This window comes from Dipteris shenzhenensis, chromosome 9, assembly GCF_047967505.1.
Source record: "Dipteris shenzhenensis isolate YYH24624 ecotype China chromosome 9, Dip_SZ_1.0, whole genome shotgun sequence".
NCBI lineage: Eukaryota > Viridiplantae > Streptophyta > Polypodiopsida > Gleicheniales > Dipteridaceae > Dipteris > Dipteris shenzhenensis.
The window spans coordinates 11,014,593-11,086,448 of NC_141604.1; the positions used below are offsets into that span (position 1 = coordinate 11,014,593).

General features: G+C 42.3%; 1 protein-coding gene across 1 annotated transcript; it reads left to right on the forward strand.

The window, feature by feature from the left end:
• The first annotated feature begins 42,077 nt into the window (after window positions 1–42,077).
• Window positions 42,078–60,541, forward strand: LOC147898186 (heat shock cognate 70 kDa protein-like). Its single transcript, XM_087379100.1, has 3 exons — window positions 42,078–42,105; window positions 57,841–58,155; window positions 58,691–60,541. Exons 2-3 carry the CDS (start codon window positions 57,942–57,944, stop codon window positions 60,466–60,468), a joined length of 1,992 nt encoding a protein of 663 aa, XP_087235226.1. The 5' UTR covers window positions 42,078–42,105; window positions 57,841–57,941; the 3' UTR covers window positions 60,469–60,541.
• The last annotated feature ends 11,315 nt before the right edge of the window (window positions 60,542–71,856 follow it).

Here is a 71,856-nt window from a genome sequence, read left to right on the forward strand (position 1 = left end):
CGGGCAGTAATTCCTACAAAGGTAAATCATGAAGCTCTAATCACTCATTACCATGCACTCTAGTACTCCACTAAGCATGCGAGCCCAGTGACTAGGAATTTTTACTACACTCATAGTGCTCATGTAAGTTTAAGCCTGGTGGCGGGATAGCAGTGGCTAGTAATTTGAACTGCTAGCCCGATGGAATCGTAGCCATGACAGGCGTGGCTGATGAGAGCCACCACCACCGGGTAGCAATTCCCACAAAAGTAAATCATGTAGCCTAATCACCTCAAATCACTCATTACCATGCACTCTAGTTCTCTACTGAGCATGCGAGCCTGGTTACTGGAAATTTTTACTACACTTGTAGTGATCATGCATGCTTAGGACCGGTGGTAGGTGAGCTGTGGCTGGTAATTTTAACTACTACTAGCCCAATGGAATCGTAACCATGATAGACGTGGTTGACACCACCATCGGGCAGTAATTTCCACAAAAGTAAATCATGAAGCCTAATCACCTCTAATTACTCATTACCATGCACTCTAGTACTCTACTAAACATGCGAGCCTAGTGACTGGTAATTTTTACTGAGTAAATTACCAGTCATCACTGGGCTTGCATGCTCAGGAGAGTACTAGACTGCATGGTAATGAGGGATTAGAGGTGATTAAGCTTCATGATATACTTTTGTGGGAATTACTGCCCGCTGGTGGTGGTTCTCACCCACCACCGGGCTTAAGCATGCACGATCACTATTATGAGTGCAATAAAATTACCAGTCATCGGGCGCATGCTTAGTAGAGTACTAGAGTGCATGGTAATGAGTGATTATAGCCACGTCTATCGTGGCTACGATTCCACCGAGCTGGCAGTTAAAATTACCAGCCACCGTAGTGGCCTACTCACCTACCATCGGTGTTGACTCTGTGCCAACATGGACTTAGGTAGAATAGAATGTGTGTGTAGAGTAGCGGCAAAGCTCTGCGTGTACTTGCATCGTAGGCTAGAAATAATCCCTCTTAGAAATCCAATTTGCACATTCTACATGCAAGTTCTACATACGACTTGTACATGCGAGTTCTACATGCAAGTTCTACATATGACTTCTACATGTAGAAAGAGAATGTGTTACAACTTCTATATGCGAGTTCTACATGTAGAAAGAGAATGGTTACAACTTCTATATGCGAGTTCTATATGTAGAAAGAGAATGTGTTACAACTTCTATATGTGAGTTCTACATGTAGAAAGAGAATGTGTTACAACTTCTACATACGAGTTCTACCTTTAGAAAGAGAATGTGTTACAACTTCTACATGTAGAAAGAGAATGTGTTACAACTTCTACATATGACTTCTACATGTAGAGAGAGAATGTGTTACAATTCCTACATGCAAAGAGAGAAGATCACCAACTTGCATAAATACCCTATAATGGAATGAAGCCCGCACTCTTTGGGGCATTGTGTTGAGTTCTACTTTGGTATTCAAAGCAATTGTCTCAAGTGTCCATGCTTCCTTGCACTCCATGTCCAAAAGCACGTCCTAACCTTGCAACTCCTCCTCCCCTCTCCTCCAACCTTGCAACCCATCCTCTCCCTCTCCTCCTCCCTCCTCGTCCTCCCTCCTCCCTCCTCCCTCCTCCCTCCTCCTCCTCCTCCTCTCTTCTCCTCCCTTCTCCTCCTCCTCTCTCCTCCTCCCTCCTCATCCTCTATCCTCCTCCTCCTCCCTCCTCACTTCTTTCACCCATGCTCTTACACCTTCTTCCTCTCCCACTCCTATGCTCCTCTTAAACCCTTTGTTCCTCAACCCTTAAACTCCCTGATCTATGAGTGAGACATGTTCTCCACCATGTACTCTACCCTAAACCTTGGATCCTCCTTCTAACCTTGGAACCTCCTTCTAAACCCTTAAACTCCTTCTAACCCTGGAACCTCCTTCTAAACCTTGGAACTCCTTCTAAACCCTGGAACCTCCTTCTAACCCTGGAACTCCTTCTAACTCTGGAACCTCCTTCTAAACCCTGGAACCTCCTTGTAACCCTAGAACCTCCTTCTAATCCTTAAACTCCTCCTAAACCCTGCAACCCCCAATGAAGGCGAAAGCCTTTATTACCTCAATCATGATGATACACGTTCCTTTTACACATGCATGCACTTTGTTTGCTTACCACACTTAATCCTACGTCTCTCACCCGAACACGACTCGAGGTCCTAAGCTACACATGTATACTACAACCGATAACCCCGATATATCTGTAAGTGACAAAAAGCCTCAAAACCCTACATACTGAGAAAACCTTGCTCCCTTGCTCTTCCTACGAAAGCCGTAGAAAAGAGTAAGCATTTGGCACCGCTGTCGGGGAGAGTAGAGTCTCAAGTAGCGAGTAAACATATGCAGGTATGTGTAAAAAAACAAACTACTTTGAACTTTCACGAACATATCACTCAAGAGCAAGGAGAGTATTTTTTTTTTTTCATTTTTAGCCAAACATATCTACACCAAGCATCAACCTTGGGTTACTACCTTAAGAAATTTTCTTTATTTCTTAAATAGAAGCCACATGATAAACAATCAAGCTAGGTAGTGGACATGCCTGCATAGAGCTTGCAATTTTGATCATTTCACCTGCTTACAGAAGAGCAAACCGAGCTATCCATAAAGAGTTATGGCTCGGGAAGAGTTTAGGGTTTATCCCTAAACCTAAACTCATTTCCTATAAAAACCCACTCCACCCCCTCATTCTTCATCTTTCACATTGTGCCTCCCTCCTCCTCTTCATTTCGAGCCCTATGCAAGACACTCCTCCCCCTCCATAGACCACCACCCTACTCCCATCCTCACATTGTAAGTGACTTTGAGCCCATCTTGCAGCGATAACCTAGACATCCACCCACCATCCCAACAATCCCGTTACATTGAGAAAGACTTGGAGAGCATTCAGGTGACCACCTCTTCCTCTCTTTAGATTTTTGTTCATCAAACTTTTTTCTTCTTTTTTTCCCCCTCCCATTTCCAACCCCCCGCCCTCCCCCCTTCCCCCTCCATCTCCACCACCACCCCTTACATATGTACGTCTTTGCACATATAGATAGCATCAATCGATTTTACCTAGGGCTCAGAAGTGATGACTGAGTTCTAGCTACCCTATGAAAATCCCAGCCAAAAAAAAAAGCATATAGTTAGTCCCTACCTAGCTACTAGGTCACGTGCACTCACAAACTTTCGCTTAGACACATAGATGATTGCATGAATAATTGTACCACACACTTTCATTCCACACTCTCAAAGCATGTATAAAAATAAGATCTCTCTCTTTCACACACACACACACACACAAAGGTCATACCGGCATGCCAATCAATCTAATGGTCAATGGTACACCACATACACATGGATGCAGGTTCAAAAAAAATGCTGTCACTAAAGAGGATGTGGAGAAAAAGCCCACTCCCTCAACCACGAGACCCCCTCCAGAGTTTGCAGCCATCTACATCCTCTCAACCACGGTGACCACAGGCATTCGTGGTCCAAAGCACTCCGAAGAGGATTCAGTGCATGCCCAAGCAGAACAAATGCCACCCTAGTCCCCACTGGCCTACACAGCCATCGACAGGGCCCAATCACTGGAACTTGTCTGGCCACCCGCATCGACTTATGCTCTTTCCCAAGAAGCAACATCTTACTTAGAGCAACGAGGTCTAGGCAGTTTGGATGAGAGCCTCAAATCCTTGGAGGACAGTCCTACCATGACCACATACATCAAGGACTTTCTCCATTCTTACTACTCCAGCAATGCAACGGTTGGCAAGTTGTGAAGATACTGGGAGAGAAGGAAGGAGTCTCACTTGTGGCTTTCTCACATACACAATGGGGGAATACACACAAAGGTGGAGGCTAAAAATAGTTTTCCTCTTCTTAGTTGTGAAAGCCAAAAGAACTCTAGTACAAAGAAATAGAAGAACCCTATATGTGGGTCTCAAACCAAACTCAGCTAACTAAGGTGGCATACTAACTGAGCCACGAACTAGAGTACATAAGGATAGCTATCATCCAGCTATTATTCATGGGCGATGTGCCAACCGCATCTGTGGCTAACAAGTCGGTGACATAAATGCACAACAGTCACCCTAGCATATCATGAGTGGAGCTTGATATCTCAACACTCCCCCTCAAGCTCAATCCCAATTCTTGCACACCAAGCAGGTCTCTGAACTTACGCAGCTTCTCTGCGCCCAACGCCTTCGTGAATATGTCAGCTACCTGATCCTCTGTGTTGACATAAACTAGATCAATAAGACCTAGTAAAACCTTCTCCTACACATAGTGATAATGCATCTCAATGTGCTTTGTTCTAGCATGATAGACTGGGTTATTTGTCAAGTGTATACTACTCATGTTGTTATAATAAATGACAACTGGCCCATCTGTAGACTGATGCATATCATAAAGTAGCTTATGCAACCAAGCTACCTCACATGCAGCCATTGCTGCACCCTTATACTCAGCCTCTGTGCTTGACAAGGCAATTGTAGGCTGTTTCTTGCTGCTCCAAGTGACTGTAGCACTCCCAAAAGAGAACACATATCCACTGGTAGATTGTCTATTAGAAATACTACCAGCCAAATCAGTATCAGTGTATCCATGCAATTGTATCTGAACCCCAGTCTCATAAAATAGTTCATACTACAATGTGGACTTCACATAATTGAGTATGCATCTAGCTACATCCAAATGTGGTTTCCTTGGAGCCTACATAAACCGACTTACCAATCCAATAGCATAGGTCAAATATGGCCTAGTAATAGTCATATAAATCAAACTTCCTACTATGCGTCTGTACATAGTAGGGTCTTCCAGAAGCTCACCTGCATCTGCGCTCAGCTTCACATTCTACTCCAAAGGAACTGAAATAGGCTTAAAGCCTGTCATCCCATATTTGGATAGCATGTCCAATCCATACTGCCTCTGCAAGAGCCGTATCCCACTTGGTGATCTAATCACCTCAATGCCAAAGAATTAATGCAACTCTCCCAAATCCTTCATCTCAAACTTCTACTTCAATAGCATTTTCACATGAAGGATATCTTCATCACTATCACCTGTGATGATCAAATCATCAACATAAATGACAAGTTCCATTCCACACTAGAGTATGGTTCAATCAGTGGCCAATTAATGTTCGATCTTCATCCAAAGTGTGTATGTTGGCTTCCGATTTTTCACGTCGTGGAAGTGCATAGAACTTGGGATGGGTTCTAAGACATGGAGGTGCACGTAGGTACTCCTTCAAGAGGATTACATCAAAGAGCTTCAGATGGCGCCAATCAGGTTGTGGATCCAACTTGATAATCCAACCTTCACTAATTTGACGCTGATGAAGGTTGGTAGGAAAGTTGTCTAGGGTCCACCATCCACCTCAACTTTTCATATCAGGATATTTGCTCCAAAATTCCTTGATGGGATTACTGGAAAGTGTTATCTTATCAAAATCATACCCATCATTGGAACTTGGCATGGGAGTATGAATTGGATTATCTGGATCCTGATATTCAAAATCAAATACTGTGTCATTTTCTGCTAATGGAAGCACAAGTAGTGCCGGAGGTGATGACAGGGCAGGAAGAGAATCTGAGAACATGGGGGAGAAATATGGAAGAGTATTAGTTAAGAAAGGGGGAGTAGAGGGGGGGGGGGGGAAGAACTGGGCAAATGGTTTGAGCAGCTTGGTAATCCTCAAGGGTAGGATTAGCAAGGGAGGGGAAGAAGCTAGGTGTGAGGGGCTCATAAGTTTGTGACTATTGGGTTAGTTGAAAATGGTGAGAGGCATGAGCAAAGAGACGATGGAGGGAATAGTGTTAGGATGGAGCTCGGGGAAGGTTAAGAGGGTGGTAGCAACAAGGGTAAGTGAGGTTATGAGGTTGGTAGAAAGAGTGGTTAGATATGGGAAGTTGGATGTGAGATAGGCCTTGTCATCTTCCGTCACTTCTTTTGTTGGTGCAATGGGATCATCAGCTGCATGGGTGGGATGTCAGTTATGTGGTGCCTTGCAAATAATAATGATGGCCTTTGTAGCAATGGCAACAAACCTGCAAATAATAATATGCAATGAAAGCATCCGTCCTAAGTGCTATAAACCCGGCATGTGTAGACGGGCAGAATATATTTTTCTCATCTTCAAACAAGTCTTGGCAAATTATGCGCAAGGTTTTGGTCCCTATGGAACGTTCCTATTTGATTGTTGGATGAGCATATATGATCCTGATTTGTTGGAGTTGCTTCCATTGGAAAAGCACGTGTGTGTTGAGGTGATCTTCCACTTGTAGAGCAGCCACAAGCTCTTGGTACACCATCGTTGTCCATTGTAGTGGGGCTTCATTGGTGTTGTCTTCTAATGCCTCATTGTTGTGCATTAGCAATTGGAGTTTAAGCTTGGAGATGATTATCTTTTGGGAGTGTATCTCATTCATTTTTTCTTTGTATTACTGGTGTGGGGGTTAAAGGTCACTATGCCTTTTGTAAGAAAATAATACAACGTCTGTGCTCAATAGATAACAGGATCTCATATGCAAGAGAGAAAACAAGATAGTATGGAGAATAAAAAATTTGATTACTATAGAACTGATACAATAGATGGTGCTGCCTCCCAACCATGTGCTCCTGTGAAAGAAGCTTCGATGGCATGTTGGAAATAGTAGAAGATGGAGGCTGGATGCTAAGGAATTAGGGTTGCTGTAGCCAGTGATGAAATGGGCTTCACGGGCTTGCTCTTATATAGCCACCAGTCGTAGTCGATTAGGCTCGATTGGGTGACCAACCTAGTCTGCCCAAAATGGTCGAGTGGGGGTCGGTCCCAAAATAGGCCATCGACCATACAATAGAACCGGTGCACAAAACAGAGCAACTAAGCTATGGTCACCGTTCGGCCTGGATCCATCCGAGATCATCTGAGGCTCCAAACCGGCCCCGCAACCCGAGAGTGGGCTGCCCCAGGAAATACTCCGTCCACCCTCAGTGCGGTCAGTCAAGGGATGCCTTCCTGCACTTGCATGTAGCCTAGTTGGCGGTGTGCCAACTCTATTTAAAGCCGTCCAGCCATCAGGCCACACATGGCCCCCATTTGGTGTCCAAACCAGGACCTATCAGATAACTGAGCTACTCAAATGCCTTCTTCTCATATGGGGGGCTTACAAGTAGAGTTAGTTGGTTCCCGCATAGTTACACGAGAGTGGAGCATTGATATCTAACACCCCCCCTCAATGTCCACCCGCAAGTGAACTTACTTTTTTGGCCCAATGCCAAGTCAATGAAGATGCCTCTCCAACAAGTCTATTCCAAGAGCCTTCGTGAAGATGTCCGTAGCATTCTCTATACTCGAACAGTATACCAAGTCGGCCTCTCCATCCATAATGAGCTCGCGTACAAAGTGATATTGAATCTCAATGTGTTTTGTGCGAGCGTGGAACACCGGGTTCCTTGCAATCGCCATAAAACTCTGATTGTCACATGATAATTGTGTAGGCTTGTTCTGCACTACACCCATGTCCCCCAAAATCCTCCTCAACCATACTGCCTCGCAAGAAGCAAAGCTTGCAGATTTGTACTCGGCCTTGGTAGAAGAAAGAGCAACTGTGGGTTGCTTCTTGCTGACCCATGACACAACTCCAGATCCAAGTGAGAAATAGTACCCTATCACTGATCTCCTACTGTCCATGTCTCCTGCCCAATCTGAGTCACAGAATCCAGTCAAGATGTTGCCCTTGGTATAGGTGATGCCATAATCAAGTGTGCCTTTGATGTATTTCAGCACCTACATCCCTGCCCTCCAATGGTTCTCTCAGGGTTTATTGGAAAACCTGCTTTGTACACTAGTCACAAAACTGATGTCCAGCCGTGTGTTGCACAGGTAAATCAAGCTGCCCACAAGCCTTCTATACTTCGCTTCGTCCACCAGTGGTGATGAATCCTCATTTGAGAGCTTCGCATCAACCTCCATAGGGGTACCAACTGACTTTTACACTCAGCCATGCCAAATGCCTTCAATATCTCTCCAGCATACTTCAGCTGTGAAATGAAGATCGGCTCCTGCCAAACTTCAATCCTCAAACAAAAATGCATTAGGTCTATCATTTCAAACTCTCTACCTAGCAAATGCTTCGTCTGCGAGATCTTCTCTTCATCTTTCCCTGTTATGACAAGGTCGTCCACATAAAGGACCACGATCATACACCTGCCTCCTTCTCTTAAGATATACAAATTTGCATCAGATGGGCTCCTCCTGAACCCGTTTTGCAAAAAGTAGGCATCAATTCACTGGTACCACACTCATGGGGCTTGTTTTAGCCTGTAAATGCCTTCTTTAGTTTGTAGACATTACCTTCTGAACCGGGGATCTCAAAACCTGGTGGTTGTTCCACGTATACCTCCTCCTTGAGATCTCCATTCAGAAAGGCGGATTTCACATCCATCTAAAACACAGGCCAACTTCCCTGGGTAGCTAAAGCCAAAACACTGCGAATTGTGGTTAGTCGAGCTGTGGGAGCAAAAGTATCTTGATAATCAAAACCATGTACCTGTGAAATCCTTTTACCACGAGCTGAGCCTTGTACTTGTCCAACGTGCCATCGGACTTGTACTTGGTCTTGTACACCCACTTGGTTCTGATTACCTTGCGTTTTGGTGGTTGATCCACAAGGTCCCAAGTGTTGTTCTTCATTATGGAGCCATACTCCGACTGCATAGCCTCCATCCACCTATCATCACCCTGTGCCTCTTCAAGACACTTGGGTTCATCAGCACGGATCACTTCTGTCATCAAAGCATAGTTGACCAAGTGTTCCTGCGCCCTTCTTTTCTCCTCTAATCTCTTAGACCGGCGGTGTTCAGATGGTTCCTCCTCAATGGCTGGAGGTTCTCTGCCATCCAAAAGCTTCTTTACCCACTTCGGGAATGGCCGTTGCCATTGTGGTTCTGTAGGCTCTTCTTCATCTTCTTTGTCTTGAATCCTCCCAAGCACCGTTGAGGGAGTTCGGTCTGCTATTGGTGGCGAAACTGGATGGATATCCTGGTCCTAGTTGTCTGGGAAGAAAGCATCCTCCTCCAATTGATGTGGCTATTCTGAGAAGACCACATTGCAACTTACAATTACCTTCTTGGGAACAGGGTTATAGAGATGGTAACCCTTTTCCTCTTCACTATAGCCCAAGAAAATACACTTTCAGCTCTTCGGTTCCCATTTGGTCCTAGTAGCATCAGGGACATGCTTAAAACACTCACACCCAAAAACTCTGAAATGTGCAGCTGAAGGTTTCTTACCAGAAAAGGCTTGCAGTGGAGTCATCCCATTCACAGCCTTCGTGTAGCTATGATTCAGGATGTAAACTGCAGTGTTACATGCTTCAGCCCAGAAAGTCTTTGGCAAATCTTTCCCTTTCATCATACTCCGGCCCATTTTGCAGATGACACGGCTCTTGCGTTCTGCCACTCCATTTTGCTGTGATGTATGTGGCGGGGGTTTTTGCCTCTTGATCCCATGACTTTTGCAATAACTTTCGAATTCAGTCAATGTGAACTCTCCACCCCTGTCTGATCTCAGCTTCTTTACCTTCCTCCCCGATTTTTTCTTGACCATTACATGCCATTCCTTGAACCTACTGAAAGCCTCGTCTTTAGTCTTTAGGAAGTATATCCATATCCTTCTACTATAGTCATCGATCAGCGTCATGAAGTAGTAGGAACCACCCAAAGCTTCCGTCTCCATCTTTCCACAAAGGTCCATGTGTACGAGCTCTAGAGGAGCCTTTGCCCTGCTGTCCTCTTTAGGAAAACCGATGCTGCTTGCCCATCATGCAAGCTTCACATACATCGGGCAGATCTGAAATTTCTGGTAGGTCTGCAATCATTCCACTTTTATGCATCTCCTTCAAAGAACTAAGGTTTAGATGATCAAACCTCTCATGCCATAGCTTAGTGTTCTTCACATCTACTCGAACACTAAAAGCTGAGAGTTCGTAAATGTTGTTGCGCCGTGTACCTTTACCAACGACCTTCCCTTAAAGATCCAGAATCTGTGCACCATGCTTATCGAATTGAACTTTGACATCCCGATCCGTGATCCTAGAAACGGACAATAAGTTCGTCTTGATATCTGGCACATAAAGAACATCGGACAACTGTTTTACAACTCCATTTGACTTGAGACCAATCGTACCTTTTCCTTTTGCTGGACATTTTGCATCATTACCGACTACTACCGGGATGTCATTCCCTACCGGCTGTAGAGAGGTATACCAATCCTTCCGACTGGTCATGTGGCACGATGCACCACTGTCAATGATCCATGGTTCAATCTGCAAGTACATGAACTGCCTCCGTGCAAATCTCCTCAATTGCTACGAATAGCTCTATTGGTACTGCCTGCGCACTGTTGCTGGACTCCTTCTTTACTCCGTTCTTCTCATCTGCAATCTTCTTACGACACTCATTCTGATTGTGCCCTGCCTTGTTGCAATAGAAGCACTTGATCTTCTTCTTTCTCTTTTTATCATCTGAAGAAGATGGGTTACTAGAGTCCTTACCCTTACCTTTCTTTGATGGTCTAGAAAGTCGAATCTTCTCTAGTCCTTGTCTTTTGATGCATCTCCTCCTCTAAAAGCATCGCGCTGAAGTCCTCAAAGTTGAGGGGTGGATTTTTGTTCTGTGTATTCAGCACCGTAACAAGACCATCGTACTTTGGTGGGAGAATTCGTATCTTCATGCTAGATTCTCACTGGTGATGGTGATGCCAATCGCAATCATCTGATGGAGCAGATTCTTCACCCTGGTGATGAAATTCTCTGCCGCTTCAGACTTAGACAACTTCTCGTTCATGAGTTGAGTCTCCAGATTCTGAATTCCTGTCTAGTTCGTGGTCTCGTACTGATTTTTCAAGACCGTCCATGCCTCCTCCACTGTGGTGACATGTTTAAGTAACGCCATGATGGAATCACTAACACTACAGACAATAGAACACAGCGCATCTGCATTTCTTCTTGTCCATGCGAGAATCTCATCTGTAGTTGGTACTATCTATTGTCCTGCATTGGCTGGATCCGATCGTGCAACCGGCCTCACGTCCACCCCAGTAGCAGTGTCCCAAAGCTCGTATGTGCTTAGGATGGTCTTCATCTTGAACCTCCAGAGTGGATAGTTAGAGCCGTCCAACTTTCTACTTTTGTCGAACGATGGGATTTGCAGTCTTGTGGGTTGGGCCATCTCTCACAATCTGCTCGCAAATAGAAACACAAATAGAAACACACTACCAAATCTTCTTGATAGAGTCTAGGCTCTAATACCATGTAAGAAAATAATACAACGTTTGTGCTCAACAGATAACAGGATCTCGTATGCAAGAGAGAAAACAAGATAGTATGGAGAATCAAAAATTTGATTACTGTAGAACTGATACAATAGATGGTGCTGCCTCCCAACCATGCGCTCCTATGAAAGAAGCTTCAATGGCATGTTGGAAACAGTAGAAAACAGAGGCTGGATGCTAAGGAATCAGGGTTGCTGTAGCCAGTGATGAAATGGGCTTCACGGGCTTGCTCCAGTGGTAGTCGGTTAGGCTCAATTAGGTGACCGACCCAGTCTGCCCAAAATGATCAACTGGGGGTCGGTCTCGAAATAGGCCACCGACCATACGATAGAATCGGTGCGCAAAAAATAGAGCAACTGACGTACGGACACCGTTCAGCCCAGAGCCATCTGGGATCATCTGAGGCTCCAAACGAGCCCCACAACCTGAGAGTGGGCTATCCCAGGAAATGCTCCATCTACCCTCAGTGCGGTCAGTCAAGGGATGCCTTATTGCACTTGCATGTAGCCTAGTCGACGGTGTGCCAACTCTATTTGAAGCCGTCCAGCCATCAGGCCACACATGGCCCCCGTCTGGTGTCCAAACCAGGACCTATTGGATAACCGAGCTACTCAAATGCCTTCTCCTCGTATGGGGGCATTACAAGTAGAGTTAGCTGGTTCCGGCGTAGTTACACAAGAGTGGAGCATTGATATCTAACACCTTTACCTGGATTATGTGCAATACTCAAACACATATATAAATGAATGAAAAAAACTTGTGTGGCTCTCTGTTTCTCTCTCTCCCTCTTCCATTCTACTTTTGTTGAGAGCACTCTCAATTGGTATCAGAGCCTGGGTGATCTGAGCATGCATGAATGCCTAGAAGCTCAACAGCTCTGTGGGAGGAAGGAGAAGCTTTGTGGGAAGCTTTTTGGGTGATTTTACTTGCATCCGAGTGCGCAGAGACCTTGAAGGAACCTTTGGAAATGTCACTTTGGCTTTGCGAAGTGGTTTTGAGAGCCTATTAAGTGTTTTCAAAGAAAAAGTCATTTTTTGAGCTTTTCCCTATTTCATTTAATGACAAAGACTTCGTATTGACTTGTAGAGGCAACAATTGCTTGCTTTTGGTGTCTATTTCACTTCAGGAGCTTGGAAACACCTTCATTCTTGATTTTGAGATCATTTCGTTTGATTTTCGGCTCATTGTGTCAGTTTCAACGTTTTTTCTACCCGGGTGTTGGAACTCAAGTTTGGAGCAACCATTTGCGGATCTGTTAGTTTCGGTGGACTCACGAGGTCCTAAAACTTCTAAGTTGCTCATTATTCACACTCCAGTGGAGTTTACAAATAGTTCAGTTTCCAAAAACATTTTTCAGTCTTGTGTTGGGCCCAGTGATTGGAACCACGGTTTCCAAAACCGTTTGTCCCATTGCATTTCAGATGCCTAGAAACCCCTACCTGTCAGTTCTAGCATAATTCGGTGGAGTATTTTTAGAGTTATAGATCTCTGTGTATTTGATTTCGCCTCTTTGTTATGCATTTTTCATTCTAAGGTTTTGAAACCTTAGATTTATGCCACATGGAAGTGGATAAGTGTTGATTCCCATTTCTCACTCATCAATTGGGATTTTGGAGTTCCAACAAAAGAGAGATATTTGTAGATTTTCTTGCTGAGTTCGATTATGCAATGGCACCCATGTTTTGAGGCATCTCAGGTTCTATTTTTAGTAGCAGTCATTGCCTGAGACCATGATTTCTTGAGCATATGTTATGCAGATCACTCTGGTTGTAGTTTGAGCCATGTGCGCTCATTTGTGGTGTGCATTGGGTTGCAGTGGATGATTTATAGGCCATTTGGATGCATTACGATCCTTATTAGATGCCTTGATAGGCCCAGATTGCCTTGTGGGATGCTATTTTTTATGGATGCTTTGCACATGGATGCTATTTTATGCTGAGGGATAGCTTTGACACATTGCAATTGATGCACTGATAGTGTTATGCTCTCTTGGATGAGATATTGTTGATGCATATGCCCATGGACGGTGTTTATGCTTGAGCCATTTGGCACTTATTGGCATTTTGGATAGCCATTGTAGTTGGCATTTTCTTTTGGGCCAGATTTGCTCATATGAATGCATAGTACATGCACATGAGTCAACTGTATCTTTTGATGCTTTGAGCTTTGAGTTTTGGTGATATTTCACTCTATTGTGGCATACACATTTGGGTGCACCTGGTATTTGGTGTGATTCTCTCTTGTAGGCACTAGCATTTGGGATTTTGCTTTATTTGCATCATGGCATCCTCTTCCATGTCTGAAAATGAGTTTTTTAGCATTACATTTTCAGTTAGCTTAAAGCTCAAAAGTTGAATTTCTATGCAGAAATGAGGGAAATATTTCTCTTATGCTCATTACCATCCTCATGGGATACTTTCTGTACTGCTATCAATAACTCTGCACCTGGTGGAGTATTGAACTTTGATGATGTGGTTGGTAGCTTGTTGGCTAAGGAGATTAGATGGAAGTCAATGGAAGACAACAAGCAAGATGCAGCCTTAAATGTGCAAAGGGGCAGATCACAGTCCAGGGGGAAGTTTCAAGAAAGAGGGAAGTCCCGTACCAACAAGTCCAGGGCACAAAACATTGAGTGTCACTATTGTGGCAAGAAGGGCCACATGAAAAAGGATTGCTACAAGCTTAAAAGAGAGAAAAAGAATAAGAAAAATAATGCAAATTAGGGGGCAAATCAGAAGGAAGAGAGTCCAAGGGAGGACAAAGGAAAAGTGAAGATCGAGGAGATCAATGTAGTCACACATGATAGTGACAATGACATTCTCTTCATGTCTAGTTTATTTGTAGGGTTGCTTACCACTTTAGATGATGCATATTCCCAGGATTGGATTTTGGATTCTGGTGCTTCATTCCATGTTACTCTCCATAGGGAATGGTTCTCCACTTATGATAGTGGAAAGATAGATTGTGTGCATCTTGGAAATGACTATGCATGTGACATAGTGGGAGTAGGTGACATAAAGTTTTCTTTTGCAAATGGGTCTGCATTTATTTTGAAAAATGTGACATGTGCCTAAGCTGACCAAAAGTCTCATTTCAATGGGTCAGCTAGATGATGCTGGTTTTCAGACCATCTTTGGTTTTGGGATTTGGAAAATTCAAAAGGGCTCTATGCTTTTGGCCAGGGGTGCCAAGTGTGGGACTTTGTATCCCTTACATGTATCAGGGGTGTTTGATCATGTTGTTGCAATAACCGAGCAGCCAAGCACTTCTTTATGGCATTGCCGGTTGGGCCATATGAGCCAAAATGGGATGAAACTCTTATGGTGTTTGGGTTATGTACCGCATTTATGTTTCTCTAATTTTGAATTTTGTGAGCACTATCTCTATGGGAAGCAGACTAAATCAGCCCATAAAAGAAGGGGAAAGAAACAGTTTGAAAAGCTTGATTTGGTGCATTCAGACGTATGTGGTCCCATGCCTACACGGTCATTAGGCGGGGCTGAATACTATGTGACATTCATTGATGATGCAACTAGGAAAGTGTGGGCTTATGCTATAGCTCAGAAGAGTGATGTGTTCCAGGTATTTCAGAAATGGCTGGCCTTGGTTGAGAATTAGTCAGGTAGAATGCTTAAATGCCTACGGATTGACAATGGTGGATAGTATCTCTCTCATACTTTCAGCATTTCTGTGATACACGTGGGATTAAGAGGGAGCTCACATCCCCTCGTACTCCAGAGCAAAATCCAGTTGTAGAAAAGATGAACCGTACCATTCAAGAAAGGTTGCAATGCATGCTTTCCAATGCAAGTCTTTCTGGTGATTTTTGTGTTGAGGCAATGAAGATTGCAGTGCATGTGATCAAAAGATCACCTAGTAAGAGTTTGGATGGTGGTATTCCTGAAGAGGCATGGAGTGGCAAGAAGCCCTCTTACTCTCATTTGTGTACATTTGGGTATGAGGCATATGCACATGTGCCAAAAGAGCTTCGAAAGAAGCTAGATCCTAAGTCTAGGAAATGCATCTTTCTAGGTTATGGTGAAAGTGAAGAGATGGGCTATCGTCTCTGGGATCCAAAAGCAAAGAAGATCATACGCAGCCATGATGTAGCCTTCAATGAGAAGAAGATGCTTAAGGCACCCATGAGGGACGTGGAAATGAGGAGAATCACTTTCTAGGATGTGAATCCACCTACAAATGTTGATAGATAGCAAACTGTCCATGCACCAAAAATGTGCAAGAAATGGTACCACCAAGTACTCCCACAAGTATACAATCAAGGGTAGATGATGGATCATCTATTGGTTGAAATGATGAGCCAAATGTGGCTGATATGCAGGTGGGATAGCAAGCTGAAATTGTTAAATATCAATGCTCCACTCTCTTGTAACTACGGGGGAACCAGCTAACTCTACTTGTAGGCCCCCCCATATGAGGAGAAGGCATTTGAGTAGCTTAGTTATCCGCCGGTAGGTCCTGGTTTAGACACCAGATGGGGGCCATGTGTGGCCTGATGGATGGATGGCTTCAGATAGAGTTGGCACAATGCCAACTAGGATATATGCAAGTGCGGGAAGGCATCCCTTGACTGACCGCACTGAGGGTAGACGGAGAATTTCCCAGGGCAGCCCACTCTCGGGTTGCAGGGCCCGTTTGGAGCCTTAGATGATCCCGGATGGCTCTGGGTCGAGCAGAGACCGTAGGATAGTTGCTCTGTTTTGTGCACCGGTTCTATTGTATGGTCGGTGGCCTGTTTTGCCGACCCCCAGTCGACCGTTTTGGGCGGACTGGGTCAGTCACCCAATTGAGCCTAACTGACTACGACTGGTGGCTATATAAGAGCAAGCCCATGAAGCCCATTTCATCACTAGCTATAGCAACCCTGATTCCTTAGCATCTAGCCTCCGTCTTCTACTATTTTCGGCACGCCATCGAAGCTTCTTTCACAAGAGCGCACGGTTGGGATGTAGCGCCATCTATTGTATCAGTTCTACAGTAATCAAAATTTTGATTCTCCATACTATCTTGTTTTCTCTCTTGCATACGAGATCCTGTTATCTGTTGAGCACAGACGTTGTATTATTTTCTTACATGGTATCAGAGCCTGGACTCTAGCAAGAAGATTTGGTAGTGTGTTTTTGTTTGCGAGCAGATTGTGAGAGATGGCCCAACCCGCAAGACTGCGAATCCCACCGTTCGGTGAAACCAGAAAGTTGGATGGCTCTAACTATCCACTCTAGAAGTTCAAGATGAATACCATCCTAAGCACATACAAGCTTTGGGACACTGCTACTGGGGTGGACGTGAGGCCGGTTGCAAGACCAGATCCAGCCAATGCAGGACAATAGATAGTACTAACTGCGGATGAGATTCTCGTGTGGACAAGAAGAAATGCAGATGCACTGTGTTCTATTATTTGCAGTGCTAGTGATTCTGTCATGGCATTAATTCAACATGTCACCACAGTAGAGAGGCATGGACGGTCTTGAAAAATCAGTACGAGACCACAAATCAGACACGGATTCAAAATCTGGAGACTCAACTCGTGAATGAAAAGTTGTCTGAGTCTGAAGTGGCAGAGAGGTTCATCACCAAGGTGAAGAATCTGCGCAATCAGATGACTGTGATTGGCATCACCATCATCAATGAGAATCTAGCACGAAGGTGCATACGGATTCTCCCACCAAAGTACGACGGTCTTGTTATGGCGCTGAATATGTAGAACAAAAATCCGCCCCTCAACTTTGAGGATTTCAGCGCGATGCTTATGGAGGAGGAGATGCATCAAAAGACGAGGACTAGAGAAGATTTGGCTTTCTAGGCCGGATCAAAGAAAGGTAAGGGTAAGGACTCTGGTAACCCATCTTCTTCTGATGATAAAAAGAGAAAGAAGAAGATCAAGTGCTTCTTTTGCAACAAGGTAGGGCACAAGCAGAATGAGTGTCGAAAGAAGATTGTAGATGAGAAGAACGGAAAGAAGATTGTAGATGAGAAGAACGGAGTAAAGAAAGAGTCTAGCAACAGCGTGCAGGTAGCACCTATAGAGCTTTTCGTAGCAATTGAGGAGATTTGCACAGAGGCAGTTCATGTACCTGTGGATTGAACCTTGGATCATTGACAGTGGTGCATCATGCCACATGACCAGTCGGAAGGATTGGTATACCTCTCTATAGCCGATAGGGAATGACATCATGGTAGCAGTCGACAATGATGCAAAATGTCCAGCAAAAGGAAAAGGTACGATTGCTCTCAAGTCAGATGGAGTTGTAAAACAGTTGTCCAATGTTCTTTATGTGCCAGATATCAAGAGGAACTTGTTGTCCGTTTCTGCGATCACGGCGGATCGAGACCTCAAAGCTCAATTCGATAAGAATGGTGCACAGATCCTGGATCTTCAAGGGAAGGTCATTGGTAAAGGTACACAGTGCAACAACATTTATGAACTCTTAGCTTTCGGTGCTCAAGCGGATGTGAAGAACACTAAGCTGTGGCATGAGAGGTTTGGTCATCTAAACCTTAGTTCTTTGAAGGAGATGCATAAAAGTGGAATGATTGCAGACCTACCAGAAATTCCAGATCTGCCCGATGTATGTGAAGCTTGCATGATGGGCAAGCAGCATCGGCAGCCCTTTCCTAAAGAGGCCAGCAGGGCAAAGGCTCCTCTAGAGCTCATTCACACGGACCTCTGCAGAAAGATGGAGATGGAAGCTTTGGGTGGTTCCTTCTACTTCATGACGCTGATCGACGACTACAATAGAAGGATATGGATATACTTCCTGAAGACGAAAGACAAGGCTTTCAGTAGGTTCAAGGAATGGCATGTAATGGTCGAGAAAGAATCAGGGAGGAAGGTGAAGAAGTTGAGATCAGACAGAGGTGGAGAGTTCATATCGACTGAATTCGAAAGTTACTCCAAAAGTCATGGAATCAAGAGGCAGAAACCCCCGCCACATACATCACAGCAAAATGGAGTAGCAAAATGCAAGATGCGCATCATCTGCGAAATGGGCCGAAGTATGATGAAAGGGAAAAATTTGCCAAAGACTTTCTGGGCTGAAGCATGTAACACTGCAGTTTACATCCTCAATCGTAGCTACACGAAGGCTGTGAATGGGATGACTCCACTGCAAGCCTTTTCTAGTAAGAAACCTTCAGCTTCACATTTCTGAGTTTTTGGATGTGACTGCTTTGTGCATGTCCCTGATGCTACCAGGACCAAATGGGAACCGAAGAGCTAGAAGTGTATTTTCTTGGGCTACAGTGAAGAGGCGAAGGGTTACCATCTCTATAACCCTGTTACCAAGAAGGTAATTGTAAGTTGTGATGTGGTCTTCTCAGAACAGCCGCATCAATTGGGGGAGGATGCTTCCTTCCCAGACAACCAAGACCAGGATATCCATCGAGTACCGCCACCAACAGTAGACGGAACCCCAACGGTGCATGGGAGGATTCAAGACAAAGAAGATAAAGAAGAGCCTGCAGAACCACAATGGCAATGGCCATTCCCAAAGTGGGTAAAGCAGCTTTTGGATGGCAAAGAACCTCCATCCATTGAGGAGGAACCATTCGAACACCACCGGTCCAAGAGATTAGAGGAGCAAAGAAGGGTGCAGGAACACTTGGTCAACTATGCTTTGATGATAGAAGTGATCCGTGCTGATGAACCCAAGTGTCTTGAAGAGGCATAGGGTGATGATAGGTGGATGGAGGCTATGCAGTCAGAGTATGGCTCCATAATGAAGAACAACACTTGGGACCTTGTGGATCGACCACCAAAATGCAAGGTAATAGGAACCAAGTGGGTGTACAAGACCAAGTACAAGTTTGACGGCATGTTGGATAAGTACAAGGCTCGGCTCGTGGCAAAAGGATTTGCACAGGTACATGGTTTTGATTATCAAGATACTTTTGCTCCCACAGCTCGACTAACCACAATTCATAGTGTTTTGGCTTTAGCTGCCCAGGGAAGTTGGCCCGTGTTTCAAATGGATGTGACATCTGCCTTTCTGAATGGAGATCTCAAGGAGGAGGTATACGTGGAATAACCACCAGGTTTTCAAATCCCCGGTCCAGAAGGTAAAGTCTGCAAATTGAAGAAGGCACTTTACAGGCTAAAATAGGCCCCACGAGCATGGTACTAGCGAATTGATGCCTACTTTCTACAAAACGGGTTCAGGAGGAGCCCATCTGATGCAAATTTGTATATCTTAAGAGAAGGAGGCAGGTGTATGATCGTGGTCCTTTATGTGGACGACCTTGTCATAAGAGGGAACCATGAAGAGAAGATCTCACAGACGAAGCATTTTCTAGGAAGAGAGTTTGAAATGACAAACCTCGGATTGATGCATTTTTGTTTGGGGTTGAAGTTTGGCAGGAGCCAAAATAGATCTTCATTTCATAGCTGAAGTATGCTGGAGAGATACTGAAGGCATTTGGCATGGCTCAGTGCAAGACAGTTGGTACTCCTATGGAGGTTGACGGAAGCTCTCAAACGAGGATTCATCACCACTAGTGGATGAAGCAAAGTACAGAAGGCTTGGGGGCAGCTTGATCTACCTGTGCAACACACGGCCGGACATCAATTTTGTGACTGGTGTACTAAGTAGGTTTTCCAATAAGCCCCGAGAGAACCATTGGAGGTTAGGGATGCGAGTGCTGAAATACATCAAAGGCACACTTGATTATGGCATCACCTATACCAAGGGCAACATCTTGACCGGATTCAGTGACTCGGATTGGGCAGGAGATGTGGACAGCATGAGATCAGTGACAAGGTACTGTTTCTCACTTGGATCTGGAGTAGTGTCATGGGTCAGCAAGAAGCAACCCACAATTGCTCTTTCTTCTACCTAGGCCGAGTACAAATCTGCATGCTTTGCTTCTTGCGAGGCAGTGTGGTTGAGGAGGATTTTGGGGGACATGGGTGCACTGCAGAACAAGCCTACGTAGTTATCATGTGACAGTCAGAGTTGCATGGCGATTGCAAAGAACCCGGTGTTCCACGCTCGCACAAAACACATTGAGATTCAATATCACTTTGTACGTGAGCTCATCATGGATGGAGAGGTCAACTTGGTGTACTGCCTGACTACAAAGAATGCTGTGGACATCTTCACGAAGGCTCTTGGAAGAGACTTGCTAGAGAGGCATCTTCATCGACTTGGCATTGGGCCGAAAAAGTAAGTTCAATTGCAGGTGGACATTGAGGGGGGGTGTTAGATATCAATGCTCCACTCTCTTGTAACTATGCGGGAACCAGCTCAGTTATCTGGTAGGTCCTGGTTTGGACACCAAATGGGGGCCATGTGTGGCTTGATGGCTGGATGGCTTTAGATAGAGTTGGCACACCGCCAACTAGGCTACATGCAAGTGCGGGAAGGCATCCCTTGACTGACTGCACTGAGGGTAGATGGAGCATTTCCTGGGGCAGCCCACTCTCGCGTTGTGAGGCCCATTTGGAGCCTCAGATGATCTCGGATGGCTCTGGGTCGAACGGAGACCGTAGGTTAGTTGCTCTGTCCTACGCACTGGTTCTATCGTATGGTCGGTGGCCTGTTTCGGGACCGACCCCCAGTCGACTGTTTTGGGCGGACTGGGTCGGTCACCCAATTGAGCCTAACCGAGTACAACTAATGACTATATAAGAGCAAGCGCATGAAGCCGATTTCATCACTGGCTACAGCAAGCCTGATTCCTTAGCATCTAGCCTTCGTCTTCTACTATTTCTGGTATGCCATCAAATCTTCTTTCACAGGAGCGCACGGTTGGGAGGCAGTACCATCTATTGTATCAGTTCGTATCAGTTCTATAGGAATCCAAATTTTGATTCTCCAAACTATCTTGTTTTCTCTCTTGCGTACAAGATCCTGTTACTGTTGAGCATAGACGTTGTGTTATTTTCTTACAGAAATGCCCTTGAGAAGATCATCTAGAATGTCTAGACCGCCTGATAGGTTTGTTCCAGGGGTAGACTATGTGATGCTTATTGATTGCAGGGAGGCTTCTTGCTACAGAGAGGCTATGATGCGCGAGGATCAATGCAAGTGGGAGTATGCTATGCAATCAAAGATGAGTTCACTTATGAAGAATAAGACTTGGGACTTGGTTTCCTTGCCACATGGAAAGAAAGCATTGCCATGTAAATGGGTCTACAAGATGAAGGTCACAGGTGATGATGTGCCTAGGTACAAGGCCCATTTGGTCGCTAAAGGGTTTAAGCAAGAGAAGGGTGTGGACTTTGATGAAATATTCTCTTCGGTTGTGAAGATGACCACACTTAGATGCATGCTTGGACTAGTGGCAGCAGAGGATATGGAGCTTATGCAGATGGATGTCAAGACAACTTCCTTGCATGGGGATTTGCATGAGGAAATTTACATGGTGCAGCCGGAAGGCTTTGAAGAAAAGGGCAAAGAGCATTTAGTTTGCAAGCTGAAGAAGAGTCTCTATGGTCTTAAGCAAGTGCCTAGAGAATGGTATCAGAAGTTTGATGCTTTCATTTGGTCCCACGGTTTTAGAAGGAGTGAAATTGATCACTGCCTCTACACTAAAAGGGCTAAGAATAATAGCCTAATACTCCTGGCACTATATGTGGATGATATACTATTGGCTAGCAAGAATACTTATGAGCTAGATGCATTAAAGGCCAAGTTGCATGAGGCCTTTGATATGAAGGATTTGGGACTTGTAGGTCACATTCTTGGTATGCGCATCATGTGTGATCGGAGTAGGAAACTCCTTTGGCTTTCACAAAAGGAGTATGTTACAAAAGTATTGCAACGTTTCAATATGGAGGGAGGGAAGGCAGCGAGTACTCCATTGCCTCCATATGTGAAGCTGAGTCATACAGATAGTCCCAAATCAGATGAGGAGAGGGCCATGATGGCCAAGGTTCCTTATGCATCAGCGATTGGGAGTATTATGTATGCTATGATAGCTACTAGACCAGACATTGCATTTCTGAGTGGGAGTTGTTAGCCAATATATGGCTAATCCAAGAAAGAGGCATTGGGAGGTAGTTAAGTGCATCATGAGGTACATGAAGGGTACCAAGGAGATGTGCATCTACTTTGGTAGAGGAGACATGTGTGTACTTGGGTACACAGATTCAGACTATGCAGGGCATGTGGATAGTAGGAGATCCACTTCTGGTTATGTGTTCACCTTTGTAGGTGGTGTAGTGTCGTGGATGTCTCGCGCACAGAAGTGCATTGCTTTGTCTACCACAGAGGCTGAGTATGTTGCAACCACAAAGGGTTTCAAGGAGGCTATATGGCTTGATTGGCTAGTGGGAGATTTGGGGATTCATACAGGTGTACCGACATTGCATAGTGATTCCATGAGTGCTATTCAACTAGCACAGAATCCGGTCTTTCATGCAAAGACCAAACACATTGAGGTCAAGTAGCATTTCATTAGGGAGGTACTTGAGGATAAGCGCATAGGGCTTGTCAAGGTAGATGATAACCCTGTAGATATGCTGACGAAGAGTCTACTTAGTCAACAGTTTGAGTATTGTCATGTATTGATGGGCATTGGATAGTATGCTCATTGGTTGTTCTCCCTTAAAGGCACATTGTCCTTTAAGTGGGAGGTTGTGGGGATTAAAGGTCACTATGCCTTTACCCCGTTATGTACAACACTCAAACACATATATAAATGAATGAAAAAGAAGATTAGGGTGTTCTATACCCACCAAAAAGTTGTGTGGCTCTCTATTTCTCTCTCTCCCTCTTCCATTCTACTTTCGTTGAGAGCACTCTCAATTGGTAGATGGTTGTATATGCCTCCTTAAGCTTTCTCATTTGCAAGGTGACCTTTGCCTGTTGAGGAATGTCTTCAGTGGTATTGGACCATTGGTCCAAGACTTATGCTTGTGAAGTGCTAGCCTCTTGAGAGGTAGCAAGTTGGTCCTTTAAGATTCTGCATTCCCTTGTAAGCTCGTCAATGCTGAAGGCACGTACTGCCAAAGATTGTTTCATGTCTTCAAGCTTGTCTTTGAGATCCTGGAGCTCTTCTTCTTTGTGAATTAGAGTGAGTCGAGCTTGTGCCACTACCTCCATCTATTGAGCATGTGTGGATGTCAAGGAGTTATAGTAGGTCTATAGGATTGCCGTGGCTTGTACTGCTGCTGTCAGCTGTGTTTGACTTTGGTGGAGGTTGGAGGTCACATCCCTCACTCCCTTCTCTTGAGCTTGGAGAGTTTGGTTCATGCACACTTCTTCTACCTCCTTCTCATCTATCTATGCCCGAAGTGCCTTGACCTCTATAACCTTAAGCCCAAATCCCTAAACCCTTTTTTATTCAAATTAATTTAACTTAAAACTAATAATAATTTAAAATTCACATTCATAAGAAGGTTACATTTTGATAAAGTAAATTTGAATCACAAAATTTGAAATATCAATAAATTTAATTTAACTTAAAGTTTATTTAAAAAAAAATTTTAATGTAAAATTAAGAAAATAAGACTTAAAATAAAAAATTCAATATTTACATAGAAGAATATATTAATTCTCCCTACAAAGAAATAAATTAAACTAATAATATACTAATCTAAGCGAAACTATTTTTAAAATTTTCAAAAATGTGATAAATTTGAAATTATACTTTCTATATTCCAACATAAAATGCATTTTTTTCTACTATATTCTAAAAATTTTAATTGAGAAATTAAACTAGTAAATTGAAAATGAAAGTGAAACTCATTTTAAATTTTTTAAAAAAAAAGAAAATTTTAAAATTCAAGTTTCCACAAGTTTGCCTTTTTGCACACGTTTGTCTTTTCACACTTTTCAAGTTTCCACACGTTTGTCTTTTCAAACACAAGGTTGTCTTTTCACACAATTTTCAAGTTTCCACACGTTTGTCTTTTCAAACACAAGGGTTCACAGTTTAAAAAAAGGTGAGAAATTTGAAATTCAAGTTTCCACATGTTTCTCTTTTCAAACACCAAGGTCTATTGTTTTGTTTGTTTAAGTTTTGACTAAATCACACACCAAGGTAGATAGTTTTGTTTGCAAGTTTCCACACATTTACATTCTCCTTCACTATCTCTCCTCTAATATCCCTCAGTGATTGTAGCTCCCACATCCCTTCATCAAAACATCTCTCCTTTATCCCTCCTTGATTGTCGCCCACTCCTTTCTCCTCCTCATTGGTAAGTTTTTCTATCGCTTTCATTCTTACTCTCTCTATCTCTCTCTCTCTACTTTCTCTTGCTCCCTCCCTCTCTAAATTTTCATCTCTCATCTCTCTCTCTCCCTCTCTCTCTCTCTCTCTCTCTCTCTCATGCGTGTGCGTGCACTGCCGCGGGAACGTGCCTCTCTCTCTCTCACTCTCACTCTCTCTCTCTCTCATGCACGCACGGATGTGTTGCTGTAGCAACGTGCCCCTTTTTCTCTCCTCTCTCTCTCTCCCACTCTCTCTCTCTCTCTCTCTCTCTCTCTCTCTCTCTCGTTGTGGCAGCACGCCTCTCTTTCTCTTTTCTCTCCTCTCTCTCTCTCTCTCTCTCTCTCTCTCTCTCTCTCTCTCTCTCTCCACTCTCTCTCTCTCTCTTGCTCCCAAAAGAGAACACATATCCACCGGTAGATCGTCTATCAGAAGTACTACCAGCCCAATCAGCATCAGTGTATCCATGCAACTGTATCTGAACCCCAGCCTCATAAAATAGTCCATACTGCATTGTGGACTACACATACCTGAGTATGCATCTAGCCGCATCCAAATGCGGTTTCCTTAGAGCCTACATAAACTGACTTACCAATCCAACAGCATAGCTTAAATCTGGCCTGGTAATAGTCATATAAATCAAACTTCCTACTATGCGTCTGTACATAGTAGGGTCTTCCAGAAGCTCACTTGCATCTGTGCTCAGCTTCACATTCTACTCCAAAGGAACTGAAATAGGCTTACAGCCTGTCATCCCATATTTGGACAGCATGTCCAATCCATACTGCCTCTGCAAGAGCTGTATCCCACTTGGTTATCTAATCACCTCAATGCCCAAGAAATAACGCAGCTCTCCCAAATCCTTCATCTCAAACTTCTGCTTTAATAGCATTTTCACATGAAGGATATCTTCATCACTATCACCTGTGATGATCAAATCATCAACATAAATGACAAGCAGCATCATCCCTTTCTCTGTTTTTCTCACATAGAGTGAGAAATCTGCCTTGGAAATCTGAAAGCCAATAGTGACAAGATACTGTCCTATCTTGTCAGACCATGCTCTAGGTGCTTGCTTCAAGCCATACAAGGCTTTCTTCAACCTGCAAACAAACTCAGGATGAATAGCATGAACATAACATGCTGGCTGCTCCATAAAGACCTCTTCTTGCAAATCACCATGCAAGAAGGCATTCTTTACATCCATCTGATGTAAAGACCATTCCTTTGATGCAGCCATAGCAATGACTGCTCTTATAGTTGCCATCCTTGCAACCGGACTGAATGTTTCTTCATAATCAATGCCGTATGTCTGTGCATACCCCTTGACAACTAAACTTGCCTTGTATCTGTTCACAGAACACAATGCCGTATGTCTGTGCATACCCCTTGACAACTAAACTTGCCTTGTATCTGTTCACAGAACCATCTGCATTGTGCTTGATCTTATAAACCCACTTACAGCCAATTGCATTCTTGTTTTTAGGCAAAGGCACCAATTCCCATGTAGCATTTGCTTCCAAGGCATCCATTTCTTCATCCATGGCTTTCTCCCATTTTTCATTTCCCATGGCTTGCTCAAAAGAAGTGGGTTCTGGTTCCTGTATCACTTTGACCATATAGGCATAGTGAATGGCTGTGAATCCATCATATTTCAACCTATCCACAGAATACCTAGCTCTAGTAGACCTATGCAAAATAGGCTCACTTTCGGGTGCTCTCAAAACATCCCTGGTCTTCCTTACTCCAGGTGTAACAACAGAAGGAATACCCAACTCATCATCAATGCTCTGTTCTGAGCCACTGGATTCACCATCCACATAAGAGTGACTTGCATTCACATCAAACATGGGCTGATCTACCTTCTCTTTTCCTTTTCGTGATACCTGTGTACCACTATTTGCATTGCTTTGAGGAGATTCTCCTGATCTCAATCTGCCTGTCCATGGCGAAGTATGTGAGCCACTGCTAGAGGACACTACAGGTCCACTGATATTTTGTGACTGCTGCATTGAATTCTGTGCAGCATTACCATTTTGTGCATCTACATCAATCATCACATTTACTGGTTTATACCAACTGCTCATCTCATCAAAAACATCTCTGCTCACTGTAAACTTACGAGTAGAAGGGTTATAGCATCTATACCCTTTCTACTGCAGAGAATAACCAAAAAAGACGTACTTCTCAGCTTTTGGATCCAACTTGGACGTCAACTCATCTGGCACATGAACATAGGCAATGCAACCAAAAATTTTCAAATGAAAAATGTCTGGTTTCCTACCAGTATACATCTCCTCTAGCATCATGCCATGTATTGCTGCAATGGGAGTCCTGTTCATTATATAAACTGTTGTAGCAACTGCTTCATCCCAATAATAATCTGGTAGATCTTTCTCATTTAGCATGGCCCGAGATACCTCTCCAATATGCCTGTTTTTCCTTTCTGCAAGTCCATTTTGTTGTGGGGTATGACTGCATGAATATTGCTGCTTTATGCCATGCTCCTGCAGGAACCTTGCAAACTCATTTGAGAGGTACTCTCCCCCTCCATCTGACCTTAGGCATTTTATTTGTTGGCTTGTTTCTTTTTCAACCATAGCTTTAAAAGCTTTGAAGTGCCCAAACACTTCCCTTTTCTTTTTCATAAAATACACCCAAACTTTTCTGCTGAAGTCATCAATAAAAGTGACAAAATAGTGATGGCCTCCAATAGATGCAGCTTTAGTAGTCCACACATTAGAGTGGATTAATTCTAATGGCTTTTTACTCTCTTGAACATGCCTAGGAAATGGTTTCCTTTCCTGTTTTCCAAATTGATAGGCTTCACAAACCTTATGCATTTCTGCAACCTTGAATTTAGGCAATCCTGCAACAATATTTTGGGCTTGCATTGATTTAAGTCGCTGTATATTAACATGACCAATGCGTTTATGCCATATATCAATATCTGCAACTACACCGGTCCCATGTGCAAACATTGCTGCACTCAATTCAGGCATGTCCGCATCCAATGTAAACATCCTACCCTTCTTCTTTCCTTTTGCTATCAAGCGACCGTTATTTTTCATATCCTCAACAAAGCATCCATGAGGATTAAATCTAACCTGCAAGCCCTGCTCAACCATTTGACCAACAGAAACCAGGTTCTTGGTGATGTTTGGGACATGAAATACATTAGACAGGTATTTCTTTTTCCCATCCTGCATAGACAAAGGAATTTTACCAATCTGCACAATAGGATGTGCAGTATCATCACCAGTCTCCACAAATCCTATTTTTTCCATTTTCCTTGCATCTTGCATCCATTCTGCATGACCTATCATGTGGTTTAATGCACCTGAGTCAACATACCACACATCATTTCGTTCTTCTGCACTTGTCATAGAATTGGTCATATGCTGCACCATAAATAGATGCTCATTTCTATCATCACCCTATCTACTAAAAGATGCATAATTGCCTTGTTGCAATTTTCCATTCATGATGTCATTCTACTTTTTGTAGCAGTCCTTAGCCATATGACCCATTTTACCACAGTAGCAGCATTCAACATTGTTGCTTGCATTTTGGCCTCTCTACCATCCACCATGGCCTCTTTGGCTCCCCCTGCCTCTAGAGTTACCACGTCCTCCTGCATAGGACTAGTTTTCTTGAGTTTGCTGCATATTCTAATTTCTACCACGGCCTGCAAATCGGCCTCCTCTACCTCTGCCTCTACCTCTTCCAGCATTTGAGTAGAAGACAGTTTCTTTTGAAGTTCCTCCTGAAGAAGATGCACCCCCATTTCTCTGCTCTTCAGAAATTAGAAGAGCAAACAACTCTTCAAAATCAGGAAATTTTTCACGGATGGCAATGGATGTTCGGAACTGTGCATAATCCTTTCCTAGACCATTCAAGGTCACAAAAACTAGATCATCATCTTCCACTGGCGACCCAATGGAAGCAAGTGCATCTGCAATTTTCTTCACCTTCATGTGGTAGTCATTTATGCTCAAATTTTCTCTCTGCACATTGTGCAACTCCTGTTTGAGCTGCATTTTCCTGGCTTGCGTATTTGTGCTGTACATTTTTGCCAAAGTATCCCATGCCTCCTTTGGCGTACTTGCATCCTGAATATGCACAATCATAGAATCCGAAATACTGATAGACAGCCAGTACATAACTTTTCTGGCTCTCTCATGCCATCCTTTAAATGCCTGCATTTCCTGTTGATTGGGAACATTAGGAAGAACTGATTCTTCTTCATTTCCTGTAATGAACTCCCAATAGCCTTTTCCCATAAGGAAATTTGTCATTCTAAACTTCCATGCCTAGAAGTTGTTCTTGTCAAGCTTTTCTATGACAATCTGTGAAAGAGAATCAGATGCCATTACAGAACACTGCAAAATATTCTGTCCCTGCGAAAAACATAGCTTTTGCCTCACACGGGCAGATCTGCAAAACTGGCAAAAGTGGTATATGACCACATAGTCACTTCCTATTGACGATTTTGCATCAACAGGCAACAAGCATGATTCTGCAACTCCCAATATCTCTGCACATAGGCATATGATGCAATTTCTGTGGCAACTTATCACCGACCAGCCGAGCAGTGGTCGCACAGCAAAAACAGGGCCTTTTTTGAGTGTCTACGAAGAACTTCCGCCTTCAAAACGGGCCCTGAACTGGCCCTCTTGCCACACCGTGAAGGGCGTCTCAATCTGAGACAGTGCACTCTTGCACTTCTGGTTGTGCTACCTATAGAGATTTGCTCCCAAACTCGAAATAGGAAAGCAACACTGGTCCTCTTACCAGGACACCGCGAACTTGGTTTGCTTTCTTGAGCTCCTTACCACGAACAAGGCTCTGATACCATGTGAAGATAGTGGGAGAGAGGGAAGGAGTATCACTTGCGGCTTTCTCACATACACAAAGGGGGAATACACACACAGGTGGAGGCTGAAAACAGTTTTCCTCTTCTTAGTTGTGAAAGCCAAAAGAACTCTAGTACAAAGAAAATAGAAGAACCCTATATGTGGGTCTCAAACCAAACTCAACTAACTAAGGTGGCATACTAACTGAGCCACGAACTAGAGTAGATAAGGATAGCTGTCATCCAGCTATTATTCATGGGCGGTGTACCAACCGCATCTGCAGCTAACAAGTCGGTGACATAAATGCACAACGGTCACCCTGGCATATCACGAGTGGAGCTCGATATCTCAACACCCCTCCCACTCCCTCTCCCACTCCCATTCTCCCACCCCCACCCCACCCCAACCTCCCCCATTCCCACTCCCTCTCCCACTCCCACGCCCATCCTCCCACCCCCACCCCACCCCCATCTCCCCCATTCCCACTCCCACTCCCATTCTCCCACCCCCACTCCCATCTCCCCCATTCCCACTCCCTCTCCCACTCCCACTCGCACCCCCACCCCTAGCCCCACCTCCCCCAATCCCACTCCTTCTCCAACTCCCATGCCCACCTCCCCTCTCCTACTCCCACTCCCACTTCCACACTCCCACTCTCCCTTTCTCCCACTCCCACCCTCCCACCTCCCACTCCCATTCCCACATTCCTACTATCAATTCCACTCCTACTTATGAATCCTAATTAAAACTATTACTTAAATAAATGATATTATTGAAAACACTCATAGGATTTAAGGTTCAGGGTTTGGTGGTTTGGGTTTAGGGTTTGGCGGTTAGGCTTTAGGATTTAGGGTTTGTGAGTTAGGGTTTAGGGTTTGGTGGTTTGGGAGTTAGGGTTAGGCTTTAGGGATTAGGGTTTAGGGTTTAGGGTTTAGGGTTTAAAGGTTTAAGATTTAGGGATTAGGATCTAGGGATTAGGGGTTAGGGTTTGGGAATTAGGGTTTAGGGTTTAGGATTAGGGTTTTGGGAATTAGGGTTTTGGGAATTAGGGTTTAGGGTTTAGGATTAGGAATTAGGGTTTAGGGTTTAGGGTGTAGGATTTAGGGTTTAGGGTTTAAGGTTTAGGGGTTAGAGGTCTAGGATTAGGATTGAGGGTTTAGGAATTAGGGGTTAGGGTTTAGGTTTAGGGTTTTGAGGTTAGGGTTTAGGGTTTAGGATTTAGGGTTTAGCGTTTAGGGTTTAGGGGTTAGAGGTCTAGGATTAGGCTTGAGGGTTTAGGAATTAGGGGTTAGGATTTAGGTTTAGGGTTTTTAGATTAGGGACTAGGGGTTAGGGTTTACGGATTAGGATTCAGGGGTCTGAGATTTAGGTTTAGGGATTAGGGTCTAGGGTTTAAGGGTTGGGGTTTAGGAATTAGGGTGTTGGGATTAGGGTTTTGGGATTAGGGATTAGGGGTTAGGGTTTACGGATTAAGATTTAGGGGTTTAAGATTTAGGTTTAGGGATTAGGGTTTAAGATTTAGGGCTTAGGGTTTAAGGGTTAGGGTTTAGGAATTAGGGGTTAAGGTTTATGAATTAGGGATTAGGGTATAGAATTTAGGGTTTTGAGGGCTAGGATTAGGATTTAGGGTTTAGAAATTAGGGGTTAGGGTTTAAGATTTGGAGTTTAGGGTTTTAAGGGCCTGAATTAGGGTTTAGGGTTTGGGGTTTAGGGTTTAATTAATTTTTAAAACAAGATCTAGATTTCTAAATAATTAGTAAAGTAGATTATTGAGAAGAGACTAATGTTCTTTGTAATGGTTGTTACAGCTTATTTGCAAACCAAACTCACAAAGAAGATGGCTACAAAATTTATTTTGGGGATGGACGTGATTCTATGTTGCAAAAGAGAAGTAGTTGCATTTGCTACAATCCATGAAAGTGATCCAAATTCTATTTGTCACTTTAGAAGACTTGGCGAAGATAAGGTGGCAATTATCGTATCAAGGATTCTTAGTGCACATGTTGAGCTAAAGCATAAGTGTGGGGATATGGAAATCCTTGGAGATTTTATGCCCTATAATACTTCCAACAAAGCATTTATTGCATGGGACAGAGGTGAGACTTATCCAACACATGTCATCAAGAATACAAAGTGCATATCTTTGGATTCTAGAGTGGGAGATATTTTACAAATGTTATCATTTGCAAATAAGAATGTAGCAGAAGGTCAAGTCTTAGGATTTAAACAAGTGGAATACTGGACATTTGCACAGATGAGAATTCAAAAAGTTACTGATGATGGTATGGATGATAACTCAATCTCATTGGATGGTCCCTACTATGAGGTAGGTAAGGATTTGAGATGGAGCATGCAATTTTTAAAGATTGGAAAGACTCGGCATGTGGTTTTTAATGATAAACATAATGTATACTACAACATCAAAGAATTGAAAGAATATACCAATGTACCAAGCGCTATTCCTTCAGAGATGGATGATTCCAATGCACTCAACTATAGCACTGACATCTTGTCAGGAGTCGCGATGAGTTCATTGGTATCAAGAAAGAAAAAGATTTCACAAGTGATGCCTCATCCGAGGATGAGTTCATGCACATTGAGAACTTGGGCAAAGATGTCAAAAGTGAAATCTTTTCAAGCATGGATGGCTTCATGGATACTGATAAAGTTCTTGGAGTCAAACCAAGTAACTATGGAATTATGGAAATCATGCATGATGATATAATGAGTGATGTTCTCTCTAGAGTAGAGGAGTTCAAGACTATGGAGTTATGAAATCCATAGAAAGTGCATCAATGAGTGATGTTCTCTCAGGAATAGATGAGTTTGAAGATCATTCTAGACACTCTATCGCCACTGACTATGGAGTTATGAAATCCATAGAAAGTGCATCAATGAGTGATGTTCTCTCAGGAATATATGAGTTTGAAGATCATTCTGGACACTATAATGCCACTGTGACAAGTGGTTCTATGATTGTATCAAAAGTAGGGATGGGATTAACAAAGGACTATTTGGTATTTGACTTTGATTGTGAAATAGTTAATGTTACAAATGGTTTGACGAATGTATCAAAAGCAAGGATGACATCAACAAAGGACTATTTAGTGTTTGACTATCAGATTCATAAGATCAAGGATGCAACATCCCATGAATACAACATGGCAAATAAATCTTACAAGGAGAACTTCACAAATCCAAATAAGAATGTACAGAAGGTCTGAAAATAGGTCTTCTGAGCCATATAGCCTCACATGCACCTATAGTGAGTGCTCTATATTCTATTTTAGTCAAAGACAAAGAAACAGTTGGCTATTTGTTTGACAACCATGATATAGCACCTTGACCAAGGAAAAATGCATATCCTTGTGTCGATCTCCTGGTCTCATGATCTCTGGCATAGTCACTGTCATAGTATCCCATGCAATTGTGGTTGACTTCATCTCTATTCTATTCCAAACTATCTTGTACCTCTAATGTATCTCAAGACTCTTTTGGCTGCATTCCAATGAGAGTTTTGGATTTGCCATAAACTGTGCTTGTGAGCTTACTGCATAACAAATATCTGGTTGAGTGATAGTCAGATATATAAGAGATCCGATGAGCTACCTGTAGTATCTGTCATTGACTGTAGGCTTTTCTGAATATTTAGTAAGTTTCAAACTCTGTTCCATAGGAGTAGCTGCAATCTTGCAATCTGCCATATGAAACTTCTTTAGGAGACTGTCAACATACTTGAGTTGACTCATGAATGTGCAATCGGAATCTCTCCAGAACTCAATTCCAAGACAATAGTGCATAAGTCCAAGATCTTTCATGTCGAACTCTGCAAATAATTCTTATTTTAGTTTTTTGATGAAGCTATCCTTGCTTCCTGTCACAATCATATCATCTACGTACAAAAGTGCAATAGTAATTCCTTCCCCTTGAACTTTGTAGTAGAGAGTATGACCTGCATCGGACTTCATGTATCCCATATCAGTAAAATACTTGCCAATTCTATTGTACCAATTTTTGAGTGCTTGCTTTAAGCCATACAGACTCTTTTTGAGATGGCGAATCTTATTCTCCTTTCCTGGTTCAACATAACCTGTTGGTTGTTGCATGTAGACTTCCTCGTCTAGGTAACCATTGAGAAATGCATTCTTGACATTGAGTTGGTACACATTCCATCTGCTGACTGTCGCTAGTGATATCAAGAACCGTATGCAATCCATCTTTGCTATTGGAGAATAAGTCTCATCATAATCCTGACCATATTGCAGTGCAAATCCTTTTGCAACTAGTTTGGCTTTGTATCTTTGAATACTCCCATCTAGATTGTACTTCACTTTGTATACCCATTTGTTTGCTATGGCCTTCTTTCTTGGTGGAAGGTCGCATAATTCCCAAGTATTATTCTTATACAAAGCATCCATTTCTTCATTCATAGCAATTTGCCATTCTAGCTTATCTACTACATCTTTGAAGTACACTGGCTCTTCTGTAGCCATGATGGTAGTCATAAGAGCATAGTTGGTGGTTTCAACCTAAATTGCTTTGCCTTTTTGAGCATGTGTCAATCTGGCTAGTGGTCTGCTTTCCCTAGTACACCGTTGGAGCTGTTGTGGCTCTGCTTGGGATGTTTCTGGCAATTCTTGCTCTTCTTCATCAACCTTTTCTGTACATGACTATGAAGTCGATGCTTCCATCTCCTATGTATTTGAGGTTTTCCATTTTGATTCCTCATCAAAGATTACATCTCTGGAGATGATGACCTTGCAGTTGATGGGATCATAAAACTTGTATGCTTTGCTTCTTCGCTGTAGCCAACCATGATGCATTTGTGTGACTTTGCATCCAATTTCCTACAATGATCATCATGTATGTGGGCATATGCTATGCAACCAAATATGTGGAGATGCCCAATGTGTGGCTTATGTCCAGTGAATGCTTCATAAGGAGTCATGCCCTGTATCGTTTTGGTTGGAAGCCGATTAAGCAAATAGTTTGCGGTGGCTATTGCTTCTACCCAATACTGATTCAGAAGATGCTTCGCACTATGCATTGCTCTAGCACTGTTTGCTAAAGTCCCATTCTTCCTTTCATCTCTTGCATTCTACTAAGGAGTATCTGCACATGTGAATTGTCTTAGAATGCCGTGATTTCTGCAAAAGTTCATGAATCCTTAAGACATGTATTCACCTCCTCTATTTGATCTCATGACTTTGATCTTTCTGCCTGTCTAGTTGTCTACCATGGCTTTGAATTCTTGAAATCTAAAAAACACTTCAGATTTCTCTTTTAGAAAGTAGACCCAACAACATCTAATGTAGTCGTCGATGAAAGTCAAGTAGTAAAGTGAACCATTGATGCTACAGGTCTGGGCATATAGCCCCATACATTTGTATGAATTAAATGAAGAATACCTCATGCATGAGAGGTACTTTTGCCAAAGTTGGTTTGCTTTTGTTTACGAAATAGCATGCTTTACAAACTTTTCCAAGAAACTGTAGCTTAGGAATCCCGATTGCCATATTTTGATTCCTAAGACCTAATAGGTACTTGAAATTGACATAACCATATCTCTTGTGCCATTTTGCAGATAGTGGCATTTGTTGCGGTTGAGCTAACATGGCATGCTTTTTCGGTATTGTAGCTAGCATTCTATATAATCATCCTTCCTTCACACCTTTTGCTACTAGCTGACATCTTCTGGAGTTGTCTCTGATAGTGCATTCATCTCCATCGAAGATGACTCAATAATTATGTTCCATCATTTGGCCTACTAACAAGAGGTTCTTGCTGAGCTTCGGAACATAGAGCACATCTTTCACCAATCTTTTCATACTAGTGAAATTGTTCATAGGACACCTGTCCCTTGAACTGTATTTGGTGTATTATGTGGTGTAGATGACATTTTTCTGACCTTCTAATGGTTTCATCTCTGTGAACCATTCCTGATGATTTGTCATGTGAGATGATGCACCACTGTCGATGTACCAAGGATCTTGTTCCACTTGGTCGACTTGATAACTTAAATCCTCTTTTGAATTGAAATCAATGTCTAGATAGAATGTATCAGTTTGCTACATTTCCTCGCTTGCAAGAAACATATTCCCATGTTCATTTGCAAAATGATTGTGACTGGAATGCCCACCATGATGATTTCCTCTGCCATGAAAATTCCCTCGATTGCTGTTGGATTGATCGCCTTTGTCATGCTACTTTTTGCAAAAATCTCTTTGATAGTATCCAAACTTATGACAGTAGTTTCACTGGATGTTTAACACATTGGTGGACGTATTCCCTTGTCCTTGGAATCTTCCTCGATTGGAATGATTTCCTCTTTGTTGATTTTGATGTTGCTGAGAATGATGCTGATGCTGATGTTGACTTTGCTAATTTTGTTGTGCTGATGATCACCACTTTTTTGGTATGATCTACCTCTGCCTCTACCTCTACCTCTGCTTCTGTCTGAAGCTTGAATGCCTGATCATTAGAATGACCTTTGCATGCTTGAATAGCTTGCATCCTAAGTTCTTCACCAAGTAGGATTGATTGAAGTTCTTCTAGTGTCGGTATTTGCCCCGTTGAATGGCAATACTCTCGACTAGATTCTCGTATCCCTCTCCTAGTCCATTCAGGATGACTTGAACCATTTCTACTTGGTTCATGGTCTCTCCTACTACTGCAAGTTGATTGTTGTATTCTTTGATCCGAAGTACATAAGCATGACCGATTTCGCTGCTGTTGTGGAAGCTCTGATTGATTTGGTTTCTCAGTGTGAGAGTCCTAGAAGTGTTCTTGGACTCGTAAAGAGCTTCGAACATATCCCATTCTTCGTTCGATGTCTTGACTGTGTTGAGCATCATCATGTACGTGGGCATATGCTATGCAACCAAATATGCAGAGATGCCCAATGCGTGCCTTGTGTCTAGTGAATGCTTCATCAACCTTTTTTGTAGATGACCGTGAAGTCGATGCTTCCATCTCCTATGTATTTAAGGTTTTCCTTTTTGATTCCTCATCAAAGGTCACATCTCTGGAGATAATGACCTTGTGGTTGATGGGATCATACAATTTGTATGCTTTGCTTTCTTCACTGTAGCCAACTGTGATGCATTTGCATGACTTCGCATCCAATTTCCTGCGATGATGATCATGTATGTGGGCATATGCTATGCAACCAAATATGTGGAGATGCCCAATGTGTGCCTTGTGTCCAGTGAAATGCTTCATAAGGAGTCATACCTTGTATCGGTTCAGTAGGAAGCCAATTAAGTAAATAGTTTGTAGTGGCTATTGCTTCTACCCAATACTAATTTGGAAGATGCTTTTCACTAAGCATTGCTCTAGCACTATCTGATAAAGTCCCATTCTTCCTTTTAGCTTTGTCATTCTGCTGAGGAGTATCTGCACAAGTGAATTGTCTTCAAATGCCATGATCTCTACAAAAGTTCATGAGTGTTGAAGACATGTATTCACCTCTCTATCTGATCTCATGACCTTGATCTTTCTACCTGTCTGGTTTTCTACCATGGCTTTGAATCCTTGAAATGTGGAAAACACTTCAGATTTCTCTTTCAGAAAATAGACCCAATACTGTTGTAGTCATCGATGAAAGTCTAGTAAAGTGAACCATTGATGCTACGGTTCTAGGCATAACCCCATACATCTGTATGTATCAAATCAAGAATACCTCGTGCACACGAGGTACTTCTGCCAAAGTTAGTTCGCTTTTGTTTGCCGAAGCAACATGCTTCGCAAACTTTTCCAAGGAACTATAGCTTTGGATTGGAATCTTGATTTCCATATTCTGATTCCTAAGATCTAACAAGTACTTGAAATTGACATGACCATATCTCTTGTGCCATTTTGCAGATAGTGGCATGTGTTGCGATTGAGCTAACATGGCATGCTTTTCTAGTACTATAGCTATAGCATTCTATACAAGCATGCTTCCTTGACACCATTTGCTACTAGTTGGACATCTTCTAGATTTATCTCTGATAGTGCATTCGTCTCCATCGAAGATGACTCGATAGTTGTGTTCATCTTTCACCAATCCTTTTGTACTAGGGAAATTATTCATAGGGATAACACCTATCCATTGAACTAGATTCAGTGTATTATTTGATGTGTAGATGACATTCTTTTGACCTTCTAATGGCATAATTTCTGTGAACCATTCCTGATGATTTGTCATGTGAGATGATGCACCAATGTCGATGTACCAAGGATCCTATTCTGCTTGGTCGACTTGATAGTTGAAATCCTCTTTTGGAGTGTAATCAGTGTCTAGGTACACTATATCAGTTTGGTGCATTTCCTCATTTGCAAGAAACATATTCCCATGTTCATTTGCAAAATGACTCTGACTACAATGTCCACCATAATGATTTTCTCTTCCATGAAAGTTACCTCGATTACTAGTGGATTGACCGCCTTGGTCATACTTCTTTTTGCAAGGAAATCTCTTTCATAGTGTCCAAACTTGTGACAGTAGTTGCACTGGATGTTTGACATGTTGGTGGATGCATTCCCTCGTCCTTGGAATCCTCCTCGGTTGGAATGATTTCCTCTTTGCTGATGTTGATGTTGCTGAGGATGGATGATGCTGATGCTGATTTTGACTTTGATGATTTTGTTTGCTGATGATGACCACTTTTCTGGAATGATCTACCTCTACCTCTACCTCTACCTCTACTTCTATCTTAAGCTATGAATGCCTAATCATTAGAATGACCTTCGTGTGCTTGAATGGCTTGCGTCCTAAGTTCTTCACCAAGTAGGACCGACTAAAGTTCTTTCGGTGTCATAATTTGCCATTGGATGGCAATACTATGGACTAGATCCCTCTCCTAGTCCATTCAGGATGACTTGAACCATTTCTGTTGGATTCGTAGTCTCTCCTACCTGCTATGAGTTGATTGTTGTAGTCTTTGATCCAGAGAACATAAGCATGACCGGTTTCGCTATTGTTGCGGAAACTCTAGTGTATTTGGTTTCTCAGTGTGAGAATCTTGGATGTGTTCTTAGACTCGTAGAGAGCTGCAAACATATCCCATGCTTCTTTGAATGTCTTGATGGTGTTGAGCTGTCCTAGCATGACATCTTGCACATTCTACTTCATCAGATGATATGCGTACTTATCTTTCCTATCCCATTTTGCCTGATCTCGGACAATGGCAGGATCTGCTACAGATGCAAAAAATGTATTTTAGCTATAGATCCCACTGTAGATCCTGCTACTAGTGCTATGACAACAGGTGGAGTAGAGCTACTGCTGGCTGGATCATCCAATGGTTTAGGTGTAGATCCATCGAGATACTCCCATTTGTCCTAAAGTACAAGAATGGTCTCCATTTGGTATTTCCATGTGCCATAATTGGAGTTGTCTAGCTTAGTAGATGCCTCTAGATTGAGGTTGCTAGTCATAGACATGGTGCAAGAAATGTACTCAAAGTGGCATGAAAATTTCTGTATGAATCAACTACAAAAAATAGACTGTGCCAAGTGAAATCTGAACTATCAATGAAGATAGAACTGCAATATATAAAATCTGATATGAATAACAAGGCTTGTGGCAAATGATTCCGGGAATAGCCAAGAGGCTTTACAAGGCTAAAATGATGTGCACAATGCCATGAAATAGCCGAATAGGCTTTACAATGATGGCATGTGTGTGTGAAATCAAATCATGTGCTATCTGCCTACTAAACAATTGGCAATGCCTCTGACCACTCTGAAGTCTGCTCACTAAACTGATGAACGTTAGGTTTCAGGTATTGTGATGATGTGAAACTCTATGTGAGCATATGGACTACTAGTCGAGAATTTTGGGCATGGCTTAGATTGACTGCCTTGGTCGTACTGCTTTTTGTGGCAATCTCTTTCATAGTGTCCAAACTTGTGGACTAGTTGCACTGGATGTTTGACACATTGGTGGATGCATTCCCTTGTCTTTGGAATCTTTCTCGATTAGAATGATTTCCTCTTTGTTGATGCTGATGTTGTTGAGGATGATGATGATGCTAATTTTGACTTTGCTGAAAAGAGGATTTCAGCTCTAAAGGTTCAATGGCACTGAATGACGAGGAAGAGTGAATTTCTACCTTTGTTGCGTATGAAGCAAGTAGCCTCCCTCTTTCTCTCAAAAACAAAAAAAAACTTTCTCTGTTGGTTATAGCAGGAAGAGATTTAAGTTCTCTCTCTCTCAATGAAGACTTCAATTTCTCATAAACTCTCTCTTTCACACAATCTCTCAAATAACTCTTGAAGGACATGAACGGAAATCTTCTTCCAATGGACGGAATTTTCTCTCAATGGAAGAGAATGCACACTCAATCTCTCTCGATCTCTCAATCTCTCAATCACTCTCACAAGAAGGATGGTGCCTCAATGGAAGGTAGAACCATGCTTTGATACCATGACAAAATATGAAGAGGGGAGAGGAGAAGAGTGGAGATGAGGAGAGAAGGAACAGCTAGAGAGCACACCACAAATGACAAACTATACACTATATTTAGTTGAAAATGTTTACCACTTTATACATTATCTGCCCTTGTCTTCAGATTTAACCATAAGAAGTTTTTTTCTTTGTTCTTATAAATTCGTTTCCCTTCATTAAATTACCTCCTCACAAGTTGTTGCACACAACAACTTAACCATTTTTTCCTTTGCATTACTAATACTCTCACTCACTCACTTTTATTAACCCCCCTTGCCCCCCCCAGGTTTCGTCCATCCTTTAAATTAGATTTCTCTTTCTCTTGCTCTCTCTCTCTCCCTCTCTCTCTCTCTCTCTCTCTCTCTTCTTCTTCTTTATCTCTCTCTCTCTTGGTAGGCCACATGAATGAAATTCATCTTGTCTTAATTTCAAAAATAAATAGGTGGCATGTGATCTCCAACCTTTCCTCCCTCTTTCTCTCTCTTTCTATTTCAAGGCAAGCACTCTCTCTCTCTCTCTCTCTCTCTCTCTCTCTCTCTCTCTCTCTCTCTCTCTCTCTCTCTCTCTCTCTCTCTTTGCCCCCTCTTCTCCTTGGTGAGAATCCAAGTCATCTCTCTCCTATTCTCGCTCTCTCCCCCTCTTTTCCTTGCTACAAGGTAGGCCACTTGAATGCCATTCACCTTGTTTAATTTAAAACCCCCTTTCTTCCCCCCCCTCTCCAATTACCCCTCCCCTCCCTCTCCAATTATATTAAAAACCCTTTTCCCCCCTTCTTTACATTATATCTTCCCCCCTCTCCCTTTCTTTTTTCTCCCCTCTAAGTTCCCCTCTCCAATTATACATTTCTCCCCCCCCCCTCTAATTATATTTTTCTCTCCCCAATCCTCTCTAATTATATATACTCCCCCCTTTTTTTCTCCTCCTTTGCACTATATCCCTCCCCTCCACACTTCCCTTTAAAATCCCCTCTAATTTCCCATTGGATTTATCCGCTTATATCCCTCTTTTTCTCTCTATTTCTTCCTTTCTAAATTCCACCCTTTAGTTTTTTACTTTTTTATATACATCCCATTATATTCCTTTTGCCCCCCCTTTTTTTCTTTTCTCTTATTATTTTCTTAAAGGTTTTTTATCTTTTTTACATTTCCCCCTTACAATTTCCCTCTATAAACTTCCCTTTATAGTCCCCCTCTTTAGTCACTAATTTTTTCTTGCACTTTACCACTTTATACATTATCTCCCCTTGTCTTCAGATATAACCACAAGAAGTTTTTTTCTTTGTTCTTATAAATTCATTTCCCCTCATTGAATTACCTCCTCACAAGTTGTTGCACATAACAACTTAACCATTTTTTCCTTTGCATTACTAATACTCTCACTCACTCACTTTTATTAACCCCCCTTGCCCCCCCCAGGTCTCGTCCATCCTTTAAATTAGATTTCACTCTTTGAAAAAGCATCAGTTTACTTTCATAAATTTTTCTTCAAACTACTTAAGTTCCTGCTTAAGCTTCTTTTTTATTTTTGTGACCCCGATAATAAGGGAGGAGGGTTTATGACACATGTCTTCCCAACTAAGGTTAAACCTGTCCTTATCATGTTTTCTTATTGGATGGTGGCAGGTATGCATATTCTCCTCTTCAATAAAAGAGATGCTTGTCAGGACTTCAGCAGCTTTAGTTTTTTTTGCAAATATTTTTTGCTCACACATTATTGGCATTCTTTGTCAAGCAAACTCTTACATACTTTTTTATACATTATCATCGGTGTTTTACCTACTCACTCAAGCACTTCCTCTCACTCTATAATGTTCTGCCTTTTCTCTTCCCTAACTCCTTTGTCTTTTAACTATGCAAAATGGGTTGTTGTCTTGTTTACCACACACACACATATACATACCATTATATACAATTATAATTGTATACATATGATTGTGTGTGTGTGTGTGTGTGTGTGTGTGTGTGTGTGTGTATGTGTGCCCCTAGGGAACTTAAATTCATATAATTGGATACATATAATTTTGTGTGTATGTGTGTGTAGATATATATAGGTTAGTTTTCTCCCCCTTGTATTTAAATAGAATAGGAGGTCTTTTTGAGGGGGTTGGAAGTGAAGAGAAGAAGCGAGAAGGTTCTGGGGCAATGAAAGTGAGGGACAAGCAAAAAGCTCTAGTGACTTCTTGCAACTTCTGTGTGCTTCTTCTCCCACTCTTATATTTCAAATCCCTCACTTCCCTCTTCTAACACTCATCGTCTCTCCTTAGTACACACCATTTCTCATTTTTGTAGTAGCCATTCGATTCCATCCTTCATCCTTTATATATGGTCTATGCATTCTGTTAATGGATACTTAGCTACTACATATAAATATAGGAGGCTCTCTTGCTTTTGTGATCCATGTATACAGGGAAAATTGAGATGTTTCAAGAATAAGGTGTATGTAGAAAGTTGGGATTATCGTACTATTATCCCCATGGGTGATGGTGAAGAATCAAATGATAAATCTAGGATGAAGAGGATGTTGATACCCCCATGCATGCTGGTCACCTAAATGCCTTGAGTGATGCATTGTGTGTGGCGGAAAACTTTGGTGTCAATGTCTTAAGTAATGGGGAGGAAGATGCAGACTTTAAATTATTAATTGCTCTAAGGAAAAGGAAAGAATATCTAGGGTGATGTAGGACAATTGGGGCAATATTCTTCCTACTATATCACTAGTAGTTACAGGATACTACTATGAGAGAGTGGATGATGATGTGTGGGAGTTGCTTTTGTAAACAAACCTCCTATTCTCATGTATGAACACCTAGTGCGGGCCATCAACTTTAATATGGAGCCCATACTAGGAGAGAAAAATACCTTCAGGTTATCGCCTGAGGTTGAAAAAAATGTATATAATAGCATGTCTTTCTCCATTTAGGTAAGTGCTGATTTGTATAGCTGCCTGCTATAGTTACAACTACAACATGATTTTTGCACCTAAGTTCCACAGTTACAGCAGCTGCAACATAATGTGTCTTTGACATTGGGTAGACTAAATGAATGATCGGTTTTGGGTATATGATGCCTAAATGAATGACTTGTTTTGGGCACATGTGGGTTAAGTAGTTACATATGGGTTACTTTCAATTAACTAGAAAGTCCCTCAAGACTACTAAAAGTACTTTATATGCAAATGAAATATTTTACAAGTACTTACAAGCACACACATTAAATTATTTTCTCAATACTTTACAATACAATGTAAAAGTCATAGTGAAAATATGGTGACCAGGTAAAGCAATCTACAGATTTTGCAATTTACATTGTACCATTAAAATTCTTGCATTTATGCATCAAAGTTCTGCCATTTACATTGATGTCAACGACTTACATTTATACCAATAAAATTTTGGTATAAATGCAAGGAGGGATACATAAATTTCCCCTCACCTCCTTTTTTTCTTGTGACAATCCCTTTCGTGGTACCACCACTCATTGTATAATAAAATTATTTCTCCATCAAGTAGAGACCCCTGTACAAACTAATTTTTAGGCATGGCACACACATTAAATGGGAACACTGATGCCCATTCCACCCGATCAATTTCTTTCAACCACTTCTGCAGCCATGGCCCAAGGTCATGCATCAAGAAACTTCTTATCTCTTCGGGAGATTGGTCCTCCATCCTCGAGACTATCACATATGTATCGGGGGGATTCTCACAGCACTTGTACCTCGAGTCATCCACCAATAAGGTGTTCATACCATCGAACTATGGATAAATCTTCCAAATTTTTTTGATATAATACGGGTTTCCCATTTGGAAATTTGAAATTTACCACCAAGCAACTCTCCTATGCCATCCACCCAGCCAACAACCCTTTTGTCCTTACAAAGCATTTGTTTAGCTTGTATTCTATATTGGCAAGTGTTGCAGTGCTCCAAATAAACACATTCGCATATGTACTTGCCACAAACAAAAATTGGCTCTGAATCTTTTCGCAAAAGGTACTTCACCCACCATCATTGATACATTATACATCATTTAAGCTCCAATCAAGGAGGGAATGGTCCCTTCTAGAGTCAAAAGTGAGCAGTAATACATTGTTAAGATTGAGGATAAGGGCTTTCCCTTCTAATAATCTTCTTGAAATTTTGGAGGTGCCACGAATGCCGGCGGCACCCTATCAATCTCTATGATCTTTGCTGTAGTTTCTGGCACCTGGACCTTTTTTTGGTGTCATGGCCCTATATAAGTGATCCAAAGAATGTATTAGCACATAAAAATTCTTGATAATGCACTCTATTAAATAAGAACTACACTTTTATTACTAAAACATAGAGCACAAGTATATCAAGAAAGATAAAAAAATGTCATTCCAAAATGGAGTATACCTAATAGCACTTCATGACCACTTAATAGTGACTTAGGACCACTTAACAATAATTTTGGACCACATAGAAGCACTTAGTAGTACTTTTGGACCACTTAGAAGCACTAAGTAGTACTTTTGGACCACTTAATAGTACTTTAGAACTATTTATAAGTAATGAAAAACCACTTAATACTAGCACTTGGTAGTACTTTTGGACCACTTAATAGTACTTTAGAACTATTTATAAGTCATGCAAAGCCACTTAATACTGGTTCAGGAACACTGAATAGTGCTTGAGACCACTTAAAAGTACTTTTGTAGCACTTACAAGAAGAATATTGAATAGCACTTCAGGACCACTTAATAGTACTTTTGGACCACTTATTAGTACTTCAACACCATTGGGTTTTGTGTTCCATTTGATTGTACCTTTTCTTTTCCCTTTGCTTCACTACTTTCTTTGACATTGTGCATGTGTTGAGGCTAAGGACTCTAGAAGATACATTACCCATTTTACCTTTTGCTTTCCCATTTTGCACCATAGTATTCACTTTATTAGGCAGAGGCAAGTCAGGCTACAATACTCCCACTGGGGGCAGCTGATGCACTTTGCAGACACATGGACAAATTTGTGACATGTAGCATGCACCTATAAATACTCCCCATTTGAGTTCAAAATACTTAGCTCCAATATTCACATTTTCAACCTTGATAGCAATAGAAGGTATATAATAAGCTTATCTATATCCCATGAAATGCAAAATTTATTCTGACTCTTTATTAAAAGAGGAGGGCAAACCAAGAGAGGCAGCAATGGATGGAAAATCTTGATGCATGTATTCTGGGAGGTTAACCACGTCCACCCACATGGGGAAACTATGTCATATAAGACCCTTATAATCTTTAATAGGAGACTTCGGTAAAGCATGTACCATCTTGGTGCCAAACATCAAAGGTGATGCTCAAGCAAGGTGTTTCTATGTTTGGGTCCAGTGAGGAGCACTTCATAAAGTCTAGGTGAGCAAAGTATATGCCCTCAACCACATGGCACTACGATAAAGCTTTTATCCATTTTGCTACATCATCCACTGGAGGCATCTTTCCTAGTGGTAATAATAGATAACTCTATTCTCTGAATACTTTCGAACTAGAGATATAATAGAGGGTAGAGCAAACTTGTAGGTAAAATCCAGTACCGCCTTGTCCCAACTGAGATGAATTTTTTGAAAATCTTCATGTAAAACATCATAAACATATTGCGCATTTATGCTTACATGAGAAGTAGGATTCTCAGTTTCCATATGCACAAAGCTATCATCGATACATTGATGTTTAGAGTCCTGAGGAATTTCCTGATGAGAAGTAGAGGATGCCATAGCTTCTCATTGATATAAAATAAACCCGTTGCAAAATTAGAATGCAGCAAGAAGAAATAAAGGTTTGGGTTGGGAAAAACCTCAAAGAAAAAGGAAATAAACATGACACAAGGGGTATGCATAGAATAGTAGGGTAGAGGACCCCAAAAAACCTTTGTACAAAAAACTTAGGGGGAAATTTTCATTGAATCTTTGCAGAAAGGAAGAAAAGGGGAAGCGAAATGGAATTTTACATGCTAGATGTCGAGCAAACAAGAGATGTGATATGTTAAACCCAACCCTCGAGAGCAGCAAGCAAGCGACGATGAAGCAATACTTAGAGCATGCAATCAAAAACATCACACTAGTAAAACCCAATAATGAAAAACTAGGCATATACAAAATAGAAAAGCAGCCATACATGACATGAAGGTACCCCTCCAAGCTCAAAACAAGCAGCTAGCTTGCCCTCCCCCACTGTGCACGAATGCGCGCGCACACGCACACACACATATGTATCTATGTATGTATGTATGTACACACAAATGTATATATGGTTGGGTATATATACCCCCCTGCACCCCACACACACACACACACACACACATATGTATGTATGTAGACACATAGATAGACACACTGTGTGTGTGTGCATGCACAAGCGTGTGCATGTGTGAATGTTTGCTCTTTCCCACGGCTTCCGCAGGAAGAGTAGGGTATTCTCAATATGTAGGGTTTCGAGGCTTTTTGTCACCTACAAATATATCGTGATTGTCGTTTGTAGTATACATGTGGCTTAGGACCTCGAGTCGTATTCCGGTGAGAGACACAAGCTTAAGTGTGGTAAGCAAACATAGTGCATGCATGTGTGAAAGGATGTGCATCATCATGGTTGAGTTCATTGGGGGTTGAAGGTTTTAGGAGGAGTTTAAGGTTTAGAGAGAGGTTCCAAGGTTTAGAAAGAGGTTCCAGAGTTTAGAAGAGGTTCAAGGGTTAGAAGGAGGTTCCAAGGTTCAGACCAAGGTTTAGAAAGAGGTTCCAGAGTTTAGAAGAGGTTCTAGGGTGAGAAGGAGGATCCAAGGTTCAGGGTAGAGTACATGGTGAAAAACTCATCTCCCTCGTAGATCACGGAGGTTAAGGGTTGAGGAACTAAGGGTTTAGGGGGAGTATAGGAGTGGGAGAGGAAGAAGGTGTAAGAGCATGGGGGAAAGGAGGAAGAGGAGGATGAGGACCAGGAGAGGAGGAGGAGGAGGAGAAGGGAGGAGGAGGGAGGAGGAGGAGGACAAGGGAGGAGGAGGAGGAGAGGATGGGTTGCAAGGTTGGAGGAGAGGGGAGGAGGAGTTGCAAGGTTAGGACATGCTTTTGGATGTGGACTGCAAGGAAGCATGGACACTTGAGACAATTGCTTGGAATACCAAAGTAGAACTCAACACAACGCCCCAAAGAGTGTGGGCTTCATTCCATTATGGGGTATTTATACAAGTTGGAAAGCTTCTCCCTCTGCATGTAGGAATTGTAAGACATTCTCTCTCTACATGTAGAACTTGCATATAGAAGTTGCATGTAGGAGTTGCATGTAGAATTCGCATGTAGAACATGCATATAGGAATCATATGTAGGACTTGCATGTAGAACTTGCATGTAGAACATGCATGTAGGAATCGCATGTAGGACTTGCATGTAGGAGTTGCAAGTAGAAGTTGCATGTAGAACTCGCATGTAGGAGTTGCAAGTAGAACTTGCATCTAGAAGTCGCAAGTAGAACTTGCATGTAGAACTCGCATGTAGGAATCGCAAGTAGAACTTGCATGTTGAGCATTCCTAAGAGAGATTATTCCTAGCCTTATGCAAGTACAAGCAGAGCTTTGCCGCTACTCTACACACACATTTTGTACTACCTAAGTCTATGTTGGCACAGGGACAACATACTCTCGGATCCATTTTATTACCTGTCCTCGGGTTATGGCTTATTGTGAGCACATACCTGGGTTGCCATGCGTGCAATTCAGTGGCTGTGGAACTTGTGTCGTGCCAGTCAATCCTGCTATAAAGCCTTGGCACCATACAATTTTTGCTCATTTTCCAGGTAGCCTGTATCCACCATTTGTTCAAACAGAGATACGTGGCATGCTTCTAAGAAGATGACTCTTTGATAGAGTCGGCTTGTAATATGAGCATTGACCCGTTCATTGGGATTGAAACTAAGTGGAGGCAAATGGGTATCGAGGTCGCATCGGACCTCCAGAATGTATTCCAATGTTTTGTAGAAGATAGCAATTAGGCAAATGAAGCGATAAAAATGTTGCCGCGCATTATTTGCTCATGCTGCTGAAGTGATCGGATCATTGTGCCTTGGATATTCCATTCTACACTAGAGTATGGTTCAATCATTGGCCAATTAATGGTGCGACCTTCATCATCCAAAGTGTGTATGTTGGCTTCCCATTTTTTATGTCGTGGAACTGCATAGAACTTGGGATGGGTTCTGAGACATGGAGGTGCACGTAGGTACTCTTTCAAGAAGATTATATCAAAGAGCTTGGAATGGTGCCAATCAGGTTGTGGATCTAACTTGCTTATCCAATCTTCACTAATTTGATGCTAACGAAGGTTGGTAGGGAAGTTGTCCAGGGTCCCATCCACCTCAAGTTTTCATATCAGGATATTTGCTCCAAAATCCCTTGATGCGGTTATTGGGAAGTGGTATCTCATCAAAATCATACCCATCATTGGAACTTGGCATGGGAGTACGAATTGGATTATCCAGATCCTAATATTCAAAATCAAATACTGTGTCCTTTTCTGATGATGGAAGCACAAGTAGTGTCAAAGGTGATGACGGGGCAAGGAGAGAATTTGGGGACATGGGGGAGAAATATGGAAGAGTATTAGTTGTGGAAGGGGGAGCAGAGGGGAGGGGGGGAAGAACTAGGCAAATGGTTGGAGCAATTTGGTAATCCTCGAGGGTAGGATTAGCAAGGGAAGGGAAGAAGCTAGGTGTGAGAGGCTCATAAGTTTGTGACTGTTGGGTTAGTTGAAAATGGTGAGAGACATGAGCAAAGAGACGATGGAGGGAATAGATGTTAGGATGGAGCTCGGGGAAGGTTAAGAGGGTGGTAGCAGCAAGGGTAAGTGAGGTTATGAGGTTGGCAGAGAGAGTGGTTAGATATGGGAAGTTGGATGTGAGATATGCCCTGTCATCTTTCGACACTTCTTTTTGCTGATGCGATGGGATCATCAGTTGCATGGGTGGGATGTTGGTTATGTCATGCCTTGCAAATAATAGTGATGGCCTTTGTAGCAATGGCAACAAACCAACAATAACCCTGACGGGAGGACTACCCATGAGACATACATATGCAATGAACGCATCCGTCCTAAGTGCTATAAACCCAGCATGTATAGACAAGCAGAAGATATTTTTCTCATCTTCGGACAAGTCTTGGCAAATTATGCGTAGAGTTTTGGTCCCTATGGAACGTTCCCATTTGATTGTTGGATGAGTGGATATGATCTTGATTTGGAGTTGCTTCCATTGGATAAGCACACGTGCGTTGAGGTGATCTTCCACTTGTAGAGCAGCCACAAGCTCTTGGTACACCACCGTTATGCATTATAGTGGGGCTTCATTGGTGTTGTCTTCCATTGCCTCATTGTTGTGCACTACAATTGGAGTTCAAGCTTGGAGATGATTATCTTTTGGGAGTGCATCTCATCCATTTTTTCTTTGTATTTTTGGTAGATGGATGTATATGCCTCCTTAAGCTTTCTCATTTGCAAGGTGACCTTCGCCTATTGAGAAATGTCTTTAGTGGTGTTGGACCATTGGTCCAAGACTTGTGCTTGTGAAGTGCTGGCCTCTTTAGCAGTAGCAAGTTGGTCCTTTAAGATTCTGCATTCCCTTGTAAGCTCATCAATGCTGAAGGCACGTACTGCCAAACACTGTTTCATGTCTTCAAGCTTGTCTTTGCAATCTTGGAGCTCTTCTTCTTTGTGAATTAGAGTGAGTCGAGCTTGTGCCACTACCTCGGTCTGCTGAGCATGTGCAGAGATCAAGGAGTTATAGTAGGTACTGCTGAGCATGTGCAGAGATTGCCATTGCTTGTAATGTTGTTGTCAGCTGTGTTTGGCTTTGGTGGAGGTTGGAGGTCACATCCCTCACTGGCTTCTCTTGAGCTTGGAGAGCTTGGTTCATGCGTACTTCTTCTACCTCCTTCTCATCTATTTGCGCCCGAAGTTCCTTGACTTCTATGGCGATTTCCTGGAATTAATCTTCGATTTCTGTTGCAGTCTGTCTGTCCAATTCTCTTGCATATTCTTCCTTGGCCAAGCTAGTGAATAGTTCAGACATTTGGATCATTTGGCTAGCTTGATGTTGGAGAATGACAGAGGGTGATGAGGACTAGCGATACTACTGATACAAGTGGTGCCCATATAGCTGTCCTGATGATTCTGTGGTACTTGTGGGAGGTTATTCCAATGGTATTTTAGTCACTTGTGTACAATAGTCATACTGTTGATCTGGCACTAACTCCCCTTGTGGCTCATAAACTGGCATGGTGTCAATGGGCGATGCTAGTGTTGATGTAGCCTTAGGATTTGGTGACGATCTTGCCTCAGCCTCTGGTTTCTGATGTTGTTGGAGATATATTGGTTGCAGTTGTGCACCGAGCTATACCATCTCATGGGGCAATTCCTTAATTTCGACCTTGAGAATAGGTATTTCTTCTGAGGTATCTACATTTTCCAATGTGATAGTAGGAGAAATTGGTGACGGCTCCCATACTGGTGAGAAGGGAATGTCCAACTCCTCAATTGGTTTTGGTGACTAGGGCAAAGTCATTTCTTGTTCCTGTAGCTCTTTTTTTATGATTATAGCCAATAAGTGTAGAATTTTACATTTTTGGCCTAATGAACCATCTAGTTTTTTTGTAAAGAATGTGACTAAGTGCTGGATCCAGTCTTGCTTTAGTTTCCTACTCAACAAAACAAATGTGCAGAGTGGAAGGGATTGATTCTTGCTGCACTTAACCCCCTGGATTGTGGATAGGAATTGTGCTGCTTCCTTGAGGCAAGGGTTAAGGATGGTGCGAAGTAATATGCTGTCCCAATGGAACAGTGTTCCCTTGGTAAGGAGAGGTTGTACTTCAGTGTATTTGGAACCTTGTGTTGGGAGTGAGAAAGCCCTTTGAATGATTGTACTCTCGAGGATAATGCTGAGTGGGCTCTAATGTACAGTGATAGTACCATACTTGCCAACCTTTGCATTGTTGGAGTGGTAAGAATGGAGAAAGTCCCTAATGTATGTGGTCATTGTAGGACTGTCCTCCAAGGATTTTAAGCTCTCATGCAAACTGCCTAGACCCCTTTGCTCTAAGTAAGATGTTGCTTCCTTAGAAAGAGCATAAGTCGATGTAGATGGCCAAACAAGTTCCAGTGACTGGGCCCCGTCAATGGTTGTGTAGGCCGGTGGTGATTGGGGTGGCATTTGCTCTTCTTGGTCATGCACTAAATCCTCCTTAGAGCTTTTGCTCTGGACCACAAATGCATGTGGTCGTCATGGTTGAGAGGATGTAGATGGCTCTGCAAACTTTGGAGGGGGTCTCGTGGTTGAGGCGATGGGCTCTTTCTATGCATCCTCTTTAGTGGTGGCATTTTTTCTGAACCTGAATGCTCTCCAAGTCTTTCTCAATGTAACAGGATTGTTGAGGATGAATGGATGGTGGGTGGATGACTAGGTTATCGTTGTGAGATGGTCTCAAAGTAACTTACCGTGTGAGGATGGGAGTAGGGTGGTGGTCGATGGAGAGGGAGGAGTGTCTTGCGTAGGGCTTGGAATGGGGAAGAGGATGGAGGCAAGATGTGAAAGAGGAAGGAATGAGGAGGTGGAGTAGGTTTTTATAGGAAATGGGTGTATGTTTAGGGTTAAACCCTAAACTCTTCCCAAGCCGTAACTTTTATGGTTAGCTCGGATCACTCTTATGTAAAAAGTTGAAATGATCGAAATTGCAAGCTCTACGCATTCATGTCCACTACCTAGCCTAATTTTTTATCAAGTGGCTTCTTTTTAAGAAATAAAGAAAATTCCTTAAGGTAGTAACCCAAGGTTGATGCTTGGGGTTGATATGTTTGGCTAGAGTTAGAAAAAAATTTACTCTTCTTGCCCTTGAGTGTTATGTTCGTGAAAGTTCATAGTAGTTTGTTTTTAACACATATCTACGTATGTTTACTTGTTACTTAAGACGCTAGTCTCTCCGACAATGGCGCCAAATGTTGACTCTTTCCCATGGCTTCTCTAGGAAGAGCAGGGTATTCTTAATATGCAGGGTTCCAAGGTGTTTTATCACCTATAGATATATCATCATTGTCGTTTATAGTATATGTGTAGCTTAGGACCTCGAGTCGTATTCTGATGAGAGACGTAGACTTAAGTGTGGTAAGTAAACATAGTGCATGCATGTGTGAAAGGAACGTGCATCATCATGGTTGAGGTAATGAAGGCTTTCACCTTCATTGGGGGTTGAAGGGTTTAGGAGGAGTTTAAGGGTTAGAGAGAGGTTCTAGGGTTTAGAAAGAGGTTCCAGAGTTTAGAAGAGGTTCAAGGGTTAGAAGGAGGTTCCAAGGTTTAGAGAGAGGTTCCAAGGTTTAGAAAGAGGTTCCAGGGTTTAGAAGAGGTTCCAAGATTAGAAGGAGGATCCAAGGTTCAGGGTAGATACATGGTGGAGAACTCGTCTCCCTCGTAGATCATGGAGGTTGAGGGTTTAGGAACTAAGGGTTTAGGGGGAGTATAGGAGTGGGGGAGGAAGAAGGTGTAAGAGCATGGGGGAAAGGAGGGAGAGGAGGAGGGAGGAGGAGGAGGAGGAGGAGGAGGAGGAGGGAGGAGGAGGAGGTGGAGAAGGAAGGGGGAGAAGGGAGGAGGAGGGAGGAGGAGGAGGAGAGGATGCTTGGGGTTTATATGTTTGGCTAGAGTTGAAAAAACTTTTACTCTCCTTGCCCTTGAGTGTTATGTTCGTGAAAGTTCGTAGTAGTTTGTTTTTTACACATACCTCCATATGTTTACTCGTTACTTAAGATGCTAGTCTCTCTGGCAGTGGCGTCAAATGTTGGCTCTTTTCCATGGCTTCCACAGGAAGAGCAGGGTATTCTCAATATGCAAGGTTCCGAGGCTTTTTGTCACCTACAGTTATATCGTGGTTGTCATTTGTAGTATACGTGTAGCTTAGGACCTCAAGTCATATTCCGATGAGAGACGTAGGCTTAAGTGTGGTAAGCAAACATAGTGCATGCATGTGTGAAAGGAACGTGCATCATCATGGTTGAGGTAATGAAGGCTTTTGCCTTCATTGGGGGTTGAAGGGTTTAGGAGGAATTTAAGGGTTAGAGAGAGGTTCCAGGGTTTCAAAAGAGGTTCCAGATTTTAGAAGAGGTTCAAGGGTTAAAAGGAGGTTCCAAGGTTCAGAGAGAGGTTCCAAGGTTTAGAAAGAGAAAGAGGTTCCAGAGTTTAGAAGAGGTTCCAGGGTTAGAAGGAGGATCCAAGGTTCAGGGTAGAGTACATGGTGGAGAACTCATCTCCCTCATAGATCATAGAGGTTAAGGGTTGGGGAACTAAGGGTTTAAGGGGAGTATAGGAGTGGGAGAGGAAGAAGGTGTAAGAGCATGGGGGAAAGTAGGGAGAGGAGGAGGGAGGAGGAGGAGGAGGAGGAGGGAGGAGGAGAAGGAAGGGGGAGAAGGGAGGAGGAGTGAGGAGGAGGAGGAGAGGATGGGTTGCAAGGTTGAGGAGGAGTTGCAAGTTTAGGATATGCTTTTGGATGTGGAGTGCAAGGAAGCATGGACACTTGAAACAATTGCTTGGAACACCAAAGTAGAACTCAACACAATGCCCCAAAGAGTGTGGGCTCCATTCCATTATGGGGTATTTATACAAGTTGGAGAGCTTCTCTCTCTACATGTAGGAATTCTAAGAGATTCTCTCTCTACATGTAGAACTTGCACATAGAAGTTGCATGTAGGAGTTGCATGTTGCATGTAGGAGTGAGTTGCATGTAAAACTCGCATATAGAACATGCTTGTAGGAATCGCATGTAGGACTTGCATGTAGAACTCGCATGTAGGATTTGCATGTAGGAGTTGCAAGTAGAAGTTGCATGTAGAACTCGCATGTAGGAGTTGCATGTAGGAGTTGCATGTAGAAGTTGCAAGTAGAAGTTACATGTAGAACTCGCATGTCAGAATCACAAGTAGAACTTGCATGTAGAACTCACATGTAGGAATCCAAGTAGAACTTACATGTTGAGGATTCCTAAGAGAGATTATTCCTAGCCTTATGTAGGTACAAGCGAAGCTTTGCCGCTACTCTACACACACATTTTGTACTACCTAAGTCCATGTTGGCACAGAGAAAACTGTGTGTGTGTCTAAATATGTTTGTACACACACGTGCACTTTTTTTGTGTAAAAGATGAACACACACACATGTTGGTATGTAGTTTTGGAATTCTAATAGAGACCTGTGCGTTGCCATGGCACAACATGATTATACCTAGTTCTTGGAAGCAATGGACTTGGAAGTAGTACCAAACGTATGTGCATTTCCGCACCTTCTCTAAAATTCAAAAATTGGTAGGAGTAGAGGGCAAGGAGTGGAGCCTTGGGTGTTGGGCAAGCCTAGTGGGGGAGGATGGAGAGGGTGCCATGTGGCAAGGCCTTTGTGTCACTTTTTATAGTAGGCATTCTAGTAGCATGTGTTGGACCCGAGGGGATCACTTTTTACAACACATAGTCTAGTAGCATGTGTTGGACCCGTGTTGCATTTCTGAGATCTTCTTGAACCACATGTTAATTGTAGTCCTTTGATGATCTTAGATTGATCTCAAGGGCCACAAACACTCTTCTGAATTTGATTCTACTTTTCATCAATTCTTGCCTTACAATTCAACAATATTTTGATATTTAGCTTTCTTTAATTAGGAACTTTTGATTGTTGCCTTGCTTTCCTCCTCTTGCATTTGCCTCATTGCTTGATAGAATCCATCTTAGCAAGCTCCCCACTCTTCTCATGCCTATGCCTCATTTCTCAAAGCTTTGGATATAACTAGCTCGCATTTTCCAACAGCTATATCTAGGAGGCAGTGACCTTACTCACTGTACCCAATGTGTACTGATCTTGAAACTCTTCCTTTGTGAGCCAATCCAAAAACATTCCAAGAACTTGCGTATTTTCTCTCAATTCACTCAAAGTAAAAGAGCTAAAAGAGCCGGTTTCATGGATGACTATATGTACTGATACTTTGTTGGAATTCCTTGTTTTGACTATATTGATCTTACAAAGCCTCTTCCTATCACTGCCTTGGTACTTCTTTCTACAACCTTGAATTGTAGGTTAGAAATTTTTTATCTGTTGAAGATTGTAGTCCATGCTATAGGTGCTAGAAAGAGGAGAAAAGAATCCAATGATCATCATGCATGCCCATAATGAAAGCAACATATGACAATGCCTCTAGTAGACGTAATCAAGTGTGCGGGAGTGCACCCATTCCTCCCCAATCTGTTGTAGTTTCCATTGGTTTATGACTTGATTTTGATGATATAGCCTTCCATCACAAGCTCCAGACCTCACGTTGGATCCAATGTATTATCCATGCATTGTGAGGAGCTATCCACTCTCACAACAAAGAGAAGAACTAGACCTACTCCTTAAGAGTCATGTATTGTCTTTCTTGCTTTCTGACTGGAGCACTTCTTCATCGATTTAGTCTGTTCTCTCTACATAGCTCACATAATTATTGTTTGGCAGGCTGACCAGCTCAGACAAGCCTTGGGAGAGAAAAGGCAAACACATTTGAAAGCTCTTCTCTCTACGATAGACTAAAGTTTCTCCCAACGATTGCGCAAGAGGGAGTTGGAGTTGGAGCGATAAGAGGTGGAATTAATAGAAGATCAAGGGTCTACTACTATTGAATGAATCCCTCATGAAGGAAGTCTCGAGCACTAAGCATTGAATGAGCATTGGCAAGAGAAAATTATAACTTTGGAAGAACATTTGCGAGAAAACAATTCAAGTATAGAAAAAGTTCGCTTTTGAAGATTACTTGTCTAAATGGAGAGAAATGTAAATATGACCTGCAGAGACTACCTCTCTAGTCAAGGAGATGCCTATGTTAAAGGCAAATAAAAGTGACTTATCAACTGACTTGCTTTAATGGGTTTGCCTTGAAGTGGCAAGACAACGTTGCATCACAAGATGATGAAAATGATCAATTATGATGGTGCACCATTCCCCAAATCCATGAAGAGAAGAACGGGCTTCAAGACACATGACAATATGCTGTATCTACATTTGATAGTAAACTTAGATGCTCATGTATGCAGTGTTGCTAAGGCTGTCAAGGTCGATTTCACACAATGAGAAGATAGAAAGTGCAGTGCAATTGATAAGGCATCTGAGAATTGGAACGTAATCTAGCCTGTCCAAATTTAAAAGAATGTACGTTCGTTGGATGAATTGGATGTCAATTGAGAGACCTATTGGTCATGCTGCTTTGCAAAATTCCTCACTACACTTATATAACTCTATCTACCCATATGCCCCTTATGCTCAGTAGAAGAAGATAGCCATGGAGTTCTTTGCAATCAAGATGATGTCTCTCAAAGATTCTAACCACCTCTATGTCTCCTACATCAATGTCTCCATGTCTCGGCTAATGGACATGTGAGAGAAGGCTGAGCGAGGGGGGGTGAGAGGAGCAAGGGAGGGATGAGAACGTAGGGCAGAGAATTAATGCAAAAATAAATGTGATTCGTGAAGGTTCGAGATTAGCTGAGAAGACTAGAAGCTTCCATGACTACTGCTGCCCTGAGCGAGTATAAGAGGGGGAGACAAGGGGAGGGACTCCGAGGGAGGCTGGAGGAGGAAGGAGGATAATAGGAGGAGAGTAGGGTAGGGAGAGCAGAGGCACAAGGCAGCAGGGAGAGCAAGGGTGAAGCCTGGAGGGCAATCAATTTGCATAGATCAATTCGCAGGTTGCTATAGCACTAATCAATCAATTGTGTGTGTGTATATGTGCTCCTAGGGCACTTCCTGATACTAATGGCTCTCAAAAATTTTAAAAATTGAGATCTTGTGAACCATGCATCAGTTCGACACACAATTTTTTGCATAGAACTGTAATTTTGTCTCCTAATCGTTACACTAAAAAGTTTGTACTCATTGACGGAACAAGAAGATATATGCAAAAATGATACCAAAAATGCCTCCTACACTGCAAACACAGTAGCAACAACTCGTATCCTCTCAAAAGCACATCAGGTTTTCTCTATGACAGCTGTATGAGCACATGTTTTGGTTTGCAGTATTGGGAGAGAGAGCTGAGGAAAGAGAGAATCTCGAGCAGCTTTATGCGAATTACCAGAGCTCCCAGCCTGTGAATGTTGAGAGCTAAGTGCATTTTTGGTTTTTGGGGCAGCCTACATGAAAGGTGAGAGCATGTCTTGAAGAGGACTAGCTCGCACTGAAGAGGATTCAAGCTACATGAAGACAATCCTATCTTGGAGAGTAGCCCATGTCTAGTCCATGGAGCATGAACAAAGTGTCCAGTCCATGGAGCATGAACAAAGTGTCATGCAGTGAAACAATGCTGCCTAGAGAGAAAGCTCTGGTGGTTTTCTAGAGTGCTGCTCTGCAGTGAAGCAGAAATGGTGAAAGGCTTAGCCGACTTGCTAGCCTCTCTTTATATGCGTGGGCAGGGCGGTGCAAAATTTCTAGAGGGGGGCACATGGCAACTCGTCCTTCCCCTTAATTGTTGTAATTTATCCCCTCCTTCACACACCCGCCCCCTTTTTCACTTTCCTCCCTTGGACTAATGGGATAATGGATTTTTTTTCTCTCATAGCCCCCCTATAATTGTGTGTGTGTGTAGATAGATATAGATTAGTTTTTTCCCCTTTGTATTCCCCCGCCCCCCTTGTATTGAAATACAATACGAGGTCGTTTTTTCCCCCTTGTATTTAAATAGACCTATTAGATTAGTTTTTCCCCCCTTGTATTTGAATAGAATAGGAGGTCTTTTTAAGGGGGGTTAAATATTAAGGAAGTGAAGAGAAGAAGCGAGAAGGTTCTGGGGCAATAAAAGTGAGGGACACGCGTAACACAATAACAATAGAGGGGGAAAGAAGAAGAAGAAAGAAGCTTCTCGTAGAAAGTTCTAGCGACTTCTTGCAACTTCTGTGTGCTTCTTCTCTCACTCTTATATTTCAAATCCCTCAATTCTCTTCTAATAATCATCGTCTCGTTTTGTTGTTGCTCCTTACTACACACACCCGTTCTCATCCGATTCATCCTTTTTCGCACCCTCATCCTTTCAATTTCTGCCTTCCTAATTCCCTTGCATTTTTCCGTTACTTCTGTTCTTCTTTCCGTCTTCCATTACGTACCATGTCTTCTAAATCCGAAGGTAAAGCCATCGGTATCGACCTCGGCACCACCTACAGTTGCGTCGGCGTCTGGCAGCATGACCGCGTCGAGATCATCGCCAATGACCAGGGCAACCGCACCACCCCCTCCTACGTCGCCTTCACCGACACTGAGCGCCTCATCGGTGATGCCGCCAAGAATCAAGTCGCCATGAACCCCAGCAACACTGTTTTCGGTATGGAGCTTTTGTCTAATGAGCACAGCTGAATTTTGTGTTCAATTTGCTTTGATTAACGCAATTCAGACCGTTCGGTGATCGGAAATAATGCATCGCTTCAGTACTGCGTAAAGTTTCAATAATGCAATCGGCTTGTTCTTTCTAACGCTGGAAGTGTGTTCGTCGATTAGTTCGGTCACGTAGCATGTCATAAGTTTTTACAGCTGATCTTGAACTATGTTTTCTGCTTTCACCATCTTCCATTGTGTTGTTCATTCACGAAAACGATTTCTTCAAATTAATGCTAAAACTTTGTTTTCGCACAGAGCATATAGTTTTAAGAGCTAAAACTTGCCGAGAGTTCTAACGTTAGAAAATTTACAGCATAGAGCTAACATTAGAACTTAAAAAGCTAAAGTTGCAACCTTCGTTTTCTCCATGACTTCTAACAGAATTGTTCGAAAATTAGGTTCCTTGAGCGTAAAGCTTGAGCTGTATCTGTTGGTTCAATCGGCCTCCACTTCTAATGTCGTGCTTGATACCTGATCCGCAGATGCGAAACGCTTGATCGGACGCCGCTTCAGCGACCCCTCGGTTCAAAGTGACATGAAATTATGGCCTTTCAAGGTAATCGCTGGTCCGGGTGATAAGCCTATGATTATGGTCACTTACAAAGGAGATACAAAACAATTTGCAGCAGAGGAAATATCTTCTATGGTTCTCGTCAAAATGAAAGAGATAGCCGAAGCCTACCTAGGCTCTACCGTCAAGAATGCGGTAATTACTGTGCCTGCCTACTTCAATGATTCTCAACGGCAAGCAACTAAGGATGCGGGAGCTATTTCAGGCCTCAACGTGATCAGAATCATCAACGAGCCGACTGCAGCTGCTATTGCTTACGGCCTGGACAAGAAGTCTGCTCGCGCTGGCGAACAAAATATTCTGGTCTTCGATTTGGGAGGTGGAACCTTTGATGTGTCCCTCCTCACCATCGAGGAAGGGATCTTCGAAGTCAAGGCCACAGCTGGAGATACGCACCTCGGCGGTGAAGACTTCGACAACAGGATGGTGAATCACTTCGTCCAAGAATTCAAGAGAAAGTACAAGAAGGATATAAGTGGTAATGCTAGAGCCCTCCGCCGGTTGAGGACTGCTTGCGAGAGAGCCAAGAGGACTCTCTCGTCAACAGCACAGACAACCCTTGAGATTGACTCCCTCTATGAAGGTATTGATTTCTACTCCACAATTACCCGAGCTAGGTTTGAAGAACTGAACATGGATTTGTTCAGGAAGTGCATGGAACCTGTTGAGAAGTGTTTACGGGACGCCAAGATGGATAAAGGTCAAATTCACGAAGTCGTCCTGGTGGGAGGATCAACTCGAATTCCCAAAGTGCAGCAACTATTGCAAGATTTCTTCAATGGCAAAGAGCTCTGCAAGAGTATCAATCCAGACGAGGCAGTAGCTTATGGTGCCGCAGTACAGGCAGCTATTCTGACCGGAGAAGGCGATGAAAACGTCAAGAGCTTGTTGCTTCTGGACGTGACGCCGCTCAGCTTGGGCCTGGAAACTGCTGGTGGAGTTATGACCGTGCTTATTCCCAGAAATACGACCATTCCTACGAAAAAAGAGCAAATCTTTTCAACATACTCCGACAATCAACCAGGAGTGCTCATCCAGGTGTATGAAGGCGAGAGGGCAAGAACGAAGGATAATAATTTGCTAGGGAAGTTTGAGCTGAGCGGCATTCCCCCAGCTCCGAGAGGAGTTCCGCAAATCAATGTCTGCTTCGATATCGATGCAAACGGCATCCTCAATGTCTCTGCAGAGGACAAAACTGCGGGAGTAAAGAACAAGATCACAATCACCAATGACAAAGGGAGGCTGTCAAAGGAGGAGATCGAGAAAATGGTGAGGGATGCCGAGAAGTATAAATCGGAAGACGAGGACGTGAAGAGGAAGGTGGAGGCAAAGAACAGCTTGGAAAATTATGCATACAACATGAGAAACACAGTGAAGGATGAGAAGTTTGCAGGGAAGCTGGATGGGGCAGACAAAGAGAAGATAGAAAAAGCAGTGAGCAGCACAATAGAGTGGCTAGATTCGAATCAGCTTGCAGAAGTGGAGGAATTCGAGGACAAGCAGAAAGAGTTGGAAAATCTGTGCAATCCGATTATTGCCAAGATGTATCAAGGAGGAGCACAGGGAGGTATGCCGGGAGGATTCGGAGGAATGCCTGGTGGCTTTGGAGGAGAAGATGCCTCTAGTTATGGAGGAGGGAGAAGCGAAAGTGGTACTGGTGCTGGACCTAAAATTGAAGAGGTGGACTAAAATTGAAGAATTGTCATGGAAGTAAGAAGAATTCTCACTCACTCCTGATCTCTCTGTGTCAATATTATTACAGAAGAATTCTCACTCACTCCTGATCTCTCTGTGTCAATATTATTACACAATCATCTTGTATCTTCGTTTTTGGTACTCTTTCCTCGTGGAGATCAAGCTCTCCGAGCTGGTTTTTCCAGTTTTATGATTAGCTGCACTCCTTCCTTCGGATGTGCTGCTAGGTTGTTTTGTAGTCCTGTTCTTGAGGCCTTGTACTGAACAAAAACACCTTTTTAACATTCGTATCTTCCCCATCTTCTCAGTTCGCCTTTAATGTGTAGGAATTTTGAAAGCCTATGGTACTTTCTGAAATGTTCTTTGTTTTATGGGAATTTTTATTTATCATAGTGCATTTGATTGGTCTGATCGTCGATGTGGATCATTGGCATGTGATGGGAATTTTTATTTATCATAGTGCATTTGATTGGTCTCATCGTGATGTGGATCATTGGCATGTGATGAACCTTTACTCTTCCTTTTCGAAGGAAATGTTGAATTTTACTATTTCCCTTTTCGTATATAAATCGGAGTTTTCTGTTACCTATTCGTTGTAAAAATCGGCATTTTGGTTGGCTAAAATGTGACATGTGGCTTATCTTGGTTTGATGAAAATTTGACGAACAAGATAATTCTTTCGTTTCATATGTGCGAGTGTCGTACGATTTCCTAGGAAAAAGAGAGTGTCGAGTAATATGACTTCTAACTAATGTGCGAACTTACTCGAACTTACTCTTAAAAAATTAGGAGTAACATGAGGGTTAGAGACCCCCTCCCTTGGTCTCAAGGGTGGAATCTTAAAATGTCACTACGGGAAATACAATTTCATGTTTTAAAACACTTCTCTCTCTCTCTCTCTCTCTCTCTCTCTCTCTCTCTCTCTCTCTGCATATAATATTTCTCTTTCCATCACGCATCCTTGTGTGCTCTCCCTTTAGCATCTTCCTAGAGACCCGCTCCCTTGGGTCTCAACATGGGATCTCAAAAGCAACCTATGCTAATTTAAGAATGTTTTCCAAAGTTGTTGCCACATGCTTTCAAGATGGCAACAAAGGTAAAGCCAGTTGGCGACAAACCTTGCTCCTGCTTTTGCACATAGAAGGCAAAGGCTTCCTCCATTTCTTATTGTGATTGTATTGAGCATGTTTGGGCAATAGCTATCTGACATATATAGGGGAAGATGGGTGGGTGTGTGTGTGTGTGTGTGTGTGTGTGTGACTAAATGTTTGGGCATTCAGTTGGATGTCTTACTACGACATCCGAGCATACAAATCCAAATCCAACACATTCTCCTTGTTACAACCCCCATGGAAAAGGATTGGGATATAGTGGGAGAGCAAAAGGGAACGCCACTTGAGCATTATATCAATTCCATCACTATGTCTTAGATCCATGCTTCTCATACATCTAGTGGTGAACCACACATGTTCATGCATAAATTGAAGCTTAAGTGGTGAAGGTATTGTGTATTACTTGGACTAATCATTTGCTCTTGGTCATGGAGCCACAAATTCCATGCAAAGAGCATAGCAGTAGGGAAGAGCCAGCTAAGAACATGGTTTCCTCACATCTCACAACTTCCTTTTTCTTTTCTGTGGCCTTTCCCTTCCATCATCTCTTCACACTTTCTTTTATTTCTTCCCCTACCCTTGCCCCTTCGCCTAACCCCTATGACATCATCATCATCACTCATTGTCTGCTCCTCTACCATAGCCACAACCTCACAAGCTCTCCCTCCCCCTCCTTACCCTTATGCATCTATCATCGTCTAGGGGACGAGCATTTTCTGAGCGAAATCTTCCGAGCGTCCGAGCAAAGGAAAAAAAAAGCTTCCAACTATACATAAATATGGCAAAAATCGATCAGAAGAAAACATAGTTTCACTTAGAAATATGCAAAGTATTATAGCAATGCCTATTTTATACAAAAATCTTTAGGTGAATCTGTAGAAATGGTGAGAGCATAATGGGATGGCTTTTGAAGAAACCCACATGTAGAGTAGACTCCTCTATGAAAATTCCCTTATGATCCTTCTTACAACTTTTACTTAATAGGGGGTGACATTGAAAACCCTCTCTCAACCTATCTTCATGAAAGAGTTTCTTCAAAGAAAACTCATTGAAGCAAGCCATCCAGGTAGTTTCGCCAGCGAAACCCCTTTGAAGCAAGTCTCCCAAGGTAGTTTCGCTGGCGAAACTACCTTGGACAGCACTTTTAAAAGTGACATAACTTTCATATCCAATGTCCAAATATAGTCATTCAACCACTTAAATTGATTGGAATATCCCATTTAAGCACATCTACGGAGTTATATTTTGGAAAATCTTTCATATATAGTATTAAATATTACATGTATTTTATGAGAGTGATATATAAGCCCAAGTTAATACTTATTTATAGTAATTTAAACTTCTTTAGAAACATGTCCATAAATATGCTATAAAAACACTAAAAAGATATTGCCATATGATATAAATGTGTTAATAAGTAATTATATATGCATAGTATTATTACATTGAGAGTGATTATGAGGAATGTTTCTTAAAGGAATCAACACTTTTTTAAGGTAATAACAGGGGTACAAAGGGATGTCTCTAAATAAGAAAATTATGTTGTGTAAAAATGAATGAGTGACTAGTCTGTATATTTTTATGATAAAGGGATCTAGTTCTAGTGAAAATAAAAGTGTAAAAACCATGTTTCCTAAAGAAAAACATTTTTAAAAATCTCTTGAAAAACATGCTCGGATAAACCTGCTCATAGGTTTTTGCTCGTAAAATTGACGCATCCCATCGTCCACATCAATGTCTTTATCTCTCTATGTACAACTGTGTTAGGTGTCCCCTCTAGCCAAAGTTGCACTCCCCTGGAGATGCAAGTTTTGACTCGCGGGTGCACCCTCAATAGCCCAGCTCTGCACAATGAAGACACATTCCATATTTTTCATGGTGATGAATCCAATGGACATACTTTTTCAATTTATCATGCATGGTGTGCCAATGGCTATAACCTACAGGTTAATATGGTTAATATTTACATGTGAAAGTGCGGGTTGATAGATGGTGAGCTTTGGCTATTGATGAAAATATTGACAATCATTAGGGGAGAACTGGGGTCTCCAAAGGGCCCCCAATTAGTGTTTCCTAATTTCATGGGATTAGTGAGGTATTTGAGGTGTACCAATGGGAGTGCTCCTTCTTGTGGGGCAATGCCATGTTGAGGTGGAGGGTGGGCAGACCTACAAACATCCCCTATTTCCTACTCCTCTTACACTGGGGACTACTCAAACCATCCCCCTCCCCCCCCCTCAACCCATGCTTGACCCTCCTCCCATATGCACCTCCCCCCAAACAATCCTACAAGTCATTCAAGAGGCGGTGGGTCCTTTTGGGTGAATTTTTCCCTCCTCTCAGCTTGTTAAAGGCCTACCCCCTCCTCTTCTCTGGTCCAAGCTCCATTCTCCCTCCATTTTTCAAATGTGGAAACTCATTTGGCAGCTTCTCTACCCCCTATAGCAGCTGCTCATTCTCTTTCCATTCCTAGCTACAGCACCTCCTATAGCAGCAGTTGCTCATCCCCCTTTGCTCTTTCTCACTCCATTCCTAGCTACAGTACCTCTTGCAGTGGCTGCTCATCCCCCTCTACTCTTTCTTCCTCCATTCCTAGCTACAATACCTCTTGGAGCAGCTGCTCATCCCCCTCTGCTCTTTCTCCCTCCATTCCTAGCTACAATACCTCTTAGAGCTTCTTTCAACCTTCAGTTACATCCTTTATACCTTCTCCCTCTCTCTCCCTCTATCGGAGCTGCTCTCTCCCTCCAAGCTACACTTTCTAGTCCACTATTGTTGTTGTGATGTCTGTACAAGCATGGTGAGGAGACCATACATGTACTCTGTGTCCCACAAGAGCAAAAATGCACTAGGTGAATGGTTGCCTTGCACCTATAGCTTGAATGATTGGATAGTCATGAGAGGATATGCCAGGTCCACATAAGCTTCCCAAGAGCAAAAGAGGGGATCTTTTGCATGAATGGAAGGGCCACATCATGAAGTTCAAGCTTGGGAAGAAAGATGGCTTACAAAGGTGCAACACATCTACATGGGAAAGGACATACGCCTTCCAATCAATCGACAATACCATCGCATTGTAAGTCTGCATTTTGTGTAAGATTTCTAAGTCTAATGAGGTAGTTTGAAATTGTATTTTGAAATAGCACCATTGTAATGAGTCATTTTGAAATTGTATTTTAAAATAGCACTTGTGCATAGCAGATGTATTTCCTTCAAACTTTGAGTGGGAACCACTCGAGTGCTTCTTAGGTAAGTTTACTGCCATTCATGAGGATTTAGGAAGGCAAATGCATGCTGGAGAGAAGTCTTCTACTTTGAAACAAAGAAATATCTATAAGTATAATGCCAAGTACATTACTCCAAGGACGAAATTAGGCTATGATCATTTTCAATGCATTGCAACACCACAACTTAAAGACATGGATTGCAACATGGTGGACACAAGAACAGTGCAATCATACAAGGAAAAAATTGCAAAGGATGTGGGCATGGCCATGAAGTTTACATTTGGCTCTAAATGGGTAAGATTATCTTGGTTTATGCCTCTCCATATTTTTGCTTCTTATTTTTAGAATATCCATATGCACAAAACAAAAACCATGTAGTCATGCAAGTGCCTACATGAGAATGCCCTTGAGGAATTGCTTGGGGTGAATTGGGGAAGTAGGTCAGGTGAACAAAAGGGTGATCTGTTTCAATGCCATGTATGTAAGGACAATGTGGTTGTCAAGTACCACATCTCCCACCAAATGTTATATTTTTCTTTCCAATATAGGCGTTGGAAGAATACAGGTGGCAATTGGCTTCCCCTTGACTCTAACGATGATGATAATACAAGGGTAACTTTATGTATTGATTCTCATTTAGGAGATGTCAAGGATGTGACTGTCACGTCACATCACAGTGGACTCTCAGGGACGTGCGGGAACACCTATTGGTCATGGAGGATGGCATGTCTGAGTCCTTTCACTTTATCTTAAATGGTGAAAAGGTAGCAAAGCGTGCAGAGACACGCATGCATAGTGCCACTTTTATCCCTCCTACAATATTCAAGATGGTAAACAATGTGGCTTGGAATAATTATGGATTTTAACATTTTCCAATTCATAGTGGTGCAATTAATTTTGATGTTTTGAATGGTTTTGTTTCATGTCAATGTCAAGTTTTGCCCAAAAAATCTATTATTCATTTTATTATTTATATTTAGAACATTTAGGTATATATAGGTTATAAAGTTACTTTAGTTTCAAAGTTTCACTATCATAGCCATAGTTCTCCTAGCTACCAAACTACCATGGATTCTACTAGGTCTACCTTCCATGATTTCATCTCTCGTACTCCATTAGTTGATAGAGAGGAGGAGTTATTTATAGTCTTTGATAAGAGCATAGATGTCCTAGGCACCTACTTGGGAGCCAATTGATTATTTGAAGTACTTGTTCAATCAAGAATCCAGGTTCGTGAAGCATTTAGATCGCTTTTGAGCCCCTAGCTCACACCCCTAAGGTTTAGGGAGGTGACTCTTAGCATGTGGAGTCATCGTAAACACAAGAAATAGGTTCCTATCCTAGGAAACGACCTTTATTTTCCTTCTGTAGGAGGGACAAATGGAAGAGGAGGCTTTGGTCTATGGGAGGACAAAGCTCTTGGTGTCTTGTGTGGATATGAGTTGGACACGACTATGCAAGAACCTGGGTTTTTGAGAGCAGATGATTCAGTAGAAGAGGTTCTTGCTGATAGCAGGAGGCCTCTGGATCCATCCTCATTGACAAAGAGAAGGGATTGGTATAATTTTGCTTTATCGGCATTCTAATGTAATGTTGGACTATTGCAGGAGGCATTTGAGGTCGACCTCTTCTCATCTTAAGAATGCCTTGTTTGCAATAGCTTCGGCCGAGATCACTCACTATCTTCTCTCTTGGTATAATTTTGCTTTATCGGCATTCTAATGTAATGTTGGACTATTGCAGGAGGCATTTGAGGTCGACCTCTTCTCATCTTAACAACGCCTTGTTTGCAGTAGCTTCAGTCGATATCACTCACGAGCACATTACCTTGTCCAAGCAAAAGGGTGCTTTGTGGTTATCCACAAAAAGTTTTTGCCACAAGGCACTAATGACCTCCTAAAGTGCAAGGCCTTGTCACGAGTGATTGGTCATGCTGACATCAATCACAATGCTAACAAGGTCATTTTGGTGAACCACATGGCTACCCTCAATGCTTTTGGAACCAATTTTCAAGGTATGTCATTGATAGTAGCAGCCACGTCCCTGGTCAACAAAAACAACAATAGCGTTCATGCTCTGTCAACTAGGTTTAGAGCTAGGAGTGTATTTGGGAATTCAAAGCCCGATGTACTCAGTGTTTTAGAGAAGAGAGAAAGGCTATGAATAGAACTTTTATTTTGTATGAATACAGGTATACTTTTTATACAGTGTCCTATTTTGTGTTCTTTTACATATTTTATTTTATATTTTCATTGTATTTTGTAACTGTAATTGTTGTTGGCATTGATATTTTCATTCACTATTATGTTCAAAAGCATGCTATCAGATAAATTTTTGCACTATAATGGTCATTTCTGAGCAATCCAATAATAATCTCACCCTAGCATAGAAGGAAAAAGTGTTCGGCATCGTGTGGGGAGCTCAAAAATGTCAAAACCCTCTATGGCACGTATGGAGCCTGTTTGATGGTCCATAGAGGGTTTTGACATTTTTTAGCTCCCCGCACGATGCCGAACACTTTTTCCTTCTACGCCATGATAAAAAAACATCATTTGGCCACTAAAATTAACACTAAACTTGCATAAACTGATGGAAATCATCATATAATGACATGGGAATAATAATAGAACAGAAAAATATCTTTTATTCATTTGCCTCAATGGGCAGAGATTTACAAAATGATTTAGATTACACGAGATGAACCTAAACAACATCTAGGGCCTAAGGGAGGGATCGGAGCGGATGTGCTTGGTGAGTGCAAGGTCCTTGTCCATCACTGTTACTCTTTAAGCATGGATAGCACATAAGTTCGCATCTTCAAAAAGACCTACTGTTATTAGCTCCATTGCCTCCTGAATTGCTCCCATAGCACGTGAAGTGAAACACATGTCATCCTTGTAATGCTATGCTATTTCACGTACAACACGCTGGAAGGTTGCACGAGATTGTACACAATGGTTTAGAACTTGCAGATCTCTTGAAGTGCCTTCACGCCTGATTTTTTGCACCTCTTAATCTTTGAGGGACCCTGCACCGGCCTCTGGACTTGGCTCCATTGCCGCTTGTCCACTTTGAACTTCTTTCACCTCTTCTCTGTGGGGGTTAAAGGTCATTGTGCCTTTACCCCAGTTATGTACAATACTCAAACACATATATAAATGAATGAAAAAGAAGATTAGGGTGTTCTGCACCTACCAAAAACTTGTGTGGCTCTCTGTTTCTTTCTCTCCCTCTTTCGTTCTGCTTCCATTGAGAGCACTCTCAACTAGTATCAGAGCTCGGGTGATCTAGCTGAGCATGCGTGAATGCCTGGAAGCTCAGCAGCTCTGTGGGAGGAAGGAGAAGCTTTGTGGGAAGCTTTGTGGGTGATTTTACTTGCATCCAAGTGTGCAGAGACCTTGAAAGAACCTTTGGAAAAGTCACTTTGGTTTTGCGAAGTGGTTTTGAGAGCCTGTTAAGTATTTTCAAAGAAAAAGTCATTTTTTTAGCTTTTCCCTATTCCGTTCGATGATACAGACTCCGTATTGACTTGTAGAGGCAACCATTGCCTGGTTTTGGCATCCATTTCACTTCAGGAGCTTGGAAACACCTTCATTCTTGAATTTGGGATCATTTCGTTGGATTTCTGACTCAATGTGTCAGTTTCAATGGCATTGCAATCCTTATTGGATGCGCTGATAGGCCGAGATTGCCTTGTGGGATGCTATTTTTTATGGACAATTTGCACATAAATGCTATTTTATGCGGAGGGACAACTTTGACACATTGCAGGTGATGCACTGATAGTGTTATGCTCTCTTGAATGAGATATTGTTGATGCATATGCCCATGGACGGTGTTTATGCTTGAGCCATTTGACACATTGCAGGTGATGTACTGATAGTGTTATGCTCTCTTGGATGAGATATTGTTGATGCATATGCCCATGGACGGTGTTTATGCTTGAGCCATTTGGCACTTATTGGCATTTTGGATTGCCATTGTAGTTGGCATTTTCTTTTGGGCTAGATTTGCTCATATGGATGCATAGTACATGCACATGAGTCAACTGTATCTTTTGATGCTTTGAGCTTTGAGTTTTGGTGATATTTCACTCTATTGTGGCATACACATTTGGGTGACACCTGGTATTTGGTGTGATTCTCTCTTGTAGGCACTAGCGTTTGGGATTTTGCTTTATTTGCATCATGGCATCCTCTTCCATGTCTGAAAAGGACTTTTTCAGCATTAAAAAGTTTGATGGGACAAACTTCTCTCTGTGGAAAGAATAGATAAGGGATGTGCTTATTCAAAAGAAGCAAATAAAACCCTTGCAAGGGATTGCAGCTATGTCCATAGATGAATGGAATGAGTTGGATGCATTGGCAAAGTCTACCATTAGACTTCATCTTGGAAAGATAGTTTATTTCACAGTAGTCACTGAAAGGACTACGCAAGCTTTATGGAAAAAGCTATGTGCTACATATGAGAAAGAGACTACCTCAAACAAAGTCTATCTCATGAAGAGATTGTTTGAGCTACACATGAAGGAGGGAGTATCCATAGCTTTGCACTTGAATGAATTTAACATCATTTTCATTCAGCTTCAAGCTCAAAGCTGAATTTCGATGTAAAAATGAGGGCAATATTTCTCTTATGCTCATTACCATCCTCATGGGATACTTTCCGTACTGCTATCAGTAACTCTACACTTGGTGGAGTATTGAACTTTGATGATGTGGTTGGTAGCTTGTTAGCTGAGGAGATCAAACGAAAGTCAATGGAAGGCAACAAGTAGGATGCAACCTTAATGGAAGGCAACAAGCAGGATGTAGCCTTAAATGTACAAAGGGGCAGATCATAGTCCAGGGGGAAGTTTCAAGAAAGAGGGAAATCCTGTAGCAAGTCCAGGGCACAGAACATTGTCACTATTGTGGCAAGAAGGGCCACATGAAAAAGGATTGCTACAAGCTTAAAAGAAAGCAAAAGGATAAGAAAAAGAATGCAAATTGGGGTGCAAATCAAAAGGAAGAGAGTCTAAGGGAGGACAAAGGAAAAGTGAAGATCGAGGAGATCAATGCGGTCACACATGATAGTGACAATGACATTCTTTTCATGTCTAGTTTATCTACAGAGTTGCTTACCACTTCAGATGATGCATATTCCCAGGATTGGATTTTGGATTCTAGTGCTTCATTCCATATTACTCTAGGGATAGGGAATGGTTCTCCACTTATGACAGTGGAAAGACAAGTTGTGTGCATCTTGGAAATGACTATGCATGTGACATAGTGGGAGTAGGTGACATAAAGTTTTCTTTTGCAAATGGGTCTGCATTTATTTTGAAAAATGTGAGACATGTGCCTAAGCTGACCAAGAGTCTCATTTCAACGAATCAACTAGATGATGCTAGTTTTCAGACCATCTTTGGTTCTGGGAGTTGGAAAATTAAGAAGGGCTCTATGCTTTTGGCCAGGGGTGCCAAGTGTGGGACTTTGTATCCCTTACATGTATTAGGGGTGTTTGATCATGTTGTTGCAATAACCGAGCAGCCAAGCACTTCTTTATGGCATTGCCGGTTGGGCCATATGAGCCAAAATGGGATGAAACTCTTATGCCATTTGGGTTATGTACCGCATTTGAGTTTCTCTAATTTTGAATTTTGTGAGCACTGTCTCTATGGGAAGCAGACTAAATCAGCCCATAAAAGAAGGAGAAAGAAAGAGTTTGAAAAGCTTGATTTGGTGCATTCAGACGTATGTGGTCCCATGCCTACACAATCATTAGGCGGGGCTGAATACTATGTGACATTCATTGATGATGCAACTAGGAAAGTGTGGGCTTATGCTATAGCTCAGAAGAGTGATGTGTTCCACGTATTTCAAAAATGGCTAGCCTTGGTTGAGAATTAGTCAGGTAGAACACTTAAATGCCTACGGACTAACAATGGTGGATAGTATCTCTCTCATTTCTTTTAGCATTTCTGTGATACACATGGGATTAAGAGGGAGCTCACATCCCCTCATAATCCAGAGCAAAATCCAGTTGCAAAAAAGATGAACCATACCATTCAAGAAATGTTGCAATGCATGCTTTACAATGCAAGTCTATCTGGTGGTTTTTGGGCTGAGGCAATGAAGACTGCAGTGCATGTGATCAATAGATCACCTAGTAAGAGTTTGGATGGTGGTATTCCTGAAGAGGCATGGACTGGCAAGAAGTCCTGTTACTCTCATTTGCATATATTTGGGTACGAGGCATATGCACATGTGCCAAAAGAGCTTCGAAAGAAGCTAGATCCTAAGTCTAGGAAATGCATCTTTTTGGGTTATGGTGAAAGTGGAGAGATGGGCTATCGTCTCTGGGATCCAGAAGCAAAGAAGATCATACACAGCCATGATGTACCCTTTAATGAGAAGAAGATGCATAAGGCACCCATGAGGGATGTGGAAATGAGGAGAATCACTTTCCAAGACGTGAATCCACCTGCATATGTTGATAGATAGCAAGCTATCCATGCACCAAATGTGCAAGAAATGGTACCACCAAGTACTCCCACATGTATACAATCAAGGGTAGATAATGGATCATCTATTGGTGGAAATAATGAGCCAAATGTGGCTGATATGCAGGTGGGACATTTAGCTGATATGCAGGTGGGATAGCAAGCTGAAATGCCCTTGAGAAGATCATCTAGAGTGTCTAGATCGCCTGATAGGTTTGTTCCAGGGGTAGACTATGTGATGCTTACTGATTGAGGGGAGCCTTCTTGCTACAGAGAGGCTATGATGCGCGAGGATCAATGCAAGTGGGAGTATGCTATGCAATCAGAGATGAGTTCACTTATGAAGAATAAGACTTGGGACTTGGTTTCTTTGCCACATGGAAAGAAAGCATTGCCATGTAAATGGGTCTACAAGATAAAGGTCACAGGTGATGATGTGCCTAGGTACAAGGCCCATTTGGTCGCTAAAGGGTTCAAGCAAGAGAAGGGTGTGGACTTTGATGAGATATTCTCTCCAGTTGTGAAGATGACCGCACTTAGATGCATGCTTGGACTAGTG

Excerpts from the sequence above, each read along its gene's own strand:
- LOC147898186 (XM_087379100.1), top strand. The coding sequence starts at position 57,942 with ATGTCTTCTAAATCCGAAGGTAAAGCCATCGGTATCGACCTCGGCACC. Across the intron at positions 58,156-58,690 it reads CCCCAGCAACACTGTTTTCG|ATGCGAAACGCTTGATCGGA; the intron begins GTATGGAGCTTT and ends CCTGATCCGCAG.